This window comes from Triticum urartu, chromosome 2A (assembly GCF_056163025.1).
Source record: "Triticum urartu cultivar PI428250 chromosome 2A, HENAU_Tu73, whole genome shotgun sequence".
Lineage (NCBI taxonomy): Eukaryota > Viridiplantae > Streptophyta > Magnoliopsida > Poales > Poaceae > Triticum > Triticum urartu.
The window spans coordinates 439,520,808-439,592,896 of record NC_141874.1 but is presented as its reverse complement, the minus strand read 5'-3'; the positions used below and the strand labels follow the sequence as shown (position 1 = coordinate 439,592,896).

At 44.6% G+C, this 72,089-nt stretch overlaps 1 protein-coding gene across 7 annotated transcripts; it reads right to left on the bottom strand.

The window, feature by feature from the left end:
- Positions 1–31,922: 31,922 nt before the first annotated feature.
- LOC125537821 (uncharacterized) lies at positions 31,923–46,658 on the bottom strand. 7 transcript variants are annotated; one of them, XR_015616680.1, is made up of 11 exons: positions 46,377–46,658; positions 43,981–44,066; positions 42,971–43,613; positions 42,177–42,261; positions 42,036–42,091; positions 41,337–41,432; positions 40,908–40,992; positions 40,780–40,855; positions 32,763–32,811; positions 32,532–32,643; positions 31,923–32,454 (listed from the first exon to the last, which is right to left on the bottom strand). XR_015616680.1 is itself a non-coding variant. In XM_048701134.2 (11 exons), the coding sequence occupies exons 3-10, from the start codon at positions 43,427–43,429 to the stop codon at positions 32,567–32,569; spliced, it is 1,017 nt and encodes a 338-aa protein (XP_048557091.2). In that variant the 5' UTR covers positions 43,430–43,613; positions 43,981–44,066; positions 46,377–46,658; the 3' UTR covers positions 31,923–32,454; positions 32,532–32,566. The 7 variants fall into 7 exon arrangements, 5 of the variants coding, with proteins under 5 accessions (XP_048557091.2, XP_048557093.2, XP_048557094.2 ...); XM_048701134.2 differs by having other exon boundaries at positions 40,726–40,835; XM_048701136.2 differs by having other exon boundaries at positions 40,780–40,835.
- Positions 46,659–72,089: the final 25,431 nt, after the last annotated feature.

Sequence of the window (72,089 nt, the reverse complement as noted above, 5' to 3'; positions counted from 1 at the left end):
AGTGATAAAGTAAAGCATTACAGGGCGATTGCATTCCATACAATAAAGCGACAACCATATGGCTCCTGCCAGTTGCCGATAACTCGGTTACAAAACATGATCATCTCATAAAATAAAATTTAGCATCATGTCTTGACCATATGACATCACAACATGCCCTGCAAAAACAAGTTAGACGGCCTCTACTTTGTTGTTGCAAGTTTTACGTGGCTGCTACGGGCTTAGCAAGAACCGTTCTTACCTACGCATCAAAACCACAATGATAGTTTGTCAAGTTGATGTTGTTTTAACCTTCACAAGGACCGGGCGTAGCCACACTTGGTTCAACTAAAGTTGGAGAAACTGACACCCGCCAGCCACCTGTGTGCAAAGCACGTTGGTAGAACCAGTCTCGCGTAAGCGTACTCGTAATGTCGGTCCGGGCCGCTTCATCCAACAATACCGCCGAACCAAAGTATGACATGCTGGTAAGCAGTATGACTTATATCGCCCACAACTCACTTGTGTTCTACTCGTGCATATAACATCAACGCATAAAACCTGGCTCGGATGCCACTGTTGGGGAACGTAGTAATTTCAAAAAAATTCCTACGCACACGCAAGATCATGGTGATGCATAGCAACAAGAGGGGAGAGTGTTGTCTACGTACCCTCGTAGACCGAAAGCGGAAGCGTCAGCACAACGTAGTTGATGTAGTCGTACGTCTTCACGATCCGACCGATCCAAATACCGAACGCACGTCACCTCCGAGTCCAGCAGACGTTCAGCTCGATGACGTCCCACGAACTCCAATCCACTAGAGCTTCACGGGAGAGTTCCGTCAGCATGACGGCGTGGTGACGACGATGATGTTCTACCGTCGCAGGGCTTCGCCTAAGCACCGCTATGATATGATCGAGGTGGATTATGGTGGAAGGGGGCACCCCACATGGCTAAGAGATCAAGAGATCAATTGTTGTGTCTATGGGGTGCCCCCTGGCCACGTATATAAAGGAGTGGAGGAGGAGGGGGCCAGCCAGGAGGAGGAGGCGCGCCCAAGGGGGGGCAATCCTACTCCAAGTAGGTTTTGCCCCCCTTTCCTATTCCAACTAGGGGAAGGGGGAAGGAAGAGGTGGAGAGAAGGAAGGAGAAGGGGGGCCGTGCCCCCTTCCCTTTCCCAATTCGGATTGGGGCAAGGGGGGCTGCGCGCCACCTCCTGCCGCCTCTCCTCTTCCACTACTTTGGGCCCATGAGGCCCAATAACCCCCGGGGGGTTCCGGTAACCCCCCGGTACTCCGGTATATATCCGATAACCCCCGGAACCATTCCGGTGTCCTAATATAGTCGTCCAATATATCAATCTTCATGTCTCGACCATTTCGAGACTCCTCGTCATGTCCATGATCACATCCGGGACTCCGAACAACCTTCGGTACATCAAAACTCATAAACTCATAATATAACCGGCATCGAAACGTTAAGCGTGCGGACCCTACGGGTTCGAGAACTATGTAGACATGACCGAGACATGTCTCCGGTCAATAACCAATAGCGTAACCTGGATGCTCATATTGGATCCCACATATTCTACGAAGATCTTTATCGGTCAGACCGCATAACAACATACGTTGTTCCCTTTGTCATCGGTATGTTACTTGCCCGAGATCCGATCGTCGGTATCTCAATATCTAGTTCAATCTCGTTACCGGCAAGTCTGTTTACTCGTTCCATAATACATCATTCTACAACTAACTCATTTAGTTGCAATGCTTGCAAGGCTTAGGTGATGTGCATTACCGAGAGGGCCCAGAGATACCTCTCCGACAATCGGAGTAACAAATCCTAATCTCGAAATACGCCAACCCAACAAGTACCTTTGGAGACACTTGTAGAGCACCTTTATAATCACCCAGTTATGTTGTGACGTTTGGTAGCACACAAAGTGTTCCTCTGGTAATGGGAGTTGCATAATCTCATAGTCATAGGAACATGTATAAGTTATGAAGAAAGCAATAGCAACAAACTAAACGATCAAGTGCTAAGCTAACGGAATGGGTCAACTCAATCATATCATTCTCCTAATGATGTGATCCCGTTAATCAAATGACAACTTATATCTATGGTTAGGAAACATAACCATCTTCGATTAATGAACTAGTCAACTAGAGGCATACTAGTGACACTCTGTTTGTCTATGTATTCACACATGTATTATGTTTCCGGTTAATACAATTCTAGCATGAATAATAAACATTTATCATGATATAAGGAAATAAATAATAACTTTATTATTGCCTCTAGGGCATATTTCCTTCAGGCCCTAACCCACAGGTCTTTTCTCAGGATCTTACCTGACTCTTCTAATCTTTCCGAAGTGATTCTCAAATCCTCTTCAAGTTTGATGTAAGAATGAATTTTCATCAGTCAAATGCCTTTCTCCAAGATCTTTCAAATTCTTCTCATTGTTGATTCAGCCTTTATATTCTTCATTATTTCGGAGTGTCTCAACAATTCATGGTGGTGTTTCTCATCGTCATTCTCGGATTTGAAGACTGAAGAAGTGTTTCCTCTAAATCTTGTACTTTCTCTCGAAGATTCGTGATTCTTGCTTGCTGCCATCCTCTCAAAATTGTTTACGATTGTGAGAATTATTTTTACTCATTCGGAGCAATTCAGGAGTCTTTTCAGTTTGATTCTCCGAAGGCCATCATTTCGGGTTTATTCATTCTCAGCTTTCAGCTCTGTTTCTCTAAATCTTACTGGTGCATCATTCAAGTATTCTCTAATCAGTTCACGATCTCTTCGTTCTCTTGCATCTTGATTCACCCCTTTACTTCGTACGTTTCCAATTCTTATGGTGGTTCGTTTAAGAGTTCCCTTCCTTGGTTATCATATCAATTCATTTGTGTTTCAATCCCACCGGCGGTTCATTGAAGACCTTCTCAAGTTTGCGCCATATCTATCTTAATCCTTTCTACGAGAGTAAGTAGTATGCCAAATCCATTGCTTGTCATCAATTTAAATTGGTGAAGGATAAGCAGAATGTAATTCTTACTCTTGTTTCATCCAAGTGATTAATTCCTTATTCCGGAGGCTCATCAAATTTTCTATTTAAATTGTTTCATCTTTTCTTTTTTCCGGAGTCCCATGTTTTCTGCATTATATCATCAAGAAGATCCATCTAAATCATTGCAAGGCTTCACCTTGTGTTTTCAATTTCTCTTCCTTCCTACCATTTCTTTTATTACCGGAGTTCTTCATGGAGGCTCTACATGATGGTTCATCAAGGATTTAATTCCTTCTCGAAGTGTTCATTGAGATTCTTTTCAGAGGAGCTCAAGTATTCCTCTTCTTGCATTCCGAAGTGCAATTCTTTCTACCATATCATTTGAGGTGGTATTATGTCATTCTTGATAATTTGAGTTCACGTTTCATTATTCACATGTTGTTAAGAATGAGGTATTTTAAATCCATCAATCTCTTCATTGGAGTTATATTGGGTTATATTTCACCTAAAGCCTTCCCTAAGGATTGTTGCTAATTATGGTGCTTATAAACGAACCCTAGTTCTTCATTTATCCTCCCGGTGAAATAAGTTTCTCGTCTTCTTGTTGATATCAATCCAATCTATTGTTTCCGTTAGTGGCAGAATTTCACCTCATAGTTTTGAGATGTTTTTTCCATAGGACCACAACAACCTTATTCATTTGTTGTTTAATTTTCAAAAACTCCATTCAATCCTTCTTTCTAAGGACGCTTTCAAATTCATTCGATGTAGAAGATGTTGTTTTCTTCTTTGTTACTTTCAGTCCGTTCTATCTTTTGTTCCGGAGGCATTGTGATGTTGCTCTCTTCAACCCATCATCTTGTTTGTCAAGATCTTGTTCAATTCCTTCCATTTACAATCAGAGTGCTGCCCAAATTATATCATTCTTATTCCTTCGCTATCTTGCTTTAAAAGGAGTGTTGTGCCCTCTGCTAAGGTTCTTTTCATCTTATCAAGTCTTACATCTCTTTTCAACCGGAGTGCTACCCGAATTTGTTCTTCCTTGTTCTTCTTTCCTAACGGAGTGCTTTCAACTTCGTTCATCTCCGTTGTATTCATTCTTTCAATTTGTTCAACCTCTCAAGGTTCTTTGGTCTCACTCATTTGTCAAAGAAGCACCTTAGTTTTACCTTTTCTCTTCCTCTTCCTTTTCTCTCCGGTGCCACCCTAGATCTCAGGAGGAGATCCCCTTGTAGTGGTGGAGTGTTGTGACGCCCCAAGACCGATGCTCGAGAAGACTTCCATAGGTTCCGGGTTTCTCCGTGTGTTTCATTTTTGCTTGCTCCTTTTATTTTTGCATTGCATCATGTCATCATGTCATCATGTCATAAATCTTTTGCATCTCACTTAAATAAATTGCATAGATCATTGATCTATTTAAATCGAGGGAACTCACATGGTGGTTTCTCTTTAAAACATACCCTCCCAATATTTAGGGAGCTATTATGAAGTATTCCATTAATTTGGAATTATCCGCAACCCACTTGCATGTTAAATCCTTGACCTTTCCTTCTTGCGATTTTCGACTCTCAAACTTTGTCGATAATTCTTTTACCTTTTTCCGGAGCTCTACCAAAATTCTCAACATTTTTGGGCACTCCTAAAACCTATCCTAGTTCAAACCTTTTGAATTAAATTCAAAGAAATTTGAATTTATTATTTCAATCTTGGTCTTTCCTAATTTCTTGGATCAACACATTTTTGTGTGAGTCCAAGAAATTTAACCTCTTGCTCAAATTCGTCCACTAACCCTCTCTTTATATTTTCTTCTATCTTTTTTTTCTTTTCTCTTAATGGTAAAGAGAAGAGGGAAGGAGAGAGGAGCCCAGCTAGGCCTCTGGCCACTTGGGCCTCCTAGCAGAAGCCCGCCTAAGGTCCAGCCGCCGGCCCCTCTAGGGCAGCCCCTCCCTCTCTACTGGGCCAGCCCAAGGCCAAAGCCCACCTAACCTAACCTAACCCTAGGCCCGACCACTCCCTCTCCATCTCTCCCTGCATCCCTCCTCCTAGCGCCGCCAGAAGCCCCACGCCCGATGCTCGTTCCTACTCCTCTCGCTCGTCTCCCTCTCCTCATCTCTCGCCGCCGCCCACACGCAGGAGAGCGATCCCGATCCCGCAGCGAAGCTCCTTGAGCACCCAACTCCAACGCCCCTACCTCGCTTCGCCTCTGCTTCCGTCAACGTACGGACCACGACGCCCGTCTGAACCATCCTGATGCCGCGATCCCGCCTCGCTGTTCGACGACCGGTGCCGCCGTCGGCGCCCCAGGGGCCATAACCATGCCCTGCTCCCGGACATCCGCGACGCCGGCCTCTCCTTCCTCCCGCGCCACCATCGAATGGCCATCTCCACATGCGCCCTTCGCCCGCAAGGCCATGGCCAGGCCACCCCGGCCAGTCTCCTGCCGCGAGCTCCGCCAGGACCACGTCGCCACTCCGGCCAGTCTCCTACAGCCGCCCTGCGCCATTCATTGCCGTCTTCCCCAGTTCCGGCGAGGCCCTACGTCCCCGGACTCGTCCCTACCTCCAGGTTGCCGGGATGCCCCGCCACAGAACACCAACACCATCGCAGCCCTACGCCACCTCGCGAGGGACGGCCTCTTGGCTGCCCGCCGGAACCTTGCTCTGCTCCGGCCCCGACCTCCGCCCGTGACACTTGTTGCTGCCGCAACTCGAGTTGCTGCTCCCTGCTTCTCCAACTACCGTCGCCTCTTTGCCATGACCATCGTCGAAGACCCAGGTAGCAAAAAACGTCAAGTATCTCCGACCGAAGACCAAGTACCCTTTGGAACGCCAAGTACCACGACGTACGGTGCCCAAACGTCCACCACAACAGCGCCAAGTTCCACCACCGACGACCATTTTGAATACGTCAAGACCCGGACCAACAAGTACTGTGGCACCGAAGACCTTCGATGCGTCAAGTCCCTTTTCGAAAGTGTACCACTACCGCCGTCTTCGGAATCGCTAAGAACGACAAGTACCTTGATGCCCGATGCATAGAACAACTACCGTCGTCGACGACCCGAGTACCACTACCGTCGACCCTCGAAGACCCTGTGGACGTCAAGTTCCATGTCGCTACCCCGAACATCTATGGACGCGTACGACTACCGTTGCCCGAAGAACCACGAGTCACAAGCGCCGTAAACCACTACCGTCGCCGAGATCGCGAGAACCTCTACTTCCGCCTCGAAACGTGAACGACTACTGTCGACCCCAAGTGACTCGGATTCGTCAAGTCCTTCTACGAAAACGTGTACCACTACCATCACGAGTACCTCTACTGTCGTCGTGTACCCCTAGTTCCACTACCGTCTCGAGAACAACTACTTCCTCTACGAACTCGAACCGCTCGAGAATGCTCCCTTGGAAGGTATAACCACCGAGACGACGGTCGTGAACGAATGTTGAGTGATGTATGAGATGCTCGTGGTTGCACCGTGTCCGAGTTGTTCTTTGCGAGCTCCTCGTTGCCTTGTCGTCGACATGTGGGAACCCGGTATTCGGGAGCACCCCATCATCTTGCATGTCACACTCACACCAACTTCCTTTTGCACCGGTATCCCCGTGGGCTACCTGATAACCGATATGTTGCCGTGGCATCATTTTCGGATTCGTCGCTGTGGCACCCTTTCGTTTTTGCCACGATGACAAATGCCTCATATCTTATCATGTCAATGTTTTCATAAATACTTCATAAAACCTGCACATGTCATTCGCATCATGATAATAACATTTAAATGTTTAAAATTGCTATTGCACCAAATTGATAATTGCATATGGGGATATACCTTATTTGCTGTTTGTTATATCCGGCCCCATTTAAATTGTTTAGATAGTATAGTTTTGTTATGCTTCACCAAATTGCCATGTTAACCAACATTTAATATTGTTGAGTACTTAACCGGGAGTGGGATTAAATTATTGATGTGGTGTTCCGTCAATATGCAACTCGTTGCATATTGGGCTCCACTTAACTTGTAGTTTTGTTTGTGCACGTTGCCATGCCTTGCATATTTAAACCGGACATGCATCATACTTGGTTGTGCATCATGCCATGTTGATGTGATGGTTGTTTACTATGTTGTTTGCTTCTTTCCAGTGTTGCTTCTTCGGGTTAGTTCCGATAACATCGCGTTGTGAGGATTCGTTCGACTACGTCCGTTTGTCTTCTTCACGGACTCGTTCTTCTTCCTTGCAGGATCTCAGGCAAGATGACCATACCCTCGAAATCACTTCTATCTTTGCTTGCTAGTTGCTCGCTCTTTTGCTATGCCGCAATACCTACCACTTGCTATATCATGCCTCCCATATTGCCATGTCAAGCCTCTACCCCACCTTGTCCTAGCAAACCGTTGTTTGGCTATGTTACCGCTTTGCTCAGCCCCTCTTATAGCGTTGGTAGTTGCATGTGAAGATTGGAGTTTGTTCCTTGTTGGAACTTGATTATTGTTGGGATATCACAATATCTCTTATTTTAATTAATGCATCTATATACTTGGTAAAGGGTGGAAGGCTCGGCCTTATGCCTGGTGTTTTGTTCCACTCTTGCCGCCCTAGTTTCCGTCATACCAGTGTTATGTTCCTTGATTTTGCGTTCCTTACACGGTTGGGTTATAATGGGAACCCCTTGATAGTTCGCCTTGAATAAAACTCCTCCAGCAAGGCCCAACCTTGGTTTTACCATTTGCCACCTAAGCCTTTTTCCCTTGGGTTCTGCAGACTCAAGGGTCATCTTTATTTTAAACCCCCGGGCCAGTGCTCCTCTGAGTGTTGGTCCAACCTATCAGCCGCCGGTTGCCACCAGGGGCAACTCTGGGCTGGCCTACCGGAAGTTTGGACAATCCGATGTGCCCTGAGAACGAGATATGTGTAGCTCCTATCGGGATTTGTCGGCACATCCAGGTGGCTTTGCTGGTCTTGTTTTACCATTGTCAAAATGTCTTGTAACCGGGATTCTGAGTCTGATCGGGTCTTCCTGGGAGAAGGAATATCCTTCGTTGACCGTGAGAGCTTGTGATGGTCTAAGTTGGGACACCCCTGCAGGGTTTTGAACTTTCGAAAGCCGTGCCCGCGGTTATGGGCAGATGGGAATTTGTTAATGTCCGGTTGTAGAGAACTTGACACTTAACTTAATTAAAATGCATCAACCGCGTGTGTAGCCGTGATGGTCTCTTCTCGGTGGGGTCCGGGAAGTGAACACGGTGTTGGAGTTATGCTTGAACGTAAGTAGTTTCAGGATCACTTCTAGTTCACGACTGTGCTTTGCCTTCTCTTCTCGCTCTCATTTGCGTAAGTTAGCCACCATATATGCTAGTGCTTGCTGCAGCTCCACCTCACTACCGTTTCCTACCCATAAGCTTAAATAGTCTTGATCGCGAGGGTGTGAGATTGCTAAGTCCCCGTGACTCACAGATTACTTCCAAAACTAGCTTGCAGGTGCCGATGATACCAGTGCAGATGCCGCAGTTGAGCTCAAGTGGGAGCTCGATGAAGATCGTGTGCGTTGAGTTGTTTCGTTTCCAGTTGATCAGTAGTGGAGCCCAGTCGGGGCGATCGGGGATCTAGCATTAGGGGTGGTCTTCTTTTATTTTGGTTCCATAGTCGGACCTTGTTTGTATTCTGGATGTTGTAATGTTATATTCATGCATTGTGTGAAGTGGCGATTGTAAGCCAACTCTTTATCCCTTTCATATTCAGTACATGGGATGTGTAAAGATTACCCCTCTTGCGACATGCCTACTATGTGGATATGCCTCTAAGTCGTGCTCCGACACGTGGGAGATATAGCCGCGTCGTGGATGTTACAGTGATGATATGGGATCATGGGACTATAAGCGATTGAAATTGGAATTTCACCAGAAGTTTTATCCTATGCATCTTGTCCATCGTGATCGTAATTATATATATAATTTTTGGCCTCGCGAAGGAGAAAGTATCGCTCAAGCTTGGGGGAGGCTTAAGTCAATGTTATATTCATGCCCTAATCATGAGGTCTCAAGAGAAATGATTATTCAAAAAATTTATGCTCGGCTTTCTGACAACAATTGCTCCATGCTCGATACTTCTTGTACTGGTTCCTTTATGATGAAGACTATTGAATTCAAATGGAATTTATTGGAGAGAATTAAACGCAACTCTGAATATTGGGATCTCGACGAAGGTAAGGAGTCAGGTATAACACCTAAGTTTGATTGTGTTAAATCTTTTATGGATACCAATGTTTTTCGTAAATTTAGCACTAAATATGGACTTTACTCTGAGATAGTAGCTTCTTTCTGTGAATCCTTTGCTACTCATGTTGATCTCCCTAAGGAGAAGTGGTTTAAATATAATCCTCCCATTGAAACAAAGGTAGTTGCACCTATTAAAGTTGAAGAAAAAACTATCACTTATAATGATCCTATTGTTCCTACTGCTTATGTTGAGAAACCACCTTTCCCTGTTAGAATAAAGGATCATGCTAAAGTTTCAGCTGTAGCCAACAAAAGTAATATTAGGACACATAAACCCCCTGAGCAAGTTAAAGTTGAACCTAATATTGCTATGGTTAAAGATCTCTTGGCCGATAATATTGATGGGCATGTTATTTACTTCTGTGATGAAGCTGCTAGAATTGCTAGGCCTGATACTAAAAATAAACATAGACCTCTTGTAGGCATGCCCGTTATTTCTGTTAAAATAGGAGATCATTGCTGTCATGGCTTATGTGATATGGGTGCTAGTGCAAGTGTAATACCTAATTCCTTATACAAAGAAATTATGCATGATATTGCACCTGCTGAGATAGAAGAGATTGATGTCACAATTAAGCTTGCCAATAGAGACACTATTTCACCAGTTGGGATCATTCAAGATGTTGAAGTCTTGTGTGGAAAAGTTAAATATCCTGCTGATTTTCTTGTTCTTGGTTCCCCTCAAGATAGCTTTTGTCCCATTATATTTGGTATACCCTTCTTGAATACTATTAATGCTAAGATAGATTGCAAGAAGGATGTTGTTACTATTGGTTTGGATGATATGTCTCATGAGTTTAATTTTTCTAAATTTCATAGACAACCCTGTGATGAAGAATTTCCTAGCAAAGATGAAATTATTGGTCTTGCTTCTATTGATGTGCCTCCTAATGATCCTTTAGAACAATATTTGCTGGACCATGAGAATGATATGTTTATGAATGAAAGAAAGGAAATAAATGAAGTATTCTTTAAACAAGGACCCATTCTGAAACACAACTTGCCTATTGAAATCCTAGGGGATCCTCCTCCACCCAAGGGTGATCTCGTGTTTGAGCTTAAACCATTACCTGATACCCTTAAATATGCTTATCTTGATGAAAAGAAGATATATCCTGTTATTATTAGTTCTAACCTTTCAGAGCATGAAGAAGAAAAATTATTGAAAACTCTGAAGAAGCACCGTGCTGCTATTGGATATACTCTTGATGATCTTAAGGGCATTAGTCCCACTCTATGTCAACACAAAATAAATTTGGAGAAAGAGGCCAAACCAGTTGATCACCAACGATGGCTGGATCCTAAGATGAAAGAGGTGGTAAGAAAGGAAATACTAAAGCTCCTTGAGGCAGGTATAATTTATCTCGTTGCTGATAGTCAGTGGGTAAGTCTTGTCCATTGTGTCCCTAAGAAGGGAGGTATTAGTGTTGTTCCTAAAGATAAAGATGAATTGATTCCGCAAAGAATTATTACAGGTTATAGGATGGTAATTGATTTCCGCAAATTAAATAAAGCTACTAAAAAGATCATTACCCTTTGCCTTTTATTGATCAAATGCTAGAAAGTTTATCCAAACATACACATTTTTGCTTTCTAGATGGTTACTCTACTTTCTCTCAAATACCTGTGTCAGCTGATGATCAAGAAAAGACCACTTTTACTTGCCCTTTCGTTACTTTTGCTTATAGACGTATGCCTTTTGGTTTATGTAATGCACCTGCTACCTTTCAAAGATGCATGATGGCTATATTTTGTGACTTTTGTGAAAAGATATGTGAGGTTTTCATGGACGATTTCTCCGTTTATGGATCCTCTTTTGATGATTGCTTGAGCAACCTTGATCGAGTTTTGCAGAGATGTGAAGAAACTAATCTTGTTCTGAATTGGGAGAAATGCCACTTTATGGTTAATGAAGGTATTGTCTTGGGGCATAAAATTTCTGAAAGAGGTATTGAAGTTGATAAAGCTAAAGTTGATGCTATTGAAAAGATGCCATGTCCCAAGGACATTAAAGGTATAAGAAGTTTCCTTGGTCATGCCGGTTTTTATAGGAGGTTCATTAAGGACTTCTCGAAAATTTCTCGGCCTCTGACTAACCTATTACAAAAAGATATTCCCTTTGTCTTTGATGATGATTGTGTAGAAGCATTTGAAATACTTAAGAAAGCATTGATTTCTGCACCTATTGTTTAGCCACCTGATTGAAATTTACCCCTTGAAATTATGTGTGATGCTAGTGATTATGTTGTAGGGGCTGTTCTAGGGCAAAGAGTTGATAAGAAATTAAATGTTATTCAATATGCTAGTAAAACTCTAGACAATGCCCAGAGAAATTATGCTACTACTGAAAAAGAATTTTTAGTAGTTGTTTTTGCTTGTGATAAGTTTAGACCTTATATTGTTGATTCTAAAGTAACTATTCACATTGATCATGCTGCTATTAAATACCTTATGGAAAAGAAAGATGCTAAACCTAGACTTATTAGATGGGTTCTCCTGCTACAAGAATTTGATTTCCATATTATTGATAGAAAGGGAGCTGAGAACCCCGTTGCAGACAACTTGTCTAGGTTAGAGAATGTTCTTGATGACCCACTACCTATTGATGATAGCTTTCCTGACGAACAACTAAATGTCATAAATGCTTCTCGCACTGCTCCATGGTATGCTGATGATGCTAATTATATTGTTGCTAAATTTATACCACCTAGTTTCACATACCAACAAAAGAAAAAGTTCTTCTATGATTTGAGACATTACTTTTGGGATGACCCACATCTTTATAAAGAAGGAGTAGATGATATTATTAGACGTTGTGTACCTGAGCATGAACAGGAACAGATCCTACGTAAGTGTCACTCCGAGGCTTATGGAGGACACCATGCTGGAGATAGAACTGCACATAAGGTATTGCAATCCGGTTTTTATTGGCCTACTCTCTTCAAGGATGCCCTTAAGTTTGTCTTGTCTTGTGATGAATGTCAAAGAATTGGTAATATTAGTAGATGTCAAGAAATGCCTATGAATTATTGACTTGTTATTGAACCATTTGATGTTTGGGGCTTTGATTATATGGGACCTTTTCCTTCCTCTGACGGGTATACACATATTTTAGTCGCTGTTGGTTACATTACTAAGTGGGTAGAAGCTATTCCAACTAGTAGTGTTGATCATAACACCTATATTAAGATGCTTAAAGAAGTTATTTTCCCGAGGTTTGGAGTCCCTAGATATTTAATGACTGATAGTGGTTCACATTTTATTCATGGTGCCTTTCGTAAAATGCTTGCTAAGTATGACGTTAATCATAGAATTGCATCTCCTTGTCACCCACAGTCTAGTGTTCAAGTAGAATTGAGTGACAGAGAGCTCAAATTAATTTTGCAAAAGACTGTTAATAGATCTAGAAAGAATTGGCCCAAGAAACTTGATGATGCATTATGGGCCTATAGAACTGCATATAAAAATCCTATGGGTATGTCTCCGTATAAAATGGTTTATGGCAAAGCATGTCACTTACCTCTTGAGCTAGAACATAAGGCATATTGGGCCATTAAAGAGCTCAATTATGATTTCAAACTTGCCGGTGAGAAGAGGTTATTTGACATTAGCTCACTTGATGAGTGGAGAACCCAAGCCTATGAGAATGCCAAACTGTTTAAAGAAAAAGTTAAAAGATGGCATCATAAAAGGATACAAAAGCGTGAGTTAAATGTAGGTGATTATGTATTGTTATACAACTCTCGTTTAAGATTTTTTGTAGGAAAACTTCTCTCTAAATGGGAAGGTCCTTACGTTATCGAGGAGGTCTATCATTCCGGTGCCATAAAAATCAACAACTACGAAGGCACAAATCCGAAGGTGGTGAACGGTCAAAGAATCAAACACTATATCTTAGGTAATCCCATAAATGTTGAAACTAATATTATTGAAACCGTAACCCCGGAGGAATACATAAGGGACACTTTCCGGAACGTTTCAGACTCCAAAAAGGAATAGGTACGTGGTACGGTAAGTAAACCGACTCCAAAACAGTTCTAATGGCAATATTTCTTCGTTTTGGAATATTTAAGAAAATAGGAAAATTAGAAGCAGACTGGAAAGGACACAAGGCTTCCACGAGGGTGGAGGGCGTGCCCTACCCCCTTGGGCGCACCCCCTGCCTCGTGGGCACCTCGTGCACTCTCCGGACTCCATTTTCTTGCACAATACTTCTTTCGGTCGGTAAAAATTCATTATATAATCTCCCGAAGGTTTTGACCTCCGTATCACGCAAATATCTCCTGTCTTTATTTCGAGCTGTCCTGCTGCAGAGTAGAGCAACATGTCATCCCAGGATTCGGAAGGAGAAAGCTACGTGGCTGATTACCTTGCAGATCCTAAGATCTATGGGGATGTGGAGCATTGTGGTTGGACTACGGAAGAAGAAGAGGATTATGAACCCAAGGGAAAGGAGGAGACGAGCTCAGAAGAAGATGAAGTCCCATTACCTCAACCTGGGGACATGCATGTGGAGTTCAAAAAGTCAAGCCTCCCGGATAGAGTAAAGAAACCTAAGATCGAGTTTATCCCGTTTCACCTCTTGTAGGAAAACAAGCAGGAATTATGCAAAAAGATACTGAGCCTGGAGCAGGAGATCGATGACCTAAGGGACCAAAATTTTGTCCTCAAGCGCAAATTAAGGAAGAAGCCTACGCCATCAACAAAACCATCACCTTCTTCACCAACAAAGAAGAACTGAGCATCGAGTATGGGCACTCCCCTTGGCAACTGCCAAGCTTGGGGGAGTGCCCCGGTATCGTATCACCATCACTTTTATCTTTAACGTTTTTCTTAGTTCGATCCTTTTGATAATATCTTGATCTAGTAGAATAAAGTTTTAGTATGATCTAGTTGTGAGTTTTGCTTTACGATCCTTCTATGTAATCGAGTCCGTGAGCTATATATAATAAAGATTAGTGCTGAGTCAAGGGCTTGATGATTTTGCTATGATCTTGAGGGAATAAAATAAAAGAGAAGAAATAAAGAGATCATATGGATCTTATGGAGAGTAATGAGCTCACATATAAAGAGTATGATGAATAAAAGTTGTTGAGAGTTGACAAACATAGTTTTGGTCATCGTTGCAATGAATAGGAAGTAATAAAGAAAGAGAGGTTCACATATAAATATACTATCTTGGACATCTTTTATGATTGTAAGCACTCATTAAAGTATGACATGTTAAGAGTTGACGTTGGACAAAGAAGACAACATAATGGGTTATGTTTTCTTACATCTGAGATAAATTATATTGTCATGGATCATCCAACATGTTGAGCTTGCCTTTCCCTCTCATGCTAGCCAATTTATTTGCACCAAGTAGAGATACTACTTGTGCTTCCAAATATCCCTAAACCAGTTTTGCCATGAGAGTCCACCATATCTACCTATGGATTGAGTAAGATCCTTCAAGTAAGTTGTCATCGGTGCAAGCAATAAAAATTGCTCTCTAAATATGTATGACTTATTAGTGTGGGAGAAAATAATCTTTATACGATCTTGTGATATGGAAGAAATAAAAGCGACGGACTGCATAATAAAGGTCCATATCACAAGTGGCAATATAAAGTGACGTTCTTTCGCATTAAGATTTTGTGCATCCAACTATAAAAGCGCATGACAACCTCTGCTTCCCTCTGCGAAGGGCCTATCTTTTACTTTTATCTTCTACCTTACATAAGAGTCATGGTGATCTTCACCTTTCCTTTTTAATTTTATCCTTTGGCAAGCACAATGTGTTGGAAAGATCCTGATATATATAGCTAATTGGATGTGAGTCTTCATGAACTATTATTGTTGACATTACCCTTGAGGTAAAACGTTGGGAGGCAAAACTATAAGCCCCTATCTTTCTCTGTGTCCGATTAAAACTTCATACCCATAAATATTGTGTGAGTGTCAGCAATTGTGAAAGACTAAAAGATGGTTGAGTATGTGGACTTGCTGAAAAGCTCTTATATTGACTCTTTCCTATGTTATGATAAATTGCAATTGCCTCAGTGACTGAGATTAGAGTTTGTTGGTTCTCAATGAAGTTTATGATTCATACTTGAAATTGTGATTGAATTTTTACTTTAGCATAAGAGATCATATGAAAAAAAATATGTTGTTGTTCTAAGAATGATCATGATGTCCTCATGTCCGTATTTTATTTTTATCGACACCTCTATCTCTAAACATGTGGACATATTTTTCGATTTCGGCTTTCGCTTGAGGACAAGCGAGGTCTAAGCTTGGGGGAGTTGATACGTCCATTTTGCATCATGCTTTTATATCGATATTTATTGCATTATGGGCTGCTATTACACATTATGTCACAATACTTATGCCTATTCTCTCTTATTTTACAAGGTTTACATAAAGAGGGAGAATGCCGGCAGCTGGAATTCTGGGCTGGAAAAGGAGCAAATAGTAGAGACCTATTTTGCACAGCTCCAAAAGTCCTGAAACTTAACGGAAGTTATTTCCAGAATATATAAAAAATATTGAGCGCAAGAAGTACCAGAGGGGGGCACCCACCAGCCTGGGCGCGCCCCCTGCCTCGTGGGCCCCCTGGTGGCCCTCCGATGCCAATCTTCTGCTATATGGAGTCTTTCGTTGAGAAAAAAATCATAAGCAAGCTTTCGGGACGAGACTCCGCCGCCACAAGGCGGAACCTTGGCGGAACCAATCTAGGGCTCCGGCAGAGCTGTTCTGCTGGGGAAACTTCCCTCCGGGAGGGGGAAATCATCACCATCGTCATCACCAACGATCCTCTCATCGGGAGGGGGTCAATCTCCATCAACATATTCACCAGCACCATCTCATCTCAAACCCTAGTTCATCTCTTGTATCCAATCTTTGTATCCAAACCTCAGATTGGTACCTGTGGGTTGCTAGTAGTGTTGATTACTCCTTGTAGTTGATGCTAGTTGGTTTACTTGGTGAAAGATCATATGTTCAGATCCATTATGCATATTAATACCCCTCTGATTATGAACATGAATATGCTTTGTGAGTATTTATGTTTGTTCCTGAGGATATGGGAGAAGTCTTGCTATTAGTAGTCATGTGAATTTGGTATTCATTCGATATTTTGATGAGATGTATGTTGTCATCCCTCTAGTGGTGTCATGTGAACGTCGACTACAAGACACTTCACCATTGTTTGAGCCTAGAGGGAGGCATTGGGAAGTAATAAGTAGATGATGGGTTGCTAGAGTGACAGAAGCTTAAACCCTAGTTTATGCGTTGCTTCGTAAGGGGCTGATTTGGATCCGTATGCTATGGTTAGGTTTACCTTAATACTTCTGTTGTAGTTGCGGATGCTTGCAATGGGGGTTAATCATAAGTGAGATGCTTGTCCAAGTAAGGACGGCACCCAAGCACCGGTCCACCCACATATCAAATTATCAAAGTACCGAACGCGAATCATATGATCGTGATGAAAACTAGCTTGACGATAACTCCCATGTGTCCTCAGGAGCGCTTTCCTTCATATAAGAGTTTGTCCAGGCTTGTCCTTTGCTACAAAAAGGATTGGGCCATCCTGCTGCACCTTATTTACTTTTATTACTTGCTACTCGTTACAAATTACCTTATCACAAAACTATATGTTATCGATAATTTCAGTGCTTGCAGAGAATACCTTGCTGAAAACCGCTTATCATTTCCTTCTGCTCCTCGTTGGGTTCGACACTCTTACTTATCGAAAAGGCTACGATAGATCCCCTACACTTGTGGGTCATCACCCACCTTCCTAGCAAACTGTTGTTTGGCTAAGTTACCGCTTTTTGCTCAGCCCCTCTTATAGCGTTTTAAGTTGCAGGTGCCTTGCAGGTTGTTCCATGTTGGAACATGGATATGTTGGGATATCACAATATCTCTTATTTAATTAATGCATCTATATACTTGGTAAAGGGTGGAAGGCTTGGCCTTTTGCTCGGTGTTTTATTCCACTCTTGTCGCCCTAGTTTCTGTCATACCGGTGTTATGTTCCTTGATTTTTGCGTTCCTTACGCGATTGGGGTTATGGGACCCCCTTGATAGTTCACTTTGAATAAAACTCCTCCAGCAAGGCCCAACCTTGGTTTTACCATTTTCCATAACAACTAAAAACTTGCAGAGGGAATTTCCGGACCCCGTGGACTTAATCAACAAACCGGGCCAGTGCTCCTCATGAGTGTTGGTCCAAACCGAGCAGACTGCGGGGCCGCCTCCGGGAAACTCGAGGTATTTGGTATATACTTGTAGGCTGACCCATCCGGTGTACCCTAAGAGCGAGACCGTGCAGCTCCTATCAGGCTAGGTCGGTGCATCGGGAGGTCTTGCTGGACTTGTTTTACCATTGTCAAAATGTCTTGTAACCGGGATTCCGAGTATGATCGGGTTGTTTCGGGAGAAGGAATATCCTTCATTGATCATGAGAGCTTGTGATGGGCTAAGTTGGGACACCCCTGCAAGGTTTAAACTTTCAAGAGTCGTGCCTACAGTTATTTGGCAGATGGGAATTTGCTAATATCCGGTTGTAGAGAACTTGACACTTGACTTAATTAAAACACATCAACCGTGTGTGTAACCATGATGGTCTCTTTCAGATGAGTCCGGAAGCGAACACGGTTTGGGTTATGTTTGAACGTAAGTAGTTCAGGATCACTTCTTGATCACTTCTAACTTCACGACCGTTGCGTAGTTTCTCATCTTACTCGTGTACTCGTATGTTAGCCACCATATTTGCTTAGCGCTTGCTGCAGCTCCACCTCATAACATTATCCTACCCATAAGCTTAAATAGTCTTGATCTCGTGGTTTTTGAGATTGCTGAGTCCTCGTGACTCACAGATACTACCAAAACAGTTGCAGGTGCCGATGATACCAGTGCAGGTGATGCTACCGAACTCAAGTGGGAGTTCGACGAGGACCTCAGTCGTTACTATGTTTCGTTTCCTGATGATCAATAGTGGAGCCCGGTTGGGACGATTGGGATTTAGCATTTGGGGTTGTCTTCTTTTCATTTGTATTCGTCCGTAGTCGAACTATGTGTGTACTCCGAATGATGTATGAATTATTTGATCATTGTGTGACGTGGCGATTGTAAGCCAACTCTATTTATCCCTTTCTTTTCATTACATGGGATTGTGTGAAGATGACCCTTCTTGCGACAAAACCAACATGCGGTTATGCCTCTAAGTCGTGCCTCGACACGTGGGAGATATAGCCGCATCTTGGGCGTTACACCATGCTTGCTTGAAATGTATTGTGAATGTTTAAACTTGTGCTAAAACTCCATCTTAGCTTAAAGAAATTAAAAACTGCTAATTTTCCTTAGTGAGGGTCTAATCAACCCCCCCCTCTAGACACCTCTTCTCGATCCTACAGATTTACATACGAACGGAAACGTATTTCTTGGATTGACTGTGTGGAATGTACATACGTACGGAAACGTTTGTCTGGGACTGACTGTGTGGGATGTACTTACGACCAAAAATGATTGAGTCTGTATAATTGTATTTTTTAACACAATTGTATGTATAAACGTATTTGATCGTTCGCCTGTCGCACACGACCTAATTTTGCCCAGCATGTGTGACCGAAGGGCCTATCCCCGACGGTTTTTGGGTCGTGTAGGAAGGACCCCTCTATCGCACACACTCACTCAGCAGCGATTCAAAATGTCGTCGTAGAAAGGGGTTAAAACCGTTTGCATAGCTCCTCGCTGTACCAGTGCATGTTTGTACATGCTAGGCTCGTCAAGTTTAACCCAAGTATTCTGCATGTGCAAAACTGACTTACACCCGTTGTATGTGAATGTAGAGTCTATCACACCCGATCATCACAAGGTGCTTCGAAACGACGAACTTTAGCAACGATGCATACTCGGGAGAACACTTTTATCTTGAAAATAAGTGAAGGGATCATCTTATAATGCTACCGTTGTTCTAAGCAAAATAAGATACATAAAGAATAAACATCACATGCAATCAAAATATGTGACATGATATGCCATCATCATCTTGTGCTTTTGATCTCCATCTCCAAAGCAACGGCATGATCTTCATCGTCACCGGCGCGACACTTTGATCTCCATCGTTGCGTCGGGGTCGTCTCGCCAACTATTGCTTCTACAACTATTGCTAATGCAAAATGATAAAGTAAAGCAATTACATGGCGCTAAGTGATTGACACACAGGTCATACAATAAGTAAAGACAACCCTAAGGCTCATGCCGGTTGTCGTACTCATCGACATGCAAGTCGTGAACTTATTACAAAACATGATCATCTCATACATCAACATATATCATATCACGTCTTGACCATATCACATCAAAACATACCCTGCAAAAACAAGTTGGACGTCCTCTACTTTGTTGTTGCAAGTTTTACGTGGCTGCTACGGGCAACTAGCAAGAACCGTTCTTACCTACGCAAAACCACAACAGTGATTATCAAGTTGCTATTTAACATTCTACAAGGACTGCCGCAGTCAAATTATATTCAACTAAAGTGGAAGAAACAGACACCCGCCAGCCACCTTTATACAAAACAAGTTGCATGTTAGTCGGTGGAACCGGTCTCTTATACGTGGACATGTAAGGTTGGTCCGAGCCGCTTCATCTCTCAACACCGTCGAATCAAAATAAGACATAAGTGGTAAGCAATATGAACATCACCGTCCACAACTCCTTTGTGTTCTATTCGTGCATATCATCTACACATAAACCTGGCTCATGATGCCACTGTTGGCAAACGTTGCATGGAAAACAAAAACAATTCTACTCACACCCAAGATTGAAAGTGCAACTATCCCTAGGTGGTTTTGGTAATTTATAACAACATATAGCTCATTGAGCTAATACTATTCCAAGATAATTATTTCAGGAAAGCTCAATGATTGGCATGGCATGGATGTGAAAGTGGAACCCTCAAAATGCTAAGGACAATGGATTGGCTCAAGCTCAAAAGCTCAAGACTCTTCATTTTACATTTTAGTGATCCAAGATCACATTGAGTCCATAGGAAAAGCCAATACTATTAAGGAGGGATGCGGTGTTGCTTAATGAGCCTCTTGCTTCATGTGCTTAGTGATATGCTCCAAAAACCCTCAACTACTTTCCCATATCCACATATGACCTAAACTCTAAGCCAAACTCGGTCCTACCGATTCTTCCTATCCGGCGCCACCGAGTTTCACTTGTCATTAGCCACTTCCAAACCCTAGCAATTCGGTTCTACCGATAAGGATCTCGGTCCCACCGAGATGGGGTTGCAAACTCTCTGTTTCCCTTTCATAACTTTTCGGTCCCACCGAAAGAGCGAATCGGTCCCACCGAGATTGCAATGTAAACTCAGTGTTTCCCCTTTGTAACTTTTCGGTCTCACCGAGTTCCACTCGGTCTCACCGAAAGAGCAAATCGGTCCCACCGAGTTTGCCTGACCAACTCTCTGGTTAGCTAATTACCAAATTCGGTCTCACCGAGTTTGTGTAATCGGTCTCACCGAGATTACGTTATGCCCAAACCCTAACCGAATCGGTCCTACCGAGTTGCATGTCAGTCCCACCGAAATTCCTAACGGTCACTAGGTTTACTATTTCGGTCAGACCGAGTTTTCTGATTCGGTCCCACCGAGATTGGTAAATTGTGTGTAACGGTTGGATTTTGTGTGGAGGCTATATATACCCCTCCACCTCTTTCTCATTCAGTGAGAGAGCCATCAGAACACACACATCATTCCAACTCATATGTTCTGAGAGAGAACCACCTACTCATGTGTTGAGACCAAGACATTCCATTCCTACCATACGAATCTTTATCTCTAGCCTTCCCAAGTTGCTTTACACTCAAATCTTCTTTCCACCAAATCCAAATCCTATGAGAGAGAGTTGAGTGTTGGGGAGACTATCATTTGAAGCACAAGAGCAAGGAGTTCATTACCTACACACCATTTGTTACTTCTTGGAGAGTGGTGTCTCCTAGATTGGCTAGGTGTCACTTGGGAGCCTCCGTCAAGATTGTGGAGTTGAACCAAGGAGTTTGTAAGGGCAAGGAGATCGCCTACTTTGTGAAGATCTACCGCTAGTGAGGCAAGTCCTTCGTGGGCGATGGCCATGGTGGGATAGACAAGGTTGCTTCTTCGTGGACCCTTTGTGGGTGGTTGCTTCTTCGTGGACCCTTCGTGGGTGGAGCCCTTCGTGGACTCGCGCAACCGTTGCCCTTGGGTGGAGCCCTGTGTGGACTCGCGCAACCGTTACCCTTCGTGGGTTGAAGTCTCCATCAACGTGGATGTAGGATAGCACCACCTATCCGAACCACGGGAAAAACATCCGTGTCTCCAATAGCGTTTGAATTCTCCAAACCCTTCCCTTTATATTATTGCAAGTTGCATGCTTTACTTTCCGCTGCCAATATACTCTTTGCATGCTTGCTTGAATTGTGTGATGATTGCTTGACTTGTCCTAAAATAGCTAAAATCTGCCAAGAACTAAAATTGGGAAAAGGTTAAGTTTTTATTTGGTCAAGTAGTCTAATCACCCCCCCTCTAGACATACTTTCGATCCTACAAGTGGTATCAAAGCTTTGGTCTCCATTTGCTTGATCTCCATAGCTTTTGGTGGTCATAGCCTTGGTTTCACAACCTAGGAGAGTATGGCGTCTAGCGAGGGAAATTATCACCGTAGAGGTCCTTACTTTGATGGTACTAATTTTGCTAGTTGGAAGCATAAAATGAAAATGCATATTCTTGGACATAACCCCGCTGTTTGGGCTATTGTGTGTGTTGGTTTGCAAGGTGACTTCTTTGATGGGAGAGAACCAAACCGTGAAGCTACCGCGGATGAGTTGAAGATGTTGCAATACAATGCTCAAGCTTGTGATATTCTCTTCAACGGATTGTGCCCCGAAGAATTCAACAAAATCAGCCGCCTTGAGAATGCAAAGGAAATTTGGGACACTTTGATTGATATGCACGAAGGTACCGACTCCGTCAAGGAATCCAAGTTGGATGTGCTTCAAAGCCAACTTGACAAGTTCAAGATGAAGGATGGTGAAGGTGTCGCTGAAATGTACTCTAGGCTTGCTCTCATCACAAATGAGATTGCCGGCTTAGGAAGTGAAGAGATGACCGATAAATTCATCATCAAGAAGATCCTAAGAGCCTTGGATGGAAAATATGATACCGTGTGCACATTGATCCAAATGATGCCCAATTACAAAGATCTCAAGCCAACGGAGGTGATTGGAAGAATTGTTGCTCATGAGATGTCACTTAAAGATAAAGAGGAACTTCACAACAAATCAAGTGGTGCCTATAAAGCCTCATGTGAAGCCCCTACATCATCAAGTGAGAAACAAGACTTCAATGAAGAATTGAGCTTAATGGTGAAGAACTTCAACAAGTTCTACAAGAGTAGAAGCAAAGATAGAAGCTCCAAGTCAAGGTCCTACAATGCCAAAAGATCTTCTAGTCGAGAGCGAAATTGTTACAATTGTGGAAGACCCGAACACTACTCCAATGAGTGTACGGCTCCCTACAAGAGAAGAGAAGATTCTCCAAAAAGAAGAAGCAAAGGATCACCACCAAGAGAGAGAAGGAGTAGAGATGATCGTTATGAACGAAGATACTCACGGAGAAGCAAGGATTCGGAAAGGAAGGAAAAATCATCAAGGAGCTACACAAGACGAAGACATCAAGCTCATATTGGTGAATGGGTATCCGGCTCCGACTCCGACAGCCACTCCGAGAGAAGTTATCACTCCGACTCCGAAGATACTCAAGATGAAGGTGTTGCCGGTCTAGCACTTGTGTCAACCAACTCCTACGACATATTTGACTCACCAAATGAAGGAATTGGAAGATGCTTCATGGCCAAAGGTCCTAAGGTAACACACCCCGAGTATGTTAATTTCAATAGTGATGAAGATGACTTGTTAGGTGATGATTTGCTTGGTGACAACTCTAGTGATGAATACTATGATGAAAGACCAATTAATCATGCTAATCAAGATAAAACGAATGACAATGATAAGGAGAAGATTGAGGCTCTAACTAAAGAACTAAAAACTCTTAAGTTAGCTCATGACACTATCTTCGAAGATCATCGAGAACTTTTAAGAGCTCATGAGAAACTACGCTTTGAAAAGCTCAATCTTGAGCAAGAGCATGAGTTCTTAAAGGCAATCAATGATGATCTCCACAAGAAAAGTTCTTATTACATTGCCAAGCGTTTACTCTTATCCACTTACATGCCTCAAGTCAAGTCTAACAAGAAAGATTCTTCCTCTAGTTGTAACAATGATCATGCTAAATTCAATATTGTTGCTTCTAGTAGTTCTCTTGATTCCACCAATGATTCTCTTAGCCAAGTTACACTTGAGCAAGAAAATAGCTTATTGAAGGGAATTATAGAGAAAGGAGTGTACAAAAGCCTTGCCGGGAGTAAGCAATTCGAGGAAATTATGCGCAAGCAAGGAATGCACCGGAAGAATCAAGGTGTTGGTTTTGAACGAAAGTTCAATGCCAATGGAGTTGAATGGGAAGAAGATCAATACCCCAAGACAAAGTTTGTCCCTCAACAAGAGAAGTATACTTCTTTCAAGGGGACACAAGCTCAAGATGATCTTCCACCACAAGACTACGAGCAAAAAGGCAAGGACAAGCTTCAAGAGGAAATTGATGCATTTGAAGAAGCTCCTAAGACCTTAGTCAAGTGGATTCCCAAGACTTCTTCAAGCTCCACTTCATCAAGTACGACTACAACTCCAAGGATTCCCATCAAGATGATGTGGATCCAAAAGAAGAAGAACTAGAGAGTTCTTGAGGGTGACTCCGCCAACATACTTCACTCTTATCATTTTGGCAAGAACAAGTGCAATCAACTTCCACATCTTGCACTAGTTCAAGGAGTCACAAACCCTCTTGTTGGTAAGACAAGGGACAAGGTAACCTAAAAGTGTTCATGGACATCATCTTTTGTGTGCATCACTCTATGTCATGGATATCCTTGTTTGTTCCTTGTGGGACTAAGCCATGTAGGTATTGAAAGTGCAATTCACTCAAATGGATAGCTCCAAGAGATCTACATCAACATTGAGCATCCACATCTTCAATATCTACATGAAGTCATCATCGACAAAACCCAAGGTTAGTTCATCCCTCTTAGGGGGGATATCACATCTAGGGGGAGCTTTACTCTAAGACTTGAGCTAAAGCAACTCTAAAGATGTGAACAAAACAATTCTTTATGTAAAAGTGGTAACCCCACTTGAGCTTAAACGATGAGTATGACCTACGATCAAGTGTTCTCACTTGACTCCTAAGTCAATATACTCATATATAGATGACCTAGTCATCGCAAATTGCTTGATAGATGCTAGAATTGGTTGTGCATGCCTTGCCACATATTTCATTTGCCATCTTATTGTGTGAGCATGCTAATTGCATATTTTACTCATTCGAGGACATCCACTTGTTGCTTTGATTGTTCGGTTTTATTTCTTTTTGCCAAGTGGATGGACAAGAATGCCTAAGAACCTCCTCTAGCTATCTATGCTTTTCTCGTCTCAAACTCTATTCATGCTGCATCACAAAATTTGATCAAGTCAGATTCGAACCACTCTGTGTGAGGAGTGCTCGGAGTCCCGGTTTCGTCATAGACTTAAACTTCCAAAACCTCTTTATGATTCTCGGTCTGACCGATACTCCACTTTCGGTCCTACCGAGATCATTAAGTTGATCTAAGTTTTCAATCTCGGTGCAACCGATTTGAACCTTTCGGTCTCACCGAGTTTCAGTAACTGCACGCAGTTATGAATCTCGGTGCCACCGAGTTGTTCAACTCGGTCACACCGACAGGGTCGGGCTATATATAGTCACGGGCAAAATTTGGAAATTTCTCCGAACCCCTCGCCCGCGCGATAGCCTGCTCTGCCCCCGAGGTCTCCGGATCGTCTTCTCGCCGCCAGCAGCCTCCAGTCGCTGGTCTCCGTCGCCGTCAACGGGATTTCTGCCCCGCCGTTGCCGCCGTAGCAAGTCCCTGCCGAACTAGGGTATGGACTTGATCTTTGTGCTATTCCTCAATCTGATTCCTAGCACATTGTGATCACATTGTTTCTGGCCACGTTTGATAAACTTCTATCCAGTCAAAACGCTCATAGATTAGGTTTGATTCGAAAATTCTAGGTTTAGGTTTCCGCCGAAACCATCTCGGATCCACCGAGTTGAAAAACTCGGTCCCACCGATTTGGCTTATGCCATTGCACAAGTAAAACTCGGTCTGACCGAGAATTACTATCGGTGTGACCGATTTTTGAACTCAGTGAAACCCTAGCAGTCTCGGTGCCACCGAACTGTGACTCAGTCCTACCGAGTTCACTAGTTTAGGTTCCAAAACTGCTTCGGTATCACCGAGTTTGAAAATCGGTAGATCCGAGATGATTTCAGTGGGAAACTAAAACTAAGTTTTTGGATCATTCTTTTTGCAAAAATCTCTGCATTTTGTGATGCTCATCCACTCTATCTCCTCTATAATCTATTCACAGGGTCAGCAGTCAGTTTGCAACATGTCAGACCAGAGTGACAGCCAAAACTTGTCAGAGCAGCAAGTGCAGTTGAGTGAGGGCACTAGCCCCTCAAGTTCCTCAGGTGATGGCAGCAGGAGCACACCCAGCAACCTGCCTAAAGCTGCCACGAGACAAAGGAAGAAGAAAACCTCAGATTCTGAAGATGAGGACTATGTGGCAGAGGAAGAGGCCACCTCCAAGAGAGTTGAGCCAGCTCAAGGCTCAAAGCCAGGCCTGAAAATCAAGAGGCCAGCAGGCAGGCAACCCATGTCAAAGGCTAGAGCCTTAACTAAGAAGCCTGCTCCCATTGAGCCCGTTGCAGCTGAGGGCAAGAAGAGGAAAGAAAGAGTGAAGAAGACTGTAGCGAGAGTGCTTGGGAAAGCCTCCATCATGGTAGAAGAGGAGGAGGAAGAAGAGGCAGCTGCACCAGCGCCCAAGGCAGCCAAACTTATGGGAGATGCCATAAGGTTAGGGGGAGCTGCATCCAAGCCCAAGGAAGCACCTAAGGCTGCATCTAAGCCTAAGAGTGCACCAAAGAGAAACACAAGAAGCATCCCAGCCACTGAGAAGAACAAGGCCCCAGTACCTGGGACTGTTGCAGAGGAAGAGGAAGAGAGTGTCCTTCGGAAGCTCAAGCCCAAGATCCCAGACCACAACGATGCTCATCCTGTGGCTGAGGATATGAAGCTAAGGAGAGACTCAGGGCTCAGGAAGTGGAGAGAAGCAAATCCATATGCTTCTAGGGGAAGGACTGCAGTGGACTACAGATTTCATACCAAGGAGCAGCAAGATTTCTATGAGACAGTGCTACTTGACAAGAAGCCAATTGTATGTGACATGAGATGGGTCGACTGGACCTATATCAAGGATAATGAAGAGTACTACCCAGGAGTTCAGGACAGCTTTAAGGCGTGTGGAGTAGAGGACTTTGTTGGGCAAAAGCTCACAAAGTGGAACGAGGAACTCATCATGCAGTTCTACTCCACAGCTCACTTTTATCCAGATGGGAGGATTACATGGATGTTTGAGGGTACGAGGTACCACTCTACTGTTGAGGAATGGGCGAAGCTGATCAATGCCCCAGAGGAGCAAGCAGATGACTTGGACATTTATGCCAAGAAAAAGATGGACCACAACTCCATGTCCAACATGTACAAGGAGATTCCGAATGAAGCACTTAACACGTTCAAGTTTGGCTCAGTGCATTATCTGCTCTCAGGATTGCCTACGATCAACTGGATCCTTAGGCACACCCTTCTGCCCAAGTCTGGAGATCACAAGATGATCAGAGGTCACGCGATCAATTTGCTTCATGTTTTTGACGTGCCTCAAAAATTCAAAGTCATGAGCCTTATAGTGGAAACAATCAAAAGGACTGCGGCAGATCAGAAGAGGAGCTATGGATATGCCCCTCAGATTCAAGAGCTCATCAACTCCAAGATGGGCACGGGCGTATATTTGTTGGATAAGGAACACCTGCCCATCCGTCCAGATTTTGAGAACAATGAAGTTGTGATGACAGAGAAGAACCATCATCTGCCCATGCACAAGCTCAGAAAGAGAAGGCGAAGAAGGAGAAAGCTGCCAGGATGCCTAGTCAAGCGGAGGCATCTGACTATTTCTTGAAAACCAAACAAGAGCAGCTCAGTTACTTGATTGCGTCCACCCTGCGGATTGAGCAGAGTATAGCCACCCTGACTCAGAACCAGGCGAGCTTAGAGAGGATCATGGAACAAAGATTCTATGAATTGGACATCAAGGTGACAGAGATACAGACTGCCATGGAGCAGCTCCAGGACGACATGAATGAGAGGAGAGGCAGGACCACGACTCATGCTTTTGCGAGGGTGCCACGAGGTCCGAGGTCGTCTGCACTTCCAGTTGCTGACACCAGAGCTACAACGTCTGCACCAGCCACAGTCTCAGTTCCACCAGCTCCAGCATCCACTTCAGCTTCGACTCCGACCACGTCTACCGAAGGCTTTGTCCTTGGAGTACTCCGGACTCCACCACCACCTGAAGATCAAGCCTGAGCGTCGATCTAGTGCTATGCATTTTCTAGGAACTTTTTGGTAACTTGTTGCCAAAGGGGGAGAAGATGTATAGATCATAGGCTTCAAGAGAGAGAGAGAGAGTTGCTTTTCTCTCTTGCTTTATTTGGTGGTTTTTCGAACTTTGTTTGCTTGTGTGTGAGATACTACGTCCTTATGCTTGTGAGACATCGATGATCATGTGTTTGATCATAAGCTACACTTAATGTTTGCTTAATGCTTGCTTAAATATTATCATTCTATCTATCGTTTGTGATCATTCACTATTCTAGGTGATGAGTGCATGCATTTCAATCTTATCATTTTGAGCGCTCCAACAAGATGTATGTGACATGGAAGAGTAACCCATGACTCTAACTCTTTGTGCATTTGCAGTCCAAAGCAAATTTTAAATATGCACAAATTTAGGGGGAGCTCTTACTTATCACATACTTCTCAAAGCGACGATATATTTCATGCTTATTATCTTTTGTCGAAGCTTTGATCTATATGTTGTCATCAATTACCAAAAAGGGGGAGATTGAAAGTGCAACTATCCCTAGGTGGTTTTGGTAATTCATAACAACATATAGCTCATTGAGCTAATACTATTCCAAGATAATTATTTCAGGAAAGCTCAATGATTGGCATGGCATGGATGTGAAAGTGGAACCCTCAAAATGCTAAGGACAATGGATTGGCTCAAGCTCAAAAGCTCAAGACTCTTCATTTTATATTTTAGTGATCCAAGATCACATTGAGTCCATAGGAAAAGCCAATACTATTAAGGAGGGATGAGGTGTTGCTTAATGAGCCTCTTGCTTCATGTGCTTAGTGATATGCTCCAAAAACCCTCAACTACTTTCCCATATCCACATATGACCTAAACTCTAAGCCAAACTCGGTCCTACCGATTCTTCCTATCCGGCGCCACCGAGTTTCACTTGTCATTAGCCACTGCCAAACCCTAGCAATTCGGTTCTACCGATAAGGATCTCGGTCCCACCGAGATGGGGTTGCAAACTCTCTGTTTCCCTTTCGTAACTTTTCGGTTCCACCGAAAGAGCGAATCGGTCCCACCGAGATTGCAATGTAAACTCAGTGTTTCCCCTTTGTAACTTTTCGGTCTCACCGAGTTCCACTCGGTCTCACCGAAAGAGCAAATCGGTCCCATCGAGTTTTCCTGACCAACTCTCTGGTTAGCTAATTACCAAATTCGGTCTCACCGAGTTTGTGTAATCGGTCTCACCGAGATTACGTTATGCCCAAACCCTAACCGAATCGGTCCTACCGAGTTGCATGTCAGTCCCACCGAAATTCCTAACGGTCACTAGGTTTACTATTTCGGTCAGACCGAGTTTTCTGATTCGGTCCCACCGAGATTGGTAAATTGTGTGTAACGGTTGGATTTTGTGTGGAGGCTATATATACCCCTCCACCTCTTTCTCATTCAGTGAGAGAGCCATCAGAACACACACATCATTCCAACTCATATGTTCTGAGAGAGAACCACCTACTCATGTGTTGAGACCAAGACATTCCATTCCTACCATATGAATCTTGATCTCTAGCCTTCCCAAGTTGCTTTCCACTCAAATCTTCTTTCCACCAAATCCAAATCCTATGAGAGAGAGTTGAGTGTTGGGGAGACTATCATTTGAAGCACAAGAGCAAGGAGTTCATTACCTACACACCATTTGTTACTTCTTGGAGAGTGGTGTCTCCTAGATTGGCTAGGTGTCACTTGGGAGCCTCCGTCAAGATTGTGGAGTTGAACCAAGGAGTTTGTAAGGGCAAGGAGATCGCCTACTTCGTGAAGATCTACCGCTAGTGAGGCAAGTCCTTCGTGGGCGATGGCCATGGTGGGATAGACAAGGTTGCTTCTTCGTGGACCCTTTGTGGGTGGTTGCTTCTTCGTGGACCCTTCGTGGGTGGAGCCCTTCGTGGACTCGCGCAACCGTTGCCCTTGGGTGGAGCCCTGTGTGGACTCGCGCAACCGTTACCCTTCGTGGGTTGAAGTCTCCATCAACGTGGATGTAGGATAGCACCACCTATCCGAACCATGGGAAAAACATCCGTGTCTCCAATAGCGTTTGAATTCTCCAAACCCTTCCCTTTATATTATTGCAAGTTGCATGCTTTACTTTCCGCTGCCAATATACTCTTTGCATGCTTGCTTGAATTGTCTGATGATTGCTTGACTTGTCCTAAAATAGCTAAAATCTGCCAAGAACTAAAATTGGGAAAAGGTTAAGTTTTTATTTGGTCAAGTAGTCTAATCACCCCCCCCCCCTCTAGACATACTTTCGATCCTACAAAGATCTATCCATGGAGATGCATAGCTACGAGAGGGGGGAGCATCTACATACACTTGTAGATCGCTAAGCGAAAGCGTTTATCAACGCGGTTGATGTAGTCGTACACCTTCATGATCCGTTCCGATCAAGCACCGAACGTACGGCACCTCCGTGTTCAACACGCGTTCACCTTGATGATGTCCTTGCCTTTTTGATCCAGTAAGAGGGCGAAGTAGTGGATGAGTTCCGGCAGCACGACGGCGTGTGACGGTGGTGATGAAACTATTTCCGCAGGGCTTCGCCAAGCACAACGAATTTAGAGCGGAGGATGAACTAGAAGGAGAGGGGGCGTCGGCACACGGCTTGGTGAATCATGGTGTGTTCTACGGGCTAGCCCTGCTCCTCTATTTATATGTTGAGCCCAAGGGTCATTACTTGGAGAAAGAGCCTCCCCAAAGTCGGTTTGAAACGCAAGGAAGAGCCCTTCTCGGATTCCAGCACCAGACGCCAGGGTCCCTGGCGTCTGGTCCCTGACCTTCGCAAAACTTTCTTTTGCACCGACCTAAAGCCCCGTGGGCCTTACCCCGTCATGTCCGTGATCTCATCCAAGACTCCGAACAATATTTGGTCACCAACATACATAATTCATATAATACTATATCGTCAACGAACGTTAAGCGTGCGGATCCTATGGGTTCGAGAATGATGTAGGCATGACCAAGACGCTTCTCCGGTCAATAACCAATAGTGGGACCTGGATGCCCATATTGGTTCTTATATATTCTATGAAGATCTTTATCGGTCGGACCTTTATGACAACATACATAGTTTCCTTTGTCCGTCGGTATGGTACTTGCCCGAGATTCGATCGTCAGTATCATCATACCTAGTTTAATCTCGTTACCAGTAAGTCTCTTTACTCGTTCCGTAATATATCATCTTGTAACTAACTCTTAGTCACTTTGCTTGCAAGCTTCTTGTGATGTTGTATTACCGAGAGGGCCCAGAGATACCTTTCCATCATACGGAATGACAAATCCCAATATTGATCCATGCCAACTCAACAGATACCTTCGGAGATACTTGTAGAGCATCTTTATGATCACCCAGTTACGAAGTGACATTTGATACACACAAGGCATTCCTCCGGAGTTCCGGAGTTGCAGATCTCATGGTCAAAGGAACATGTATTTGACATTAAGAAAGCAGTAGCAAAAACTGAACGATCATATGCTATGCTAACGGATAGGTCTTGTCCATCACATCATTCTCCTAATGATGTGATCCCGTTATCAAACGACAACTCATGTCTATGGTCCGGAAACCTTAACCATCTTTTGATGAACGAACTAGTCTAGTAGAGGCTTACTTTGGTATTTGTTTATGTATTCACACATGTATTTAAGTTTCCGATCAATACAATTATAGCTTGAATAATAAACCTTTATCATGATTAAGGAAATATAATAATAATCACTTTATATTGCTTCTAGGGCATATTTCCAACAGTTAGTTGTAGTAATATTCATTAAGGCTAGCTTGGAAGTTGGAACATATGCAAAACGATGTTCTTCTCCAGTATTAAGTTATTAACATAGTAGATGTTTCTCTCAACACGTAAATTGTCATCTCAACATACTTATGCACAGAAAAAAGACCCATTCACCATGCAACCCTGCATTTTATTATGGTGCTTATATTAGAAAATATTTACAAGTATACAATAAATCATGCATATTTTCAGTCACAATTCAAATATAATTAATCCAAACATCCATGTTACATGTAACCAAATCTCATTGATTATATATTGCTATCAAGTCCTGCAGCAAGGTGTGGGATCATATTTTCAGTCACAATTCAAATATAATTAATCCAAACATCCATGTTACATGTAACCAAATCTCATTGATTATATATTGCTATCAAGTCCTGCAGCAAGGTGTGGGATATTATCTACTCCCTCCATTCACAAATATAAGATGTTTTGCATATTTTGATATGGACTACATACGAACTGAAATGAGTGAACAAACATACTAAAATGCGTCTATATACATCCGGATCAAAAAAAAAAAACTTATAATAGTGAACGGAGGGAGTAGTTACTATAGTAATAGTAAAAACAACATGAAAGATCACTTCCATTCAAGTTCTTCAAAGTTACTTCCCACATTCTTCCAAGATTATTCAAGTTCTTCAAAGTTACTTCCCACATTCTTCCATTCAACAAGTAATTGCAACAGGGGAATGCTCAGCGCGAGAACTTTGATGGCGAGTCCCTCCATCTGAACCAGTCACATGTTAAGTCAGACGTTTTGCTTCATGGTTCTTGTGGAAGGGTAAAATAATCTCCATAGTTTACCACAAACCCTTGAACCATCTCAAGGACATCTCCTATCAGAATAGCAGCAACCTGCCATGGTCGGAGGATGAACACCGAGACCTCCTCTTAGCAGGTGGTTCCGAATTGTACCCTGCCAGCAGAAGGAACACGGAAAAGCATTGGTTATCTCTGAATCCCGAGGCATTTTGCATGGGTTCAGCTTGGACTTGAAAGCCAAGAAGCCTGTATACACGATAAATCAGGATGGACCTTGAAGCCGTTGCAGCTGTGAGTTGGTTACCCCGCAGATAGAACCATCCTGCGAAAGATCATGGGCTCATCAGTGCAAGTATACTGGCAGAAAATTAAGACTTCAAGGTGCCAAGACTGTCCTTAGGCTTTGTCCACACACTGGAAAATGGGGCAGTAATGAGAAAAACATGATGTTGGATTAGCTTGTGAGGAACATAGCATGCCTCGTGCAAGGTTTAGCACAGCTTCCTCAACAGCACGAGGTACGAGCCAACGTCTGCTTGCCAAGGCTTTCAATATATGTAACATCCCAAAAATTTGAAATGTTAATAAAGTAATTAAATAATATTATTGATTGAGTTGTTTGAAATTTAGAAGGAATTAATTTTTTTGAGTATTTATTTAAACCTTTCAAGCCATGTCAAACAAGTTGGAATAATATAACTATCCAACAAATATAATTTTTGGCTCGAAGGAGTTATTTAAACTTAAAAGGATTTAATATTTTCATTTGGATATTTTCAAACCATATTTCAATAAGTGGGAATAATATGACTTTCCAATATAGTATTTGGATTTTAGTTGGATGTTGATCCTAACCAAATAAGAGAGGAGATAAAATGACATCTCCCAATGGACCCTACCAAGTTTGAAGTTTAAATCATTTTGGGTATTTATAAAATCCTAAAACTATTTTTAGGAATTTATAATACCCTTAAATGATTTTGCCGATGTGCAATTTTTTAAGGAAATGGCTTGATATTTTAAGTATCAAAATCATTTCTGAAAATAGAACTAGAAAGGAAATAACCAGAAACAGGAACTCTAGCCTACTGGGCCAAATCTGGTCGGCCCATTCCTATCTCTCTATTTCCTGCGTTGTGTGCATCCCAATCGAGGCCCAGCCCAGTTAACACCCCTCTCTCACTGAAGAGCAAGCCTGCCGTGTCATCTTTAACCCCAGCCAACGTCGGCCGACAGCGGCAACACCACGATGGCTGCCGTTTCCCTTCCTCTCTCAGGCCTGAAGAACCCTCCAGAAGCACCCGTGCACTGCCGCTACCTCTCCCCTCCGTACTACTACCTCCGTTCTGGTTTATTCGTCCCCCTCATATTTAGGGTCATAATTTGACTATGATTTTAACAAATAAAATATAAATTATACATAACAAAAATAATATTATCAGGAACTATGTTCAAACACGAATCCAACGATATAGTTTTTTGTGACATGCATTAACATTTTATTAGTTAAATATATGGTCAAAATTTGGCACAAAACACGAAGGGGGCCAATAAACCCAAACGGAGGTAGTACGCCTTAAAGGCACATTAATGGCCGCGGATTGAGCACGCCGTTAATGTCCACCACTGAGCTCCACGCCTCACACCGAACCGACCTCCCCTGGAATAAAAGGTGCACTCAGGCACGCCCCATTCCTGGCCTCGTCTTTCCCATCAAACCACGACGAAGCTCCGCCTTATTTCTCCTAGAACCGCTCGCCAGACTTTGAGCTCTGCCACGGCATCAGAAGAAGCTTGTCTCAACATCCGACGAAGCTTGCCTTGACATCCGACGAAGCTTGCCTTGACGTCATAGCAGCCCTTGCCCTTCTATTTCCTCCTTTCTCTCTACCTCACCCGTGCACACGCTTTGACACCTTGGTTTCTCCACATACGACGAAGCCCGAGCCCCGCCTCTCTCCTATTTCCTCCTTTCCCTCTACCTCGCCCATGCACACACGTTTGATACCTTGGTTTCTCTCCAGGATGTCTTGGAGCATGGAGCACGCAAACCACAAAGCCTGAGCTCCACCTCCGCTCCGGCGAACTCCAGTCACTCTTCCCCGGCACCAGAGGACCTCCCAAGTTCTCTAAGAGGAGCCTCGACCTCGCCATCCCATTCCATACCTCGTCCACGAGCGCATCGTCGCTGTTGACCGCTCGGTTGACGACATCAAGGACTCCCGAGCCGCGTGCCGCTGTAGTTTTCCTCTCTGGCGAGTCTCATCCACTGTTGTACGATTCCTCGCCGAGGGCCAGATTAGATCACTTAAACAGAGATCGCCAAATCAACACTCCCAGTTAACTCACTTAACCGAATCTGTACCGCGAATCAGATGCTGCCGGGTAACACGGTGAAGCAAATCAAAGTCTGTAAACTAAATGGCCCGTTGCTCAATCAAAATTACCAAATTTTAACTACCACAGGATATGTAGAAGGTTCTACTAGAGGCTATTAGCATATTCCCTCTAAAAATAGTCTATTAGCATGTCAATGTCATACCATTACAACATTTCAAAGTATCATTTTTCGAGAAAACGCAAATGGCCTTTGCGTTTCATTGCATTGGAAAGATAGGGAATTTACATCCTCCTAGGAGGCAGGTTTACACAGTTGTCAGATGATCGGTGGACATCCCATGATGATGGCAAAACGACCCTGAGCCCTTGAGCCCCGGCCTTTGCCCAACATCAGGCCTCGTCCTTGATCCGGTCGACAAGCTCATTGAGCGATGGGCTCACATGGTCAAAAACGCACGCGTTCCTATGCTTCCAGATCATCCACGGCACCAAAAGCGCCACGGATTTCAGCGCCTTGCGGAGCGCTGGCGGTGTGGAGTCCGCGCGCAGCCACCAGTCCATGATCGAGTCGTCGTGCTCGGGCGTCGGCGCCGGTAAGCGCAGCCAAGCTAGGATCTCATGCCATGTGTGCCTAGCGAAGGGGCACGCGAGCATCAGGCGTCTGATCGTCTCCGGCTCTTGGTCGCATAGGAGGCATCGCAGGTGGTGCTGCAGGCCACGGCGTGCAAGCCGCTCCGCGGTCCAACAGCGATCTTGAAAGGCCAGCCAGTGGAAAAATTTCACTCTTGGCGGTGCCCAGCTCCTCCAAATGAGTTTCCAGGAGTGGCAGCCCGTCGCGCCCTGGAAGGATGCCCGGTAGCAGGACTGAGCAGTGTACACGCCGTTAGCGGTCCAGCTCCAGAGTAGCTTGTCCGTGTTAAGGAGTATTAGTATTGGTCTAGGAGTCCTTATTAGTCTATGTTTAGTTTCCTTGCACCTCAAGTCTTGTGTAATATATATATGCCCCTTGGGCCTTCAATAAAGATAAGTTGCTTTCCTAATATGGTATTAGAGCCTAGGTTTAGGTCTCCGGACGCCGCAACTCGTCCTTACGATCCACTAGTTTTTTTTTTCTCGGTCGATCTATTCTTCTCTGGATCGATCTCGTCTTCCGCTGTCGTTCGCGGGGCACCTGCCGCCCAGCTGCTTCGCTGGATCCAAACTGGTGACGAGTGCGCCCATGACGTGCGCCTGCACAGCCGTGATCGCCTGCATGGATCAAAGCCCGCCTCGCCTGGTTGGCTACTGTGCTGCGTTCGCACCTGTGCGCCAGATCGGGTTACCTCGTCCAGCTCCAGATCGATGTGCGTGCTGCTGCGTTCAGGCTGCTGTGCTATAGCTGCTGCTTTGCTGCTGAGTTCGCTCCTGCATACTAGCTGCTGTCTTTCCGTTCCCATCTTGATTTCAACAACAAAAAAAAGGAGTCCAATGTCTTCTGCATACACGATGGATTTTGCATCGTTGTGTCGTGTATGCTTCCTAGATTTTACCTTCCTTGTTTTCTGCTGTGTCCACCAGATCCGTTGATATTTTGTGTTTCTCATGTCATGCGAGTCCACCAAACTTTTGTCCGTCAGCCTTTTTCTGGTCATTGTCCTCTCTATAGGATTTCTGTGGCCTCTCTTTGCATTGTTGATCTAAGCTCATTCTCTTGCCGCCGAGTTTCTTTGGCCGTCGGTTTTCATGGGCCATGATTCTTTAAGCAATGCTTCTTCTCTTGATGACCATCTTCTTTTGACAACCCATCTTCTCTTGATACTTCTATTGTATCTTCTATTGGTGCGGTGTCTTCCTCTGATGTGCCATCTCTTCGTTATCCCCTTTGGCGACTCGACAGGTTTTGAAGACTCTTCATGCTACGACGACACTCTCAAGACGCGGATTTGGATTATCATTTTTTTTAGTATTACACTTCTTCAAATGCAATGCTATTGCATACGCTTTGCATTTGAGGGGGGGTGTTAAGGAGTATTAGTATTGGTCTAGGAGTCCTTATTAGTCTATGTTTAGTTTCCTTGCACCTCAAGTCTTGTGTAATATATATATGCCCCTTGGGCCTTCAATAAAGATAAGTTGCTTTCCTAATAGTCCGGCTCGTTGGACAGCTCTACGTGCTGCACAAGGTGCCAGAGCTTCAGGTACTGTCCAATCTCGGGGAGGCCGAGCAGCCCACGGATGTCGCGCGCCCAGCTGTTGTCGGCCAAGGCCTCCGCCACCGTTCTCACTTTCCGGAGATGCTTGGGGATGCACTGGAAGAGCATGGGCGCAAGCTCGCAGACGGACTGGCCGCCGAGCCAGCGGTCCTCCCAAAAGAGGGCGGTCGAGCCGTCCCCAATGGCCATGGTCGTGGAGGCATGAAAGAGGGCACGCTCTTCGAACGAAAACTGCAGGTCCAGCCCCTGCCATGCGCGCTCAGTGTCCGTACGCGCAAGCCATAGCCAACGTAGCCGGAGCGCGAGCCCCGTGCGCTCGAGATCCCGGACACCTAGGCCACCATATTCGAGCGGGCGGCAGACCCGGCGCCAATTGACATGACAGTGACCACCATGGGCGTCCGCGCGGCCGGCCCAAAGAAAACCTCGTTGAATCTTCTCAAGTTGCTTCAGGGTTTTCTTGGGGGGGTGCGAGTGCGAGCAATTGGTGAATTGGGATAGCGTTGAGCACCGACTTGACAAGCGCCAGCCGACCAGCCTTGTTCATCAGCCATGCCTTCCAGGTAGGGAGCCGGCCCACCACCGCGTCGACGAGAGGTTGCAGCTGGGCTGCGGAAGGGCGACGGGTGGTGAGCGGGATGCCTAAATAGGTGATCGGCAGCGTCACCACAGGGCACCCGAGCAGCTCCATCAGTCCCGCGTCAGAATCATCTCCGTGGAGAACCGTGACAGAACTCTTGGTGTAGTTCACCTGGAGCAGAGAAGCCGTGCCAAACACGTCCAGGATGCCTTTGACAACGGAGACCTCCTCGGTTGTGGCGTGACAGAAGAGCATCACGTCGTCGGCGTAAAGGGAGATCGCCAAGATGGCGCGTCAGGGGTGGAGCTGCTGGAGGATGCCGGTCTGGAGGGGCCGACGTGGCCGCTTCCCAGGTGTCGGTAGCGACGCACTGATGTGCTTCGTGGCTGCAGCCAGAAACTCGCCAAGCGTCCATGCCTGTTGCGAAGTAGCACGGCTGCGCGATCGCCGCATAGTGATTGGTGGCGAGGCAAACCGACCAGACGCAGGCGAACGGGGGCCGGCGACAGGCGGGCGGCGATCAGGGGTGGGCGCGAGCACAGAGTGGCCACGGGGACGCTGTAGGATGGAGATTGGGCTCTGGGCAGTGGGCACCGGTGATCTGGTGACTGGGGGCCCGACAGCGGCCACTAGGGGCGTCGGCGCAGGAGTTGCGGGCTCGGCTGTTGGCGGCCCAGCCTCATTTGGCCCATCGGCAGTCGTGGGAGGAGGCGGGACCCAAACTTCAGAGGGGGGCGCGGGCGCCGGCACGATGGCGATGGAGGCGGCAACGAGGGCGTCTCTTCCCGCCGAAATCGCCGTGGTGTGATCGTGGGGCTGCGGTGACTGGTCAGCGGAGATTCCTGGGCCCGCTCGGGCGACAGGAGCGGGCGAGATGCCACTTTGCCCCGACAAGGCGGCAGGCGATCCTGGCTCTCCTAAACCAACTGGCGCCACAGGCTGCGAGTTTGGGACCTGGCTCAAAAGGGCAAGGTCCCGACACGGCGTCGGATCAGCAGCGGCAGGGGTGGGGCCGGCGGGATCGTCCTCGGGATCATGGGGAGAGCCGGTGTTTGAAATTCCGGGGCTCTCCTGCGCACCCGCTACCAGTGGGAGTTCGCCAGCTGGCCTCGACACAACTGTCGTGGCGTCGTCAGCGGGCTCGACAGACGTGTGCGTCAGGCCTGCCTCCAAAGCCTGCCCTTGCGGGGCCCTTCTTTTTCCTCGTTTGGCTCGGTGACGAGAACTAGCGAGGCCCGACTGACCCGACCATGACAACATGCCATCCCGCGTCGGCAAGGCGGGTGGCACCGCCGCCGCTGCCGCCGGCCGGGGCCAGGAGGTCGCCATGCTCGTCCCATCGGCTCGCCTTGAGCGGTCGCCGGCGTGCCAAGTGAACGCGTCCATGGCCATGCCGTCGGCCCGGCCGTCCGGCGCAGCGTTAGACCGCCTGCGCTTCCGGCCACGGCGTCGCGCCCGACCAGGTCCGGAGCCCTGGCCCTGGCCATGCCCATTACCGGCGCCATCGCGGCCGGGGTCGTCGCTGTTGGCCTGGGCACCGGGAGGGGGCGCCCCAAGCGGAGCCGCACGTACGAGCGCAATGGAGATGGGGTACGTGAGCGTCCTGACCACCGGCGCCTCCGAGGGCACACGAGACGGCAGGAGCTCGACGATCTCTAGGATGGCGGCACGGCAGACGTCGGCGGGGTTGTGCACACGGCCGGAAAGCCGAAAGACGGCCAGGTTCTCGCGAGAGCGCGTGTGGGGGTGTAACCTCTTGATCCAGCAGCTCTCCCCAAGAACGTGCTCGGCGGTGGAAAGATGCCAGGCTTGGGCGGGAATGCCATGGAGCTCGAGCTCGACGCGGTATTCGAACACGCCGGCGCCGGCATGCGCGAGCTTGCACCATGGCCGAAGCGACAGCGCGAAGCGCGGCGAGCTGATGAAATGCTCGCCATTGAGCCGGCGCATGGTGTCCAGGGAGGAGAAGAGGATGAGGAAGTCTTCGGGTGGTGCTCATGGACGGTGAAATCGCCTTCGGAGAGCTCGAGGGAGCGGTAGAGCAGCTCGGCCACCTCGGCCGCGGTCACCTGCGGCCTGTTGCCGGTGATGGAAGCCACCATTGCGCGGCCAAGGACCCGCTCGGCCTCCTCCATCTCCGCGGATTGCGCCATGATGACACGCACGGGTACGTCGGGCCGCGGAGGGGGAGCCTGGACCAGCTGGGGAAGCGCAGGCGGCGCCGAGGGGGTGGGGGCGCGGCGGCGCGCTGGGGGCGCCGGTGGCGGGCCGTCCCTACCTGGGGCGACACGTGGAGGCCGCGCGTCGCCGTGGCGCCGGCTGTCGCAGTCGCGGGATTCGTGGCCAGAGGCGAGGCAGCGCCTGCACCGAACGTCGTTGGTGCAGTCCCTCACCCGGTGGCGGTGGTCGAGGCAGCGAAAACACAGCCCGGCAATCTCCTCCGGCGATGGGCTGCGGCGGCGGGGAGGTGAGGAGCTGGGGGTGCCGTCCTGGCGCGGACGACAGTGTCGGTTCCTGCGTCGCGGCTGCTGGAACCCATCAGCGTCAAGCACAGCCCCGCCAGAGACGCGGTGGACTTCTGAGCGGGGTCCAAGCCGTTGCCTGGCAGGCACGCGGGCAACCAGCGCGACGCGGCCAGGGGCCCCAGGTACCGGCGAAGTAGCAGGCGCCGGAGGGGTGAGGGCGACGTCCCTGTACGAGCGCGCCGAGGACTCGCTCTCCGAGCTGAGCCAGCAGTCACCGGAGGACACGCGCTCGCCGGAGAGGGTCGCCCGGCGGTCGACAGGGGCAGTGCCAGGTGATTCCATGGCAGGGGGCGGGGGAGGCTGGGAGGCGGGCGGCCGGCGGGGGCGTCGGCGGCAGGCAGCGGGGGCTTGGAGGAGCTAGAGGGTGGGAGCGGAGCCATCCGAGGCTGCTGGCTTCCATTTCAAAGTATCATTGGGACATCGAAGTGGGTTGAACTGGTAATAAGCTGCAACGACAACTAGATCTGGAATGCCGACAAATAAAAACACCAAATGGCTTGTGACATTGTGATACTTGGTAATTTAACTTCACATAACTAGCTCTTATCCACATAAGATACATAAATTTCTGAGTTGACTGCAAAACTTATAACTCATACCAGATGCATAAAACCAAAACAAACATCTATGGACATGGTTATGCGGTTACTAACCGCGTCATAGATAATATTTTGTGCTCCTGGATCCAAACGTGGAACTATCAGTCGACCTGAAAAGAATGTCCCTTTCCTGTATCAAAATAGATAAATGATTTGTACAAATAGACATTCAGAAACCAAACCTGATCTAGAGCTTCTCAGTTTGGGAGTTTCGGGTGTGGCAACAGATAACACCTTATCCTTATTACGAGGAAGTGGAGATCGTCCCTTTTAATGAATAAATCAATGAGATGTTAGAAATCATCATAGCATTTCCAATACAAGCAAAAAATAATACGTTCAAACATAAATTGATTCATAATATACACACGGCTTGACTGCAGGTAGTATTCTGATTTCAAAGTCAGCATAGTTTCAGATAGTGTAGCCTTTGCAGAAGTTGCTTGGTTCATTGAGTATAATTTAATTATTTTCAAGCAATTATTTTCGAACTGACAGCAGCGTGATTGATTGGGGATCATATTCTAGTATGCTGATAAAACATATAAATATACAGGCAACACTCAGAATCAATTAGTACCACAAGAACTAGGCACATTTCCTATACTTACATATGGAATTGGAGTTTTGATCATTTGTGATGGTGTACTCGGCAACGCTTTACCTGCAGAACTTTGCTCCACCAATGGGGTGATAGGTACTTCTGCCTGGTAAATAGCTCACTTCAGTATGCACACTTCACTAATAAGGCTGAATTTATTTATTTATTTGCCTTGTTATGGCACTGTTTTTTAGGGTATGTTAAGCTACTGTGATGCAGTGCTAAAGTTGAATTTGGAGTTCCAAAAACGTACAGGAATTGATTTTGTTTTGCAACATAGTACAGTTGTCATATGTTGCAGCTAAGAAGCAATAATTTCAACACAGCGTCACATTCAAGAACCAAATGATATAGCCACTATTGAAGGCAATGTTCATTTCAATAAACACATGAACTTCATCGGTAGTCTGGAATGAGTGAAAAACAGAGGACCTATTCACAAAAAAGTGAGATCCCCCCCCCCCCCCCCCCCCCAAGCGGATTGAATGATGGTCCATTGCGGAATCCAAATAATAACCACCACATGACAAGATTAAGGTTCTTATAGAGGGAAAGTCTAGTATGCACCCGTTTGTTCACATTAGACTTTTCCTGTATATTAGAAAACAAGAATAAACCATGACCTATTTTTAGCAACCACACATCTGCCAGTCATGGACAAAGCTGTCCGGTAACAGTGACAAGAATGACCAGTTATGTTGTTACTAACCACGTCATAGATAATTTTTTGGCTTCCTGAATCCAACCGTGGAACTACTAGTTGACCTGAAAATGAGTTTTCTCTTTCTTGGGTAAATATGGATTATGGATAAATGGTTTACAGAAACAAGTCAAAAACCAAATGCTTCACCTGATCTGGCGTTTCTCAGTTTGAGATGTTCAGGTGTGGAAACAGCCATAGCCTTACTGCGACTGCGGGTAAGCGGAGATAGCACCTGATATTTTGAATGAACAATTCACTAATTAAATGTCGGGTTAGGTTCAATCATAAAAATTACATATACAAGCAAGATAAAACATAGTGAGACATCAATGGAGTCACAATACACATACAACCTGACTGCAGGCAAAATACTAGAGTTTTAGATGTTGCAGCATTTGCACAACTTGATCAGTTTCTTTAATGTATCTTCAAAAAATTAATTTCAAAATGACAGCAGCATGATTTATGGTGACAAAGTTGGTGCAGAGCCCTACTGCATTCACCCAGTAAGGCGCCAGCTTTTATAAGGAACTAAGCAATCAGTCTAACCAATTGTATTCCCTGGGATTAAGATTGGATTTAAGTTACTTATACACTATAAGTTGTCCAAAACATTCAAAATTACCTTAAGCAAATGGTTATCACCAAGAAAACATGTAGGGATGTGCTACACTAGGCCATCCAGAGATTAGCTTATTCAAGATTGCATTGATCTAGCTTAAAGTGTGTGGTAGCTCTATATAAATGTAACATCAGATTAAAGTCATTTATATGCTCTGGATGATTGAACAAGCAAGTAAAACGTATACTTATTGTCTGTTTGTTGCTGAGAGAGAGAGAGAGAGAGAGAGAGAGAGAGAGAGATTTGCTGAACAATCATTTTAAGGCTGAGAGTGGAGAAATATTATTTCATTTTTTGAGATGCAGAGTTCGGAACTCACCGTTTTAGGATCTTTCACATCTGGAGAGGCTGAAGTTCCAGTTGGAACCATCGCCTGAATTGATGCTTTCTCGTTAGTTATTTGCCGCTCAGCTTGTCTCCTTAACAAAGCTTTAGGGGTACTTTCACAACCTCTCGCATCCAAAGGACCAGACACTGCTCTATCTGCATTTGGTATCATTTTATAGTCCTCTGAAGCCTCAGGACTGCTTCTACAACCTAAATTAAGCTCACCGTTGATCAATTTCTCATAAGCATCGCAGTGAAACAAATTATTTTCAGAAGGAACACTGTGTGGTCTCAACTCTTTGCTCTTATGTGTATCCCTGGCTGGACCACGTTCCAAACCCTTAGCAACCACAGCGTCTGTAGAACAGTTCTCTTTAGGTGATACTGTACTAGATAAGCCCTCAGAAATCACATTCACTAATCTTCTAACAGTGTTGACAATATTTCCCATGAGAAAGGATCCAAGCAAATTGGTAATGTTGCTTGCAGGAGCTTCTCCAAGGACACTCAAGTTGATACAGGTGACAGAGGAGCTAGTTCAAGGTTCTATCTGCAAACTTGCTGTCTCAGGATACAAACAAGTGCAGCTACCCCCTACTCCAGACTAAAAGTCCACTCAAATAGTGGTTATAAACCTGCAGGCATGGTATGCAGCAAAGACAAAGTCATTCATAATTTGTACCAGTGGCAATAGAGTAAAAGCACCGTTTGATAACCTTTTTGAAACCAAAAAGGTGTACGTGTTACCAAATTCAGAAAGTTCATCTATTTAGCTCAAGCTTCGAATCTCCAACATTTTTTGTTGCCTTTTGAAGGAAAAACTACAGAGGCAGCTTCGACAAGATGTGCAAATAGTGCACTGGACAGAGGCTGGGTTTTTTTTTCAGCTTTACATTTCTACAGACAAACTGATTGTGTGCACAATGGAAGCAAGGAAATGAGAATCTCATTTATGCACGCAAGAACTATAAAGTGAAACCTGAATTAGCACCATGATCCTACCTTCAGTCTCAAGAGTAGAAAAATAGTTACTCCTCATTATGTGCGTAGGAGGCATCAGGTGTAAGCGAACATTCACAGTTTTATTCCTGCAAGAAAAATACATAAGAAATTCAATCAACTGAAGAAACAAAAATATGCACGTATAACCCGGCCTCCTAGACGATAGATACATTTACAGGCAAAAACTTAATATTTTTTATAACAACATAATAAAGCTTATAAAATCCCTCTTTGTTACTAGCCGAAGATTGGATGGGTGAACCTGTTTTGATGCACCAAAAAACAATTTGTTCTGATGTTTTGCTTTATGAATAAGTATAAGTAAAACTAGCACATATGCCCATGCGTTGCAACGGGAAAATTGATGTTTTGTGCAAGCATAATGTCCCACAGCACCGGATTCACTATGAAGAACATGCTGCAACCCAACATCCTTCTACAAAATGAACATAAAAAAATATGATGCAATTTAGCCATGTTCATACTTTCTTTGCCGGGCATAATCTCTCACTGATTTCATTTAAGTATAATCCTTTCTTTAATTACCATGACGTCCTCACTCGTTTTAGTCGGGAGTCAAATCCTTCCTTTTCTAATTTAGCAGCCCCAACACATTGAAACCTACTAATCCTTCCTTTTATCCTACATTTTTACCTCAAGTCCTTCATTTAATTAGCCTCATCTATTTGAATATTCTATTTATTAAGACCACAATCTTTGTTTTAATTATTCCACCGGTTTACCCATAATTCTTTCTTTAATTAGCCACATCCGCTTAAATATTTTATTTAAGCCCACAATCCTTCCTTTAATTAGCTCATTCGCTTAATTAGCTCGCCCTCAACATGAGGACTGCCACTCATATATTTAGAGTGAGTTGGGATTAGTAAATATGAATGGCGCATAGGTCGTTGGTTGTTATATCGAAGATCCAGACAAGAGGTCCTGTGTTCAATTCCAACAATGTTGATTTATTTTGACCCAATTATTTTTCGCGGTCTCTATGAAAGCCCATAAAAGGCCCAACAACATATAAGTACCTGGCCCAGGTGGCTTAGCCTGTGTATGAGTCAAACGAAAAGGACTAAACCAAACCAAGAATACCTATTCCCTTTAATAGTAGGTATAGATTTGGAAAATTGGACTACAGAACATGCATTGACACCGCCCGTGTTGGTTTCAGCAGATGGAGTTTGATACCATAAGTCTTAGCCCTTGGTAGAATGAAACCAAAAAAAGCAAAGCTATGATGTCTAACTAGATCCAGGATAAATTAAATGAACCAGGGAGCACCGTGCATCGCGCGGTTGTTCTGGTATGATATTAATAGTTTCTGCTGCTGACATGCACTAGAGCCTAGACTGCAAGGGAAGGCACTGCACATAAATTATATTATGTTGAGTTTGCATAAAAAAAAGCTATGTATTTCCAAGTGCATGAGCATGCGGGCTATTATTAAAATTCTTATTTTGTCACACACGAATCTCAAAGAAAGCATTGATGGTCCAGATTGCTCTATGTGCCTTCACTCCTGTGCACAAAATATGCCTTCATAAAATGCTTGGTAATAAAAAACTGAGGCGGCATATGGCATTAGTAACCGTAGGACATGGGAGTGAAATATAGCTGCAACATCCTGGTTCAGGTCAGCCGAGTAGCTTGCAGGCTATATGACAAGTTTCTAGTTATTTCATCAGTATATTAAGCTATTTTACTTATACAATTTCAGCAGACAACCAATGAGGCAATGAGGTTTCAACATTTTACCCACCTAAGTGCTACAGAGGTGCAAGTTTGGATAAGCAGAAACAGAATTTACTCTAAATTAACTAATGTAGTAGAATACGTAATCTCATCACTGAACCAGAGAATCAGTATCCATGTTTTGATTGTCCAATTGGTCCACCGTCGATCTAAATGGTAGACACTAGTTGAATAATTGGTAGGACCACTCAAAAGTTAACGCAAAGTACTTTTGAACAGATCCAAGTGTCTGCTTCTCCTATTGTATTTTAAAACGTTGCCTAATTCATAGGATGATCCTACTCTCTGTCTCTCCCGTTGTAACACACTAATACTTGAAAACATGTACCAATTAGTTTCACTGAGTCACCAGCACTATTTCGACCCTACTCCCCGGTACTGCATTTCACAATTTCAGTGCAATGAGCCAGTGTTTTTGTATATTAACAATACGTCCAAATCGCAGTACAAGAAAAGGAAGAAGAAGAACATTTAAAAATAAAGAAACATACTTTTGTGATGAACTTCAAATCAAAGTCAAACGAACAAAATAAAAGGGTCCTGCCACTCTGAAAAAGGCCCTCTCGTGCAAGGATGCGATGGTGTCAAGCAAATCGGAATCTAAATAGAGAATAAAGGTTTGCGAATCATACGCAGGTCCGTCCAGAGGCGGCGTGGGGAACAGGGACCTTGAAGGGCGGCTAGGGTTCTTCCTCCCGGCGGTGGAGCTTGGAGTGGAGGTTGGTAATATCAATTCGCTTTGGGGCTTGGAGTGGAGGTTGGTGCTGTCAATTCGCGGCCAAGGGATTCAGCTAGCTATACCTACCAGTACCAGGGAGATGTCATCCGCGAACTGATGATTTGCCCGACCTTTACTGTGCCTCGGCCAAAATGCCCATCTTACTTTGCAATTTCAATTGATAATATGTGACATGTTTTGTTGCTTTGCTTCTAGACAAAACTTCACATGTTAAAAATAACTATCTGAATCCTTTGCTGCCGAGTAACAATAAAATATACAGATACATTATTTATTATGAACATTATATAGTACTTCTTTTCTAAAATACTAGAACATGAGGACGCGCGTTGCCGCTCCCGATCATTTTAAAAGAAGTATATTTACATGGAGTATAATGCAGAATTTTCAAAACCCATGATGTTTACGTATCAGCATATTTACACCAAAGGAAAAAAATATCAAAAGTTGGATTCAGCGTATAGTGAGAAATTACGGATCTATTGCAAATCATCAGTTTGAATGGTGACTATAGTCCTGTTTAAAAAAGGAGTCAACTTCATGGCTGCAACATCTTGGCATTGCAAATGTCCGCCTATACAAACACTCGAGCTCGAGGTCTGAATTTCTTCATAATAGTACTCCTACTGACTTCGGCTTTAGTAATAAATAAATTCGCTTTGTCAAGAAAAAAAGGATCTATCTTCGTGCCTCAACAAAAACTAAACGGCACATAGCACTTTGTTGCAATTATGAATTTTATCCAATCATGAATTTTATTTTTTAGGTGTAGACATTAGACAATAAGTTTTTGTAGGCATGATGAGATTTGAAAACATCATACCATGAGCAATGTAGATAAAAATGATTATTAATTCAGCTAGCAAAACTAATTAAATGTCTTTGAGATGTACACCATCAAACTAAATATTGCAGGATTCTAGTCTGACCTGGAAGGCAAATTCCTGATAAAATTATTTCAATAGATGAAGCAAGAACTGCTTCTCAACAATGACCGACTAAGTTTCAAAGATCACCTCCATGGCCGCGCACAAGGAGATGCAACCAACGGAAGGGGCAGTACTGCTGCCACTAATTGCCGTCTATGCCTCATCCATTGCAACGACAAGGGGATTAGGGTGATGGGCCTTAGGTTGGCTGGTGTTGTCTCGTCGCAGCGGAATACCATCTTGTTGTCGTCCATCTAGTACGCAGCAGAGGTGTATTGTTCCCAAAAAAAGCAGAAGTGTATCGACAAATTCCATGCGCGATTAGGCGGCGGAAGCGGAACAGGAGAGGCCGAGGATGGGAGAGCTAAAGATGGGCTAACGGGCCCGACGAAAGCCCAGATCAACCACAACGCACGCAGTTCAATCCGCGGAGCAGCTGCCCAATCATGATCCGCAAAACACGCTAGGAAGGGTCGCTAATTATATCTGGACCAGTAACAGCAGGATCGGACGGCTAAAGACGCCAAATCGCTGTGAGAAGTCATAGCTAGTTGTGTTATACTGTTTAGTAATACTCCTATAAAAGGTGTTGGCACGCTCTGCATCGTCCGGTCTGCCCCGTGCACCTCACGCCGATGCTTGTATGCCGCTTCCCGTCATTTGATCGGTCCATGATGTGTGGGTCAAGGGCGCGCCCGGGCCTCCTTGTCTGTCAGTCATTCCCCGAGCTGGGTCTAATGGGGGACGTTGTGGGGACACTTTCACCCGTTGGCCTTTGTTCGGATGCGGAGGGGCTTTATCTACCCGGCCTCATGTCGTACTGGCGGGTTGACGTGTTTTGGTCCGTGTGGGCTGCTTTCACCTGTTGGTCTCCTTCGGGTCTGGATGAGCTTTGGCTACGCGGCCTCTTACTGTTACGGCCCCTGGCCGGACGGCATATGTTATGTAATATATGTCTTGTTGCAAAAAAATGTAATATTTGTCTGGCTTTTGGACATGGAGATCCGGTCGACTGGTGTGTGTGTGTGTGTGCCCTTTGAACGCACTCTTCCCCTTGATCAGTTGATCGTTTCGCTTGGCTCCCTTTTGCATGTGTCATGTCGGGTGGGTGTCGGGCTGTGGCAGACGACATCGGCCCGTGAATCGTCTGTTCAGTTCACTTGGCTTCCCCTGCCCACGTGGTTCCGGGTGGGAGTATATGCCTCTTTTGGCATTTTTGGTTGTTGTCCCCTCGACCGCTAGTCGACGCATGATCTAGTCGGTGCATGATGTTTGAGTAGATTCTTTTTGTCATGTGGGGTCAATTGTGGTATGGTATGGTTGATACGAGTTGTATGTTATTATGGTGTTGTCTTATGGTGCCTTCCGTGTCACGCGGGTGTGTGGGATCCCCGCTGTAGGGTGTTGTAATATGTTAATGATTTGCTTATACTGGGTTGCGGAAGCCACAAAAACCTGAACCCTAGTTCGTGAGTTGTTGCATATGTGATTAAAGGGGACTTTTAATGCTATGGTTGGGCTTTAACTTAATGAATCTTTAGTAGTTGTGGATGCTTGTTAGAGTTTCAATCATAAGAAAATGTGACCAAGTATGGAAAGTATGTTAGCTTAAGCCTCTCCCTCATAAGTATGATGATTATCGCTATCGTGTCATATTCAGTTGACTAGGGACAATTATTTTCTCATTGTTCATCAAAAACCTTTACTTTATTGTTATTTTATTAAAAAGAAACTAACTGTTTATTATCTTGCAAATCTATCATTTTATCCTTGCAAACTAGTTTATTTCTTCTTCTAGGTAAAGCGAACTTTTAGTATGCGTAGAGTTGTATCGGTGGTCGATACAACTTGAGAGAATATTAATTCTATCTTTTTAGCTCCTTGTTGGGTTCGACACTCTTATTTATTGAAAAGGCTATAACCGATCCCCTATTTACTGATGGGTTATCACCTGCTTAGGGGCACGGCGGGGGCGGTCCTTAGAGACGACAAAGGCATATTATCGTGGGGGGGAGTAGATTGACTACTGCGCGAATGTCTTGATGGTTGGAGTCTTGGCTCTCAATTCGGTCTACCGCTGGCGCAAAGGTCGAGATGTAATCGCATTATTAGCTCCTCAGACAACCTGGAGGTGATCGATGTCATGAAGTATGGAGGACGGTCGGTGGGTGCGGCGGCGGCAATCTTCGATGCTTGTTTTCATTATGTTTGTAATTTTATATTTCTAGGTTCGAACATTGTAATAGAGAAGCAAATAAAGTTGCACATGAGCTTACTAGATTAGGTAGATTTTCTATGACTTCTGATTGGTTTGAGGAACCCTTAAATGAAATTGTAACGATCCTCATAAACAATGTGTTGGTTATTTCTATTGAATAAAGTTTCTAGTTTATTTCAAAAAAATACCCAGACATCAAATTGTTATACTACTAAAGAGTAGTTCATAGGCATTCCTTGAAAAATTCCTATCCTCGAACACTCATCAAAAGGTAAAACAAATTTACGAGCATCTTTAAATAAGGTAGACCAATAAAAATTAGACTATAATACCTTGTGTGCAGTTTTGCCTCCAACATGATGTCCTTCATAAGTAAACGAGTGACACCTTCTCAATACATCATCCTATTCATTTCCAGGTATCCAATGCCTAATAATGACATCTACTGTTTTATACAAATGAAGATCATCCCAAAAATAGTGTATCAACTCATAGAAGAATTTTCTCTTTTGTTCATAAATAAAATTGGAAGGTATGTACTTAGCAACAATATAATTAGCATAGTCAACAAACCAAGGTTTAGCAACAGAAGTTGTAACTACATCTAATTGCTCATAGGAAAACTATCATTAATAGGAATAGGATCATCGATTATGTTTTTGAAGGAAATATGCCCTAGAGGCAATAATAAAGTTGTTATTTATATTTCCTTATATCATGATAAATGTTTATTATTCATGTTAGAATTGTATTAACTGGAAACTTAGTACATGTGTGAATACATAAATAAACAGAGTGTCCCTAGTATGCCTCTACTTGACTAGCTCGTTAATCAAAAATGGTTAAGTTTCCTATCCATGGACATGTGTTGTCATTTGATGAACGGGATCACATTATTAGAGAATGATGTGATGGACAAGACCCATCCGTTAGCTTAGCACTATGATCGTTTAGTTTGTTGCTATTGCTTTCTCCATAACTTATACATGTTCCTATGACCATGAGATTATGCAACTCCCGAATACCGGAGGAACACTTAGTGTGCTATCAAACGTCACAACGTAACTGGCTGATTATAAAGATGCTCTACAGGTGTCTCCGATGGTATTTGTTGAGTTCGCATAGATCGAGATTAGGATTTGTCACTCCGATTGTTGGAGAGGTATCTCTAGGCCCTCTCGGTAATGCACATCACTATAAGCCTTGCAAGCAATGTGACTAATGAGTTAGTTGCGGGATGTTGCATTACAGAACGAGTAAAGAGACTTGCCGGTAACGAGATTGAACTAGGTATGATGATACCGACGATCGAATCTCGGGCAAGTAACATACCGATGACAAAAGGAACAACATATGTTGTTATGCGGTTTGGCCGATAAAGATCTTCGTACAATATGTAGGAACCAATATGAGCATCCAGGTTCCGGTATTGGTTATTGACCGGAGATGAGTCTCGGTCATGTCTACATAGTTCTCGAACCGTAGGGTCCGCACGCTTAACGTTCGATGACGATCGGTGTTATGAGTTTATGTGTTTTGATGTACAGAAGGTAGTTCGAGTCCCGGATGTGATCACGAACATGACGAGGAGTCTCAAAATGGTCGAGACATGAAGATTGATATATTGGAAGGTTATGTTTGGACACCGGAATGGTTTCGGATGAGTTCGGGCATATACCGGAGTACCAGGGGGTTACCGGACCCCCCGGAGGCTTAATGGGCCTACATGGGCTTTAGTGGAAGAGAGAGGAGGCGGCCAAGAGGTGGGGACGCACCCCCCAATCCCAATCCTAATTGGGAGGGGGGCCGGCCCCCCTTTCCTTCTTCTTCTTCTCTTCCCCTTCCTTCCCCCTCATATTAGGACTAGGAATCCCCCCTTGGGGGCGCACCATGAGGACCGGCCGGCCCCCTCCCCCCCTCCTTTATATACGGGGGAGGGGGCACCCCATACACACACAAGTTGACAATTGTTTTAGCCGTGTGCGGTGCCTCCCTCCACAGATACACACCTCGGTCATATCGTCGTAGTGCTTAGGCGAAGCCCTGCGTCGGTAACTTCATCATCACCGTCAACACGCGCATCGTGCTGACGAAACTCTCCCTCGGCCTCAACTGGATCAAGAGTACGAGGGACGTCACCGAGCTGAACGTGTGCAGATCACAAAGGTGTCGTGCGTTCGATACTTGATCGGTTGGACCGCGAAGACGTTTGACTACATCAACTGTGTTTCTTAACGCTTCCGCTTTCGGTCTACGAGGGTACGTAGACATACTCTCCCCTCTCGTTGCTATGCATCCCTAGATAGATCTTGCGTGATCGTAGGAAAATATTTGAAATACTGCGTTCGCCAATAGTTTTCCATTCTAGATAAATGAGCAGCTAAAGGATTTTCTTCCCTCTTCTTATCAACAATATGCAAATCAAATTCTTGCGACAATAAAACCCACCTAATGAGTCTAGGTTTAACATCTTTCTTGTTCATAAGATATTTAATAGCAGTATGATCAATATGAACTATGACTTTAGAATCAACAATGTAGATTTAAATTTGTCGCAAGAAAAAACAACCACTAATAATTTCTTTGAGTAGCATCTAATGTTTTACTAGCATAGTGAATGACATTAAGTTGTTTATACTCTTTATCCTGAAATAGTCCTGACTGCATAATCGCTAGCATTACACATAATTTCTGAAGGTAGGTTCCAATCAGGGGTTGAATTAAAGGTGTAGTAACCAAAGCTTTATTTTATGTTTCAAAAGCTTCTGCATAGCCTTCTTCAAAAGAGAACTAAACATCTTCTTGCATTAAATTTGTAATATACACATCCTACCCGGCGTCGAGCTCACTCTCATCTCCCCAATCATTGTGGGATAAAATTTGGGGCGAGGGATTTGGGAGAGGGACAACAACGAAAGGGGAAAAGACAAGGCTGGGGATTTAGCCATGCAATGATTAGTACAAGTGAATATCTAGAAAACACAGGGGGGTCTGCAAAAGTGCGCAGCGGCCGGCTTGGCCTTGTATCTGCCAGTGTGGCGCAAATGTCGACCCATAATTGGCAGTAATTTTTTTGCCACCGAACTATAATTTTGGGGGTGGCGGAGTCCACCTTTGCAAGTTTGTGGGCTAAACCATCACGGGCTGTGCAAGTTTCTCCCGGTGCTTTTAACTCTCTTTTTATTAGCAAGACAGGCCATGGTTTTTTAAGGGAAAACCTACTGCCATTTTATTTAACTAGTGGCAGAGTTACACCATGTATTACATGTGATAGTAAGAAATCTGAAGGATCATCAATCCACTCACAACTACATTTAGCATCATAAGAGAAGCTAGCTAGGTAATGTGCCTGCCATTCACTTTCATCGGATGGTGCTTGAACTCAATGGATGTAATCCCAGGAGCTATCTGAAAACAATCTGCCAAGATAGTTGCATTAGTGTTGAGATATATTACTTTGGCAATGCAACTCAATGTATTGATCGGTGCATAACGCACGTATATATGGGTGTAAAAAGTGGGCCTCCACCTCAACTATACAAGGACTAGGAGGTGGGCCAAGATATACAATATACATGCAAAACCATATATTCAACACCACCCCGCGGTCAAAGCGTCATCGGAGACGCAGAGACTGGACCTGAACTCCTCAAAGACGGAAGTAGCCAGTCCCTTCGTCATCCCATCGGCGAACTGTTACGCCGTCGGGACGTGAAGGACCTGGATGCGCCCAAGAGCCACCTGAAGGAAATACTCCCTAGAGGCAATAATAAAGTTATTATTTTATATTTCCTTATATCATGATAAATGTTTATTATTCATGCTGGAATTGTATTAGTCGGAAACTTGATACATGTGTGGATACATAGACAAAACACTGTGTCCCTAGTAAGCCTCAACTAGACTAGCTCGTTAATCGAAGATGGTTAAGTTTACTAACCATAGACATGTGTTGTCATTTGATGAATGGGATCACATCATTAGGAGAATTATGTGATGGACAAGACCCATCCATTATCTTAGCATATTGATCGTTCAGTTTTATTGCTATTGATTTCTTCATGTCATATACATATTCCTTTGACTATGATATTATGCAACTCACAGATACCGGAGGAATGCCTTGCGTGCTATCAAACTTCACAACATAACTGGATGATTATAAAGATGCTCTACAGGTATCTCCGAAGGTGTTTGTTGGGTTGGCATAGATCGAGATTAGGATTTGTCACTTCGAGTATTGGAGAGGTATCTCTGGGCCCTCTCGGTAATGCACATCATAATAAGCCTTGCAAGCAATGTGACTAATGGGTTAGTTGCGGGATGATGTATTACAGAACGAGTAAAGAGACTTGCTGGTAACGATATTGAACTAGGTATGAAGATACCGACGATCAAATCTCGGTCAAGTAACATACCGATGACAAAGGGAATAACGTATGTTGTCATTACGGTTTGACTGATAAAGATCTTCGTATAATATGTAGGAACCAATATGAGCATCCAGGTTCTGCTGTTGGTTATTGACCAGAGAGGTGTCTCGGTCATGTCTACATAGTTCTCGAACCTGTAGGGTCCGCACGCTTAACGTTCGATGACGATTTGTATTACATGAGTTATGTGATTTTGTGACCGAATGTTGTTCGGAGTCCCAAATGAGATCACGGACATGACGAGGAGTCTCAAAATGGTCAAGAGGTAAATATTCATATATAGGAGGATAGTATTCGGACACCGGAAGTGTTCTGGGGGTACCAGGTACGTATCGGGTCACCGGAAGGGGTTCCGGGCAACCCGCGGCAAGCTATATGGGCCTAATGGGCCCAGAGTTGGACAGACCAGCCCCTAAGGGACTGGTGCGCCCCCTTTGCTAGCCGAATAGGAAGAGGAAGGGAAAGGGGGAAGAGAGAAGGAAGGGGAGGCTAATCGGCCTCCCCCTTCCTTCCCTCCTCTCTCCCCTTTCCTTCCCTCTCCGGAAAAGATGGTAAGGGGGGCAAATTGGACAAGGCCCCCAAGTAGGATTCCTCCTACTTGGGGCGCCCCATGGCTGTCCCCCTCCCCCTCCCACCTATATATATGTGGGGAGGGGCGCCTAGAACACACGACTAACATTGTTAGCCGTGTGCGGCGCCCCCCTCCATAGTTTATGCCTCCGGTCATATTCACATAGTGCTTAGGCGAAGCCCTGCGTGGATCACTTCACCATCACCGTCACCACGCCGTCATGTTGACAGAACTCTCCCTCAACACTTTGCTGGATCAAGAGTTCGAGGGACGTCATCGAGCTGAATGTGTGTAGAACTCGGAGGTGTCATACGTTCGGTACTTGATCGGTCGAAACGTGAAGAAGTTTGACTACATCAACCGCATTGTCAAACGCTTCCGCGTTCGGTCTACGAGGGTACGTGGACACACTCTCCGCCTCTCGTTTCTATGCATCTCCTAGATAGATCTTACACGAGCATAGGAATTTTTTTGAAATTGCATGCTATGTTCCATAACAGTGGCATCCGAGCCAGGTCTATGCGTAGATGATATGCACGAGTAGAACATAGAGAGTTGTGGGCGGTGATAGTCATACTACTTACCACCAACATCTTATTTTGATTCGGCGGTATTGTTGTATGAAGAGGCCCGGACTAACCTTACATGACCACGTTCATGAGACCGGTTCCACCGACAGACATGCAACTAGTTTTGCATAAAGGTGGCTGGCGGGTGTCTGTTTCTCCAACTTTAGTTGAATCGACTTTGACTACGGGTGGTCCTTGTTGAAGGTTAAAACAACAAACTTGGTGAAATTGTTAGGGAACGTAGTAATTTCAAAAATATTCCTACGCACACGCAAGATCCATCTATGTGATGCATAGCAACGAGAGGGGAGAGTGTTGTCCACGGACCCTCATAGACCGTAAGCGGAAGCGTTATGACAACGCGGTTGATGTAGTCGTACGTCTTCACGATCCGATCGATCCTAGTACCGAAGGTACGGCACCTCCATGATCTGCACACTTTCAGCTCGGTGACGTCCCACGAACTCTAGATCCAGCTCAGGTCGAGGGAGAGTTTCGTCAACACGACGGCGTGATGACGGTGATGATGAAGTTACCGACGCAGGGCTTCGCCTAAGCTCTACAACGATATGAATGAGGTGGAAATCTGTGGAGGGGGCACCACACACGACTAAATACTCAACTTGTGTGTCTATGGGGTGCCCCCTCTCCCGTATATAAAGGAGTGGAGCAGGGGAAGGGTTGGCCCTCTCATGGCGCGCCCAAGGGGGGAGTCATACTCCCGGTGGGAGTAGGATTCCCCCTTCCCTAGTTGGAGTAGGAGAGGAAGGAAGGGGGGAGAGAGGGAAGGAAAGGGGGGGGCTGGCCCCCACCCAATTCGGATTGGGCTTGGGGGGCGCACCCTCCACCTTGGCCGCCTCCTCCTCTCTCCCACTAAGGCCCAATAAGGCCCATACACTCCTCGGGGGGTTCCGGTAACCCCCCGGTACTCTGGTAAATGCCCGAACTAACCTGGAACCATTTCGATGTCCAAACATAGCCTTCCATTATATCGATCTTTATGTCTCGACCATTTCGAGACTCCTCGTCATGTCCGTGATCTCATCCGGCACTTCGAACAACCTTCGGTACATCAAAAAACATAAACTCATAATACTGATCGTCATCGAACGCTAAGCGTGCGGACCCTACGGGTTCGAGAACTATGTAGACATGACCGAGACTCGTCTCTAGTCAATAACCAATAGCGAAACCTGGATGCTCATATTGGTTCCTACATATTCTACGAAGATCTTTATCGGTCAAACCGCATAACAACATATGTTATTCCCTTTGTCATCGGTATGGTACGTGCCCGAGATTCGATCGTCGGTATCTCAATACCTAGTCCAATATCATTACTAGCAAGTCTCTTTACTCGTTCTGCAATGCAACATCCTGTAACTAACTCATTAGTTACATTGCTTGCAAGGCTTATAGTGATGTGCATTACCGAGAGGGCCCAGAGATACCTCTCCGATACACGGAGTGACAAATCCTAATCTCGATCTATGCCAACTCAACAAACACCATCGGAGACACCTGTAGAGCACCTTTATAGTCACCCAGTTATGTTGTGACATTTGATAGCACACTAAGTGTTCCTCCGGTATTCGGGAGTTGCATAATCTCATAGTCATAGGAACATGTATAAGTTATGGAGAAAGCAATAGAAGTATACTAAACAATCAAAGTGCTAAGTGATACGTCTCCGTCGTATCTACTTTTCCAAACACTTTTGCCCTTGTTTTGGACTCTAACTTGCATGATTTGAATGGAACTAAACCGGACTGACGCTGTTTTCAGCAGAATTGCCATGGTGTTATTTATGTGCAGAAACAAAAGTTCTCGGAACGACTTGAAACTTCACGGAGATTATTTTTGGAAATAATAAAAAATACTGGCAAAAGATCAAGACCAGGGGGCCCACACCCTAGCCACGAGGGTTGGGGGCGCGCCTGCCCCCTGGGTGCGCCCCCTACCTCGTGGGCCCACTAGAGCTCCTCCGACCTCAACTCCAACTCTATATATTCGTGTTCGGAGAGAAAAAATCAAGGAGAAAGATTCATCGCATTTTACGATATGGAGCCGCCGCCAAGCCCTAAACTCTCTCGGGAGGGCTGATCTGGAGTCCGTTCAGGGCTACGGAGAGGGGAATCCGTCGCCATCGTCATCATCAACCATCATCCATCACCAATTTCATGATGCTCATCGCCGTGCGTGAGTAATTCCATCGTAGGCTTGCTGGACGGTGATGGGTTGGATGAGATTTATCATGTAATCGAGTTAGTTTTGTTAGGGTTTGATCCCTAGTATCCACTATGTTCTGAGATTGATGTTGCTATGATTTTGCTATGCTTAATGCTTGTCACTAGGGCCGGAGTGCCATGATTTCAGATCTGAACCTATTGTGTTTTCATCAATATATGAGAGTTCTTGATCCTATCTTGCAAGTCTATAGTCACCTACTATGTGTTATGATCCGGCAACCCCGAAGTGACAATAATATGGACCACTTCCGGTGATGACCGTAGTTTGAGGAGTTCATGTATTCACTATGTGTTAATGCTTTGGTCTGGTACTCTATTAAAAGGAGGCCTTAATATCCCTTAGTTTCCGCTAGGACCCCATTGCCACGGGAGGGTAGGACAAAAGATGTCATGCAAGATCTTTTCCATAAGCACGTATGACTATATTCAGAATACATGCCTAAATTAGATTAATGATTTGGAGCTAGTTCTGTGTCACCCTATGTTATGACTGTTACATGATGAACCACATCCGGCATAATTCTGTATCACCGATCCATTGCCTACGAGCTTTCCATATATTGTTCTTCGCTTATTTACCTTTTCGTTGCTATTGTTACAATCACTACAAAATACCAAAAATATTACTTTTGCTACCGTTACCTTTTGCTACCGTTACCTTTCCATAAACCCCAAAGTTATGCCATATGAGTCCACCATACCTACCTATATACGATATCTACCTGCCGTTCCAAGTAAATTTGTATGTGCCAAACTCTAAACCTTCAAATAAATATCCTGTTTTGTATGCTCGAATAGCTCATGTATCAACTAGGGTTGTGTAACACCCCGGATGTAACTTTCCCTATTCGTACTCCAACTCTTGCCGTTTCCGGCGTTAAGTTATTTTATTTTCTCGGGTTCGGGTTTTTATCTCCGTGTGTTGTTATTGTTGTCATGCATCTCATATCATGTCATCATGTGCATTGCATTTGCATACGTGTTCGTCTCATGCATTCGAGCATTTTCCCCGTTGTCCGTTTTGCATTCCGGCGCTTCGTTCTCCTCCGGTGGTCATTTCTAGCTTTCTTTCGTGTGTGGGGATGAAACATTTCCGGATTGGACCGAGACTTGCCAAGCGGCCTTGGTTTACTACCGGTAGACCGCCTGTCAAGTTTCGTATCATTTGGACTTCGTTTGATACTCCAATGGTTAACCGAGGGACCGAAAAGGCCTCGTGTGTGTTGCATCCCGACACCCCTCCAATTTGGCCCAAAACCCACCTAAGCCTTCTCCATCATCTAGAGCGTTTGATCATGATCGCGTGGCCGAAAACCGCACCTCATTTGGACTCTCCTAGCTCCCTCTACCTCTATTTAAAGACCCCCCTTTCCAAATTTCGCGGATCCCCTCTCTTCCTAACCCTAAAATCCCCTCCGCGCGCCGAACATTGTCCGACCGCGCCGGACATCATCCGCCACCGCCGCCCGTAGCCAACCGCGGCTTGCCACGTCACTACCGCCAATCCGCCGCCGCCCGAGGCCCGCGAGGCCCGGTCCGGGCCCCCGCGGCCCATCCCGCCGCCGCCGCACGGGGGCGCCCGCCCGCGGTCGCCTCGCCGCCGCCACCACGCACCATCGCCGCCGCCACCATGCGCCGTCGCTGGAGCTGCCGCATCCGCGCGCTGCCCGAGCGCGTCGCCGACCGCCGCGGCCCCGCCGACGCCGCCCTCCGCCGCTGCATCGCCGTCCTCTCCTCGCTCCGGCCTCCTCCTCCCACTCGCGCCGGCGAGCTCTTCTTCTCCGGCAAGTCCGACATCAATCCTCGGCTTCCGCGCCGCTGCTACAGTGTTTTTCGCCGGATCCAGATCCGGTGAACTGTAAACCCTAGGTTGATTTTTTTTCCTTCTAAGTCCCGAAATTCCAGATCCAAGTGCCCATGTTCATAGCCTCGTAACTTTGCATCCGTAGCTCCGATTCATGCATATAGCATATCAAAATGTTCATCTCAGAGAGTACATTATTTCATTCCATTGCATCATTTTCATTTGAGTTCATCTTGATGCCCGAAATGCTGTTAGAAGAGGGCTACTTGAGTTAATTGTCAGATCTGCTACTCCATTTAGCTTTTTGTCATTTTTGCCATGATTATTGTGTGCATGATATGCCCATGAGTTCTACATATGTTTTGTTAAGGGTTTTGCCATCTTTCCAGAGGTGCAACCCATGTATTTTTTTGATGTGTGTGGTGACTTGCACAAGCTTGCAAAGTGGTGCACTTGTTAATTCTGTTTTCAGGGACTTAGCATTTCCACTAAGCCCTTGATCTGTTTATCTCATATGCTCATATGTTCATGTTGTTTCCTAGTGATCCGTGCCTCTTTTGAGGATGATCAGTAAGGATGTTTTGTTAATATTGTAGTGCTCTATCCATCCATGTCTTTTTTTGCAATTATGGAGCACCCTAGCTTGAGTCAATCGAGCTCTACTTTTGCTACTTTGTGAATCTGGGCAGATTGTCAACTTGTTTGCAATTTTGCCAATGATGTTGTAGTTGATCCGTGCATGCTATGCTATTGTTCTTGCCATGTATAGCTTGAATTTTGTGTATTATTGATGGATGTATGCTTAGCTTATCATGACTTGCTCCGTATTGAGTGCATCGAGCTCGTAAACATGCCTACTTGAGATATATTTCAGCATGTGCCAGTTTTCACTAAGTCTGTGATCTGATTATGTTTTTGCTATGTTCACATGCTTGCAATTGTATTTTCTGATCCCTTTTGGCTCAAGGTCACTAAGGGACTTTTGTTAAGCTCTTTGAGTAGCTCCATGCCATGCTTTACTTTTCCATGTTCAGGTCCTGTAGCATGTAGTTTTGTTGCTCCGAAGAGAGCTACCTGTTCTGAAATTCCAGACAAGTGTTAATTTCACTAAGTCTGAGATCTGTTTACCATATGCATTTTTGCCATGCTTGTTTGAACCTGTTAATGGATGAATTGGCCGTAGCTTAGTACTAGACTTTTTTTAAGCATCTTGAATGCATCCCTGCCATGTATTTTGTTGTCATGTTTGGGTGCTATAGCATGTTCATCTCTTTGCATTTAGATGGCTACTTGCTGTAAGTCGCAGACCGGAGTCATTTTTGAATCGCTTGCCATTTCCAAACCGTAACCCCGATTCCGGCGTTCTTTATATCGTTTTCAAGCGATTTCATCTCATCTTTCCAGTGGCACGCTTGGATTCCCAAGTTGAGGCCAGGTTCATGCATTCCTTGTCATATCTTGCATATGCATCCCGCATCGCATCCCGCATAGCATATCATCATTGCATCATATTGTTTGATCCTTGCACGTGGTTGATTGTGTCCTTGTTGCTTGTTTGTCTTGTTTGGGTAGAGCCGGGAGACGAGTTCACTAACGAGGAGCCCGTTGAGTTTGCTTTCGAGGATCCAGTCAACTCTGACAACTGTGCAGGCAAGATGATCATACCCTCGAAATCACTACTATTTTTGCTATGCTAGATTGCTCGCTCTCTTGCTATGCCAATGCTACGATGCCTACCATTTGCTTTCAATCCTCCCAAATTGCCATGTCAAACCTCTAACCCACCATGTCCTAGCAAACCGTTGATTGGCTATGTTACCGCTTTGCTCAACCCCTCTTATAGCGTTGCTAGTTGCAGGTGAAGATTGAAGGCCGTTCCTCGTTGGAACATTTATTTACTTGTTGGGATATCATTATATTGCTATGTTATCTTAATGCATCTATATACTTGGTAAAGGGTGGAAGGCTCGGCCTCTCGCCTAGTGTTTTGTTTCACTCTTGCCGCCCTAGTTTCCGTCATATCGGTGTTATGTTCCCGAATTTTGCGTTCCTTACGCGGTTGGGTTATAATGGGAACCCCTTGATAGTTCGCCTTGATTAAAGCTTTTCCAGCAATGCCCAACCTTTGTTTTACCATTTGCCACCTAGCCTCTTTTTCCCTTGGGTTTCCGGAGCCCGAGGGTCATCTTATTTTAAACCCCCCCGGGCCAGTGCTCCTCTGAGTGTTGGTCCAAATAGAGCCACTTGCAGCGCCACCTCGGGGCAACTTGAGGGTTGGTTTTAGTTGTACGTAGTGTTCATCTGAGTGTGCCCTGAGAAAGAGATATGTGCAGCTCCTATCGGGATTTGTCGGCACATTCGGGCGGTGTTGCTGGTCTTGTTTTAACCTGTCGAAGTGTCTTGAATAACCGAGATACCGAGTCTGATCGGAACGTCTTGGGAGGAGGTCTATTCCTTCGTTGACCGTGAGAGCTTGTCATGGGCTAAGTTGGGACTCCCCTGCAGGGATTTGAACTTTCGAAAGCCGTGCCTGCGGTTATGGGCAGATGGGAATTTGTTAATGTCCGGTTGTAGATAACTTGAACCTTAATTTAATTAAAAAGAATCAACTGAGTGTGTTACCGTGATGGCCTCTTCTCGGCGGAGTCCGGGAAGTGGACACGGTGTTGGAGTAATGTTTGCGCATGTTGTTCTCTAGTTTCTCGCTCGCGCTTCGCCTCCTCTTCTCGCTCTCTTTTGCGAATAAGTTAGCCACCATACTTGCTAGTCGCTTGCTGCAGCTCCACATATTTACCTTACCCTGCCTATAAGCTTAAATAGTCTTGATCGCGAGGGTGCGAGATTGCTAAGTCCCTGTGGCTCACAGATTACTATTACACCAGATGCAGGGCCTGATGATTCCACTCCAGGAGACGCGCTTGAGTTCAAGTGGGAGTTCAACGAGGACTCTCAACGTTACTATGTCTCCTTTCCTGATGACCAGTAGTGGTGCCCAGTTGGGGGTGATCAGGACCGTGTCGCATGTTGGGTTATCTTTTGTTTTGGCGCCATAGACGGGCCATGAGTGTTTGGATGATGTAATGTTATTTATGTACTTGATTGACGTGGCGAGTGTAAGCCAACTATGTTATCTCCCCTTTATTATTTATATTACATGGGATGTTGTGAAGATTGCCTAACTTGCGACATATGCCTTCAATGCGATTATGTCTATAAGTCGTGCCTCGACACGTGGGAGCTATAGTCGCATCGAGGGTGTTACAGGCTGTCCATATCTTCCATGTTAGGCGGGTTATTCTCAAGAGGAGTGGACTCGCTCCTCACTCACGAGGAAGTGGCTGGTCATCGGGATGCCCAGTCCCATGCTTTATGCAAATCAAATCAAAATAATTACAAACAAAACTCCCCCTGGGACTCTTGTTAGTTGGAGGCACTCGTTGTTTCAAGCAAGCCATGGATTGATGTTTGTTGGTGGAGGAGGAGTATAAACTTTAGCATTCTGTTTAGGAACTGCCTATAATGTGTGTAGCATGGAAGATATTGCCATATTTTGGTTGTTATGTTGACAATGAAAGTATACTGCTCAAAATATTATTCATCTCTATTTCAAAATGGAGCTCTGGCACCTCTAAAAATCCCTGCTTCCCTCTGTGAAGGGCCTATCTATTTACTTTTATGTTGAGTCATCCTCCTCGTATTAAAAAGCACTCGCTGGAGAGCACCTCTGTCATTTGCATTCATTACTGATTAGTTTACATCGAGTATGACTTGACTGGATCTCTTTTACCATGAATTACAATGTCTAGTCAGTCCTTGATCTTTAAAGGTGCTCTGCATTTATTTTTGCGGTCTCAGAAAGGGCTAGCGAGATACCATCTTGTTATATCATATTATGATTGTTTTGAGAAAGTGTTGTCACCCGAGATTTATTATTATTGCTTGCTAGTTGATTATGCCATTGATATGAGTAAACATGATACCTATGCGTTATTGTGATTATGGTTAGTTTATAATCTTTGTTGAAAACATGAATGTTGGCTTTATATATTTACAACAACAAGAGCAAACAGAGTTTGTAAAAGTTTTTCTTTATCACTTTCAGTTTGTCAACTGAATTGCTTGAGGACAAGCAAAGGTTTAAGATTGGGGGAGTTGATATGTCTCTGTCGTATCTACTTTTCCAAACACTTTTTGCCTTGTTTTGGACTCTAACTTGCATGATTTGAATGGAACTAACCCGGACTGATGCTGTTTTCAGCAGAATTGCCATGGCGTTATTTATGCGCAGAAACAAAAGCTCTCAGAATGACCTGAAACTTCACGGAGATTATTTTTGGAAATAATAAAACATACTGGCAAAAGATCAAGATCAGGGGGCCCACACCCTAGCCACGAGGGTGGGCGGCGCGCCCCCTACCTCGTGGGCGCCCTGGAGCTCCTCCGACCTCAACTCCAACTCTATATATTCGTGTTCGGAGAGAAAAAAAATCAAGGAGAAAGATTCATTGCGTTTTACTATACGGAGCCGCCGCCAAGCCCTAAACTCTCTCGGGAGGGCTGATCTGGAGTCCGTTCGGGGCTCCGGAGAGGGGAATCCGTCGCCATCGTCATCATCAACCATTCTCCATCACCAATTTCATGATGCTCACTGCCGTGCGTGAGTAATTCCATCGTAGGCTTGCTGGACGGTGATGGGTTGGATGAGATTTATCATGTAATCGAGTTAGTTTTGTTAGGGTTTGATCCCTAGTATCCACTATGTTCTGAGATTGATGTTGCTATGACTTTGCTATGCTTAATGCTTGTCACTAGGGCCTGAGTGCCATGATTTCAGATCTGAACCTATTATGTTTTCATCAATATATGAGAGTTCTTGAACCTATCTTGCAAGTCTATAGTCACCTACTATGTGTTATGATCCGACAACCCCGAAGTGACAATAATCGGGACCACTTCCGGTGATGACCGTAGTTTGAGGAGTTCATGTATTCACTATGTGTTAATGCTTTGGTCCGGTACTCTATTAAAAGGAGGCCTTAATATCCCTTAGTTTTCGCTAGGACCCCGCTGCCACGGGAGGGTAGGACAAAAGATGTCATGCAAGTTCTTTTCGATAAGCACGCATGACTATATTCGGAATACATGCCTACATTACATTGATGAATTGGAGCTAGTTCTGTGTCACCCTATGTTATGACTGTTACATGATGAACCACATCCGGCATAATTCTTTATCACCGATCCATTGCCTATGAGCTTTCCATATATTGTTCTTCGCTTATTTACTTTTCCGTTGCTATTGTTACAATCACTACAAAATACCAAAAATATTACTTTTGCTACTGTTACCACTACTATCATATTACTTTGCTACTAAATACCTTGCTGCAATTATTAAGTTTCTAGGTGTGGTTGAATTGACAACTCAACTGCTAATACTTGAGAACATTCTTTCGCTCCCCTTGTGTCGAATCAATAAATTTGGGTCGAATACTCTACCCTCGAAAACTGTTGCGATCCCCTATACTTGTGGGTTATCACTAAGCTAATGGATGTGTCAAGTCAATCACATCATTCTCTAATGATGTGATCCCGTTCATCAAATGACAACTCTTTTCCATGGCTAGGAAACTTAACCATCTTTGATTAACGAGCTAGTCAAGTAGAGGCATACTAGTGACACTCATTTTGTCTATGTATTCACACATGTACTAAGTTTCCGGTTAATAAAATTATGGAATGAATAATAAACATTTATCATGATATAAGGAAATATAAATAACAACTTTATTATTTACTCTAGGGCATATTTCCTTCAGTCTCCCACTTGCACTAGAGTCAATAATCTAGATTACACAGTAATGATTCTAACACCCATGGAGTCTTGGTGCTGTCATGTTTTGCTCGTGAGAGAGGTTTAGTCAACGGGTCTGCAACATTCAAATCCGTATGTATCTTGCAAATCTCTATGTCTCCCTCCTTGACTTGATCGCGGATGGAATTGAAACATCTTTTGATGTGCTCGGTTCTCTTGTGAAATCTGGATTCCTTTGCCAAGGCAATTGCACCAGTGTTGCCGCAAAAGATTTTCATTGGACCCGATGCACTAGGTATGACACCTAGATCAGATATGAACTCCTTCATCCAGACTCCTTCATTTGCTGCTTCCGAAGCAGCTATGTACTCCGCTTCACACGTAGATCCCGCCACGACGCTCTGCTTGGAACTACACTAACTGACAGCTCCACCATTCAATAAAAATATGTATCCATTTTGTGACTTAGAGTCATCTGGATCAGTGTCAAAGCTTGCATCAATGTAACCATATACAACGAGCTCTTTGTCACCTCCATAAACGAGAAACATATCCTTAGTCCTTTTGAGGTATTTCAGGATGTTCTTGACCGCTGTCCAGTGATCCACTCCTGGATCACTTTGGTACCTCGCTGCTAAACTAATAGCAAGGCACACATCAGGTCTGGTACACAACATTGCATACATGATAGAACCCATGGCTGAAGCATAGGGACTGACTTTCATTTTCTCTCTATCTTCTGCAGTGGTCGGGCATTGAATCTGACTCAACTTTACACCTTGTAACACGGGTAAGAATCCTTTCTTTGCTAGATCCATTTTGAACTTATTCACAACTTCATCAAGGTATGTGCTTTGTGAAAGTCCAATTAAGCATCTTGATCTATCTCTATAGATCTTGATGCCCAATATATAAGTAGCTTCACTGAGGTCTTTCATTAAAAATTCTTATTCAAGTATCCTTTTATGATATTCAGAAATTCAATATCATTTCCGATCAGCAATATGTCATCCACATATAATATCAGAAATGCTACCGAGCTCCCACTCACTTTCTTGTAAATACAGGCTTCTCCAAAAGTCTGTATAAAACCATATGCTTTGATCACACTATCAAAGCATATATTCCAACTCCGAGAGGCTTGCACTAGTCCATAAGTGGATCACCGGAGCTTGCACACTTTGTTAGCACCTTTTGGATCTACAAAACCATCTGGTTGCATCATATACAACTCTTCTTCAAGATATCCATTAAGGAATGCAGTTTTGACATCAATTTGCCAAATTTCATAATCATAAAATGCGGCAATTGCTAACATGATTCGGATGGACTTAAGCATTGCTACGGGTGAGAAGGTCTCATCATAGTCAACTCCTTGAACTTGTTGAAAAACTTTTGCAACAAGTCGAGCTTTGTAGACAGTAACATTACCGTCAGCGTCAGTCTTCTTCTTGAAGATCCATTTATTCTCTATGGCTTGCTGATCATAGGGCAAGTCAACCAAAGTCCACACTTTGTTCTCATACATGGATCCCATCTTAGATTTCATGGCCCTAAGCCATTTTGCGGAATTTGGGCTCATCATCGCTTCCTCATAGTTCGTAGGTTCATCATGGTCAAGTAACATGACCTCCAGAACAGGATTACCGTACCACTCTAGTGCGGATCTTACTCTAGTTGACCTACGAGGTTCGGTAGTAACTTGATCAGAAGTTTCATGATCATCATCATTAGCTTCCTCACTTACAGGTGTAGGAATCGCTGGAACTAATTTCTGTGATGAACTACTTTCCAATAAGGGAGCAGGTACATTTACCTCAACAAGTTCTACTTTCCTCCCACTCACTTCTTTCGAGAGAAACTCCTTCTCTAGCAAGGATCCATTCTTAGCAATGAATATCTTGCCTTCGGATCTGTGATATAAGGTGTACCCAATAGTCTCCTTTGGATATCCTATAAGACGCATTTCTCTGATTTGGGTTCGAGCTTATCAGGTTGAAGCTTTTTCACATAAGCATCGCAGCCCCAAACTTTAAGAAACGACAATTCGGGTTTCTTGCCAAACCACAGTTCATAAGGCATCGTCTCAACAGATTTTGATGGTGCCCTATTTAACATGAATGCAGCCGTCTCTAAAGCATAACCCCAAAACGATAGTGGTAAATCGGTAAGAGACATCATAGATCGCACCATATCTTATAAAGTGCGGTTACGATGTTCGGACACACCATTACGCTATGGTGTTCCAGGTGGCGTGAGGTTCGAAACTATTCCGCATTGTTTCAAATGAAGACAAAACTCATAACTCAAATATTCACCTCCACGATCAGACCGTAGAAACTTAATTTTCTTATTACGATGATTTTCCACTTCACTCTGAAATTCTTTGAACTTTTCAAATGTTTCAGACTTATGTTTCATCAAGTAGATATACCCATATCTGCTCAAATCACCTGTGAAGGTAAGAAAATAATGACACCCGCCATGAGCATCAACACTCATCGGACTGCATACATCAGTATGCATTATTTCCAACAAGTCTGTTGCTCGCTCCATTGTTCTGGAGAACGGAGTCTTAGTCATCTTGCCCATGAGGCATGGATCGCAAGCATCAAGTGATTCATAATCAAGTGATTCCAAAAGCCCATCAGCATGGAGTTTCTTCATGCGCTTTACACCAATATGACCTAAACGGCGGTGCCATAAATAAGTTGCACTGTCATTATTAAACTTATTTCTTTTGGCTTCAATACTATGAACATGTGTATCACTACTATCAAGATTTAGTAAAAATAGACCACTCATCAAGGGTGCATGACCATAAAAGATATTACTCATATAAATAGAACAACCCTTATTCTCTGATTTAAATGAATAACCGTCTCGGATCAAACAAGATCCAGATATAATGTTCATGCTCAATGCTGGCACCAATAACAATTATTTAGGTCTAAAACTAATCCCGAGGGTAGATGTAGAGGTAGCGTGTCGACGGAGATCACATCGTCTTTGGAACCATTTCCCACGCGCATCGTCACCTCGTCCTTAGCCAATCTTCGCTTAATCCGTAGCCCCTGTTTTGAGTTGCAAATGTTAGCAACAGAACAAGTATCAAATACCCAGGTGCTACTGCGAGCATTAGCAAGGTACACATCAATAACATGTATATCAAATATACATTTCACTTTGCCATCCTTCTTCTCCACCAAATACTTGGGGCAGTTCCGCTTCCAGTGACCAGTCCATTTTCAATAGAAGCACTCAGTCTCAGGCTTAGGTCCAGACTTGGGCTTCTTCACTTGAGCAGCAACTTGCTTGCCGTTCTTCTTGAAGTTCCCCTTCTTCCCTTTACCCTTTTTCTTGAAACTGGTGGTCTTGTTGACCATCAACACTTGATGCTCCTTCTTGATTTCTACCTCCGCAGCCTTTAGCATTGCGAAGAGCTCGGGAATTGTCTTATCCATCCCTTGCATATTATAGTTCATCACGAAGCTCTTGTAGCTTGGTGGCAGTGATTGAAGAACTCTATCAATGACACTTTCATCAGGAAGATTAACTCCCAGCTAAGTCAAGTGGTTGTGGTACCCAGACATTCTGAGTATATGTTCACTGACAGAACTATTCTCCTCCATTTTGCATCTGTAGAATTTATTGGAGACTTCATATCTCTCAATACGGGCATTTGCTTGAAATATTAACTTCAACTCCTGAAACATCTCATATGCTCCATGATGTTCAAAACATCGTTGAAGTCCCGGTTCCAAGCCGTAAAGCATGGCACACTGAACTATCGAGTAGTCATCAGCTTTGCTCTGCCAGACGTTCATAACATCTGGTGTTGCTCCTGCAGCGGGTTTTGTCACCTAGCGGTGCTTCTAGGACGTAATTCTTCTATGCAGCAATGAGGATAATCCTCAAGTTACGGACCTAGTCCGTGTAATTGCTACCATCATCTTTCAACTTAGCTTTCTCTAGGAACGCATTAAAATTCAATAGAACAACAACACGACCCATCTGTCTACAACAACATAGACATGCAAAATACTATCAGGTACTAAGTTCATGATAAATTAAAGTTCAATTAATCATATTACTTAAGAACTCCCACTTAGATAGACATCCCTCTAATCATCTAAGTGATCACGTGATCCATATCAACTAAACCATGTCCGATCATCACGTGAGATGGAGTAGTTTTCCATGGTGAACGCCACTATATTGATCATATCTACTATATGATTCACGCTCGACCTTTTGGTCTCAGTGTCCCGAGGCCATATCTGCATATGCTAGGCTCGTCAAGTTCAACCCGAGTATTCTGCGTGTGCAAAACTGGCTTGCACCCGTTTTATGTGAACGTAGAGCTTATCACACCCGATCATCACGTGGTGTCTCGGCACGACGAACTGTAGCAATGGTGCATACTCAGGGAGAACACTTATACACTACTAGGGAAAAGCCTATACACAGAATTTTACCAGTAGCGCTGTACAAAATCAAGCGCTGCTGCTACTTAGTAGCAGTGCGCGTAAATAAACCGCGCTGCTGCTATGACTTTAGCAGTAGCGCGTACTAGCGAAAAGCGCTGCTGCTACATTTGAATTGGGCGCACATGGCTAGCCCAACCTAGCAGTAGCGCGTATAATGGCCCAGCGCTACTGCTAATCTCCTTAGCTGCAGCGCGCTTACGTGTAAAGCGCTGCTGCTAACGGAAATAAAATAAAGTGAAAAACAAGTAGAAAAGTAAATGAAAATGAAAGAAATAGAAAAATGAGAAAGGGAAAAAATAAAATATAAAGAAAAATAAAAGAAAAAAGGGAAAAAAAGGAGAAAGGAATAGCAGTAGCGGGTTCTGCAGAAAATCGCTATAGCTGCAGCGTGTATTCCAGAACGCGCTATAGCTAACGTAGCAGTAGTGCCCTTTCTGGAACGCGCTACTGGTACTTCTGACTTAACCACGCGGTTCGTCCTTCCCCACGGCCAGTTCATCCCGAAATCAACTCCACTCTCGCTGCCGCCGTCGCCCCTCGGCCGCCGCACGCTCTCCCCACGCCACCCCGACCCCAGATTCAACGCCGGCCCCGCCCCCGACCTCAACGCCGCCCGGGACGCCGCCCCCAACCCCGACCTCAACGCCGCCCCGGACGCCGCCCCCCCCGACCTCAACGCCGCCCCGGAGCCCCGACCACGACCTCGACGCCGCCTGCCCCTCCCTCGTCGCAAGCACTCGAGGTGAGCACGCCTGCTCCTCCCTCTCCCCTACCTCTGCCTAGGGTTTCTACCTCCATCAAATTAGTTAGGGTGGAAACGAATCGGATGCGGATGCGGCTCAAGTGAGTTAGGGTTCATGTAAGGGTGGAAACGAATCAAATTTCTAAGATGAATCATAAAACGAGTAAAAGTTGACCACTTATTTCACTTTATAGTTGGATAATTGGAATACCCGCTACCACTTTCCACCCCTATAGGTTCATCAAATTAGATGGTAATTAGGGTAGTAGTTCTTAGGTACTAATTAGTTAGTAAGAACTAGTTACTAATTAGGTACTAGAATATTTTTATTTATAGTAAGTTTATTTTTAGTAAGAACTAGTTGAATTAATAGAACTAGTTAGTAAGAACTTGTTGCTATTTTTTTAGTTAAAGCAATTTTCCCGCATCAACATGGACGATGCCTATCCCGCATCCTCGTCGTCGAGTCGGCGGAGGACGACACCTGCTTGACCAGATGGGCCATGTCCGGGACTGGGCTCCGCCAGGGTGGTACTGGGAGGCGCTACCTACCGGGGGCACAGGTTGGTGAGGAGCCAGCCTGTCGTTGACCCGAACCTTCTTTGGTGGCGGTCGCGTGGGCCAGTGACGGTCCAGAGGCTCGAGGACTCCGTGGAGGTGGTGCGTCACCGTGTCAGTGAGGAGGACGCGCACGTCCGTCGCTACTTATTTGCGTTGGAGCACAGGTTCTCCAGGGATCTCACTGGAGCTATGATCCCGTGATGGTTCCTTCTCTGTGGGTGTCCACCGCCCGCGCCGATACACGTCGTGTGCTAGGGTTTAAGTTGTACTAGTGATGGTATATGTATGACACTATTCGGGATGTATTAGTGATAATATTCGACGATGTACGGACGCATGAGATGATTTACTTTTCCTTATTGAATGCATGCTAATTTGAGTCTTATAAGATATTTTGAAATGTATATCTTGTGTTGCTCAATATCCAAGTGGCCGGTCATGTCTGCAGGTTACACCTCCGAGTGGCCTATGTTTTGCCGGAGTGTTGATTCATTTCCGTTCCGGCAAATTTCAGGCGCTCGATATATCCTATTTTAGCAAAGGTCATGCCGGATTTTTCCGTGAATTTTGGCATGAATTTTGCCAGAATATGTAGGAAATATCGAGTGCCCCGGATTTGTGTGTTGAGTATCCTGGTAGTTGTCTTCTATTGATTTTCAATTAATGTTTTAACTATGAACATAGGAAATGTCTAATGACAAAAAAGATTTCGGTATTTGCAAATACTGCGAAGACGAGCGCGGCCTGTGCGACAGAATCTTCCTAGATGATGATAGGCGCTTCAGCATCAAGCTGGACAAGAACTTCGAAGTGGATACAGTAAGTCACAACGACAAGTCTTTTTTCGTAATTAAGCATGACATCTGCTTCATTTGCTTCAACTTATATTTTTTTTTACTATTCTACTAGCGTATCCCCTGCCATGCAAGAGTTTTTGTATTGGATAAGATAGGTTTTAGTCATACTATGGAGGTAAAGAAAGTTTATTTGAAGACCGAGCATGGTTATATTTTCCACGCAAAATTATACAATTCAGACGACTACACCTATTTTGGATGCAAAACATGGCGAGCACTATGCAAGACTTATGCATTTCAGCCTGATATGGTTATCACCTTTGATATTTGTCCGGAAGATGATATTGAAGGTAATACCGACATCTGGGTCGATGTGCAGACGCCTCCAGTTACACCAAAATGTAAGTTTCTCAACCATATTTATGTCT

Coding starts and splice junctions, on each gene's coding strand:
- LOC125537821 (XM_048701133.2), bottom strand. CDS start 43,429: ATGGGAAATATTGTCAACACTGTTAGAAGATTAGTGAATGTGATTTCT. Junction 42,092..42,176: donor ACTGAGAAACGCCAGATCAG/GTGAAGCATTTG, acceptor ACTCATTTTCAG/GTCAACTAGTAGTTCCACGG. Junction 32,812..40,725: donor GTTTTGGTTTTATGCATCTG/GTATGAGTTATA, acceptor GATCTTTCGCAG/GATGGTTCTATCTGCGGGGT.